Source organism: Scomber scombrus, chromosome 3, assembly GCF_963691925.1.
Source record: "Scomber scombrus chromosome 3, fScoSco1.1, whole genome shotgun sequence".
NCBI classification, from domain to species: domain Eukaryota; kingdom Metazoa; phylum Chordata; class Actinopteri; order Scombriformes; family Scombridae; genus Scomber; species Scomber scombrus.
In genome coordinates, this window is record NC_084972.1 from 32,332,563 (window position 1) to 32,404,651 (window position 72,089).

The window sequence follows — 72,089 nt, forward strand, 5'->3', positions numbered from 1 at the left end:
AAACCCTTTTCAAAGCCATTTCACTTTCTACAGTGGAGGAGAAACTCCAGTAAAAAAAAAAACAGCATCTTTTGATCTGGTAATGACGGGTGATGTGAGTCAGTCGGTAAATCAGTTTGAGTTTAGAAAGAAAATTAGTCTAAATACAGACGTGACATTGAACATTAAAGTCGCTCTGAATAAAAAAAAGAGGGCTGGAGGAGAGAGACGGGACAAACAAGAGAGGATAACATGCAACGAAGGTTGTGAGTCAAAGTCTAAAAAAGCCACAACACTGCGACCACATGGTGTGCGCTTCTGGCCTATGGAGCTAATACGCTGAGATATACGTGCATGTATTTAAACAGAAAGAGCATTTTTATTTATGTTACGTTTTATAAAACTTGTCCACATCTGAGGCAAAAACAGTGATCTGGTTAGATTGTTTTTTAGTTGAAAGGAAATACTTTAATCCTACAATTAACATCGACGTTTTAACGAAAATGTTTGCTTTCTTTTTTCAGCTGTATAAATAATTTAACCAACTCTGTCTCCTAGGAAGTAACTTTATATGCTACTAATCTTCAATAAAGGGGAATACATGTTGCAAGAAAACGTAATGCCGCCACATGACATTTTTATCGATGTAATAAGACAACGAGGAAACCTATTGGGAAAATGTTCCCCAACATATTTCATTTGATTTTCCTCTCTTTGCAAAACAATATCCAGTCCAAGCAACGAAAGCATAAAACTTTGGTTGTGTTGAGTGTCTTAAAAGTCTTGGTTAACCCTCCTGTTGTCCCCGAGTCAAGGATGGAAGGAAGGAAGGAAAGGAGGGAGGGAGGGAGGGAGGGAGGAAGGAAGGAAGGAAAGAAAGAGAGAAGGAGGGAGGAAGGAAGGAGAGAGGGAGGGAGGAAGGGAAGAGGGAAAGAAGGAAGGAAGGAAAGAAATATGAAAGGAAGGAAGGAGGGAGGGAGGGAGGGAGGGAGGAAAGCAAGAGAGAAGGAGGGAGGAAGGACAGACGGAAGGAAGGAAGGAAGGAAGGAAAGAAGGAACAGTCAAAACAGACGGGAGGACGACACGAAGGTTTAAGTTAAAGTTCCTCTGTTTTCTTGCATCTTGTTCCTATAACTGGATGTTTGAGCCTCATTTTGCAGAATGATGTATGTGCAGAGTTTAACACTTGAAGGCTTGTTTTCACATTAATCTGCTGAAAGTGGGACGTTTGTTTCTGCTCATTGAAAATCTGAATTAAAGGGGCGAGCCTACGAGCATGATCTGTGACATCGCAGCTACTTTAGAAACCAGTTGTGGTCCAATATGCAACTTAAACAAGCGTGATGTGGAAACTTGAAACCTCCAATGCACAAACACTGAGAGTGGACACTGACAGTTAAACTTTTAAAACGAAATATATTTGCATATCTGTAGATATAGTGTATTTTTAATGTAGGATAAGGTGTAGATAATAACCACACTGTCATTATTATTACTTTTACATTCTGTCCTGTTACCGTGGTGACTGTATATACAAACTGTGAGTGAAGTCATGTCTATTAGGTCATCGTTATTTCATTATGATGCTTAATTGTTTCATAAGTTTAAATGAATTATTCTATATATTAACCAAATCTTACCCAAAGTGCTTTTATGCAATCGTATAAATGTAATACTGCTCATAGATTTTAGACAGTTTAATATCATCAAAATCATCATATTGCCTAACCCCTAATGCCTATCACTGTATGCAGTGTAGATGCAGCATAAATGCATTGATTCCTTTATTCATGCATTACTTTAACAGTATCAACAGGAATTTTAGGGGATGGCCTTGTGGTCACAGACACCCCTGAAATCTCATTATCATCCCAGCCCATATTTAATAGGTTGTTGGTAAAGTTCATCAACACAATAAGGTGATAAAGGGCCAGTTTGCAATTTCCAAATACTAAAGAAATGATGTCACTGATGCTGTGAGAGCTGATCTGTAGTCAGCAGACTTTTGACAACCTTAACTAATGGAAATATGTGTTTCCACATCACATGACTGTCAAGATATAACAAAACAAACGGATTACTTTCCCTTTATTCTCAGTGGAAAACGTTATATCTTAAGATAGTTTCTGCATTAAAATGCATTTTGATAGCATTTCTAGTGAGAAATGTGCATTTTATGTTCATAATCTTCATTCAGTGAGTGTATATGATGTTTAGTTTATCAGTTATAACAAAGTTTCTTTTTCTTTTAGAATACTTGGAATAAATTCAGCATTTAGAAGTAAATAGTAGATGTAAATGTTGTAAATTAAAGCTTTGTGATGTGTCACATAGCAGACTGTCTTCATCTCTTAAACATAATTTCTCTTCTCCTTTTATAAACAGTTTAGTTAGAAATGATGATGTTTATTTTTCATATTTCACTAAACATTATTTCAAGATAGCCGCAGTACCATCTGGTGGTGAAAGCACGTTTCACCATCTTCCAAAAGGGATTCTCTTATTAGGGCTTTAAAAAACATACATCATCATCACCATTATCATTTTTATTTTATTTAAATCCTCATAAAACACATTGTGGTGGGAAAAAACATTATTTATTTGTACAATGTTGTAAAGTACAGACATACAATGAGAGCAGACACAATTAAAATCACCAAAGAAAGCGAAAAGGTTGCAATAAAGGAAGTAGAAATGGTTACAACAATTAAAAAACAAGGTAAAATTAACAATGCTTAAAAGGTTAAAGTGCAGGAATTGTCAATTAGACAAATAAATAAAACAAATTAAAAGATTATAAAAGCAATCTCAATTACAGTCAATTAAAAAAAAAACAATAAAACCCTTGAAACTGACTCAGCGGTATTAATGAGGTCAACTTGAAGGTTTAAAAAAAAAGAAGCAAATACCAAGCATGTGGGGCACAGTAACAGAAAGCAGATCTTCCTAACTCTGTATGAATTTTTGGCACCTGCAGGGCGAGCCGTGTCTGCGAGCTGGTACAATGGCTACCGACGTTCCAACAAAGCAATGCTGAGAGATTTAAGGAAGGAGGGTGATGAAAGGAGGGGGGGGTGGTCGGCTTTTTGTGCAATATCTTTATAAATAAATGGAACAAATGCCCGATTCCTCCGCACTGGCAAGAACAAGGCGAGCCAGTTTTTTCCGGTAAAGTAGACGATGGTGTGTCCCAGAAAATGAATCTTAATGCATTAAAATTGGGCCAAGTCAAACAGTTTTTACCTTGAAGGATTTTTTTGTCACTATTTCCACAAGTACATGCAATAAAATCAAAAAATAAGAAGCCTGTTGTTGGATTTCAAAAAATGTTCTGTGAAGCGATGCCTGGGCAAAGCCGTGACCGTGAAATGTGAAGATTAAAACTTTCTCGTAGGAACTAAAAAACCGAATGGATTTGGTTTGGAGAGGTTTCAACCTGAAGATGATACGAGGCTCCTGCTTTGAAATGTTGACCTCTGAACCCATGACGCTGGTGCATGGTTGACGGCTTATTATTGAGCAACTGGAGGGGCTGCAGACATATAGGAACAAGAGCTTTACCCTACGCTGTCATGTGTGCAATGTTGGGCATCAATTAGCGGGCATAAAACTACAATTCCCATTAGAGATGCATCATAGAACTACAAATTAGCCTGCATACTTGTGTTTCTTCTTGTTTTCACAGTAGGGTTGTGATTATGGTTATAAAGAAATCTCTCTTTACTAAGTATATTAATCTACTTCAGCTGAAAACACACGTCATATTGCATCTATCTCATGTCAGGTTATCTAGGATAGTTTATCTCAGGGGTGTCAACCATGCGGCCCGCGGGCCAGAATCGGCCCGCCGAGGGGTCCAGTCCAGCCCACACTCTTTTTTTCCTTCCTTCCTTACTTACTTACTTCTTTCCTTCTTTCATTCCATCTGTCCTTGCTTCTTTCCTTCCTTCTTTATTTTCTTTGTTCCTTCTTTCATTCCATCTGTCCTTCCTTCGTTCCTTTGTTCCTTCATTCCATCTGTTCTTCCTTCCTTCCTTACTCCCTCCCTCCCTCCCTCCCTTCCTTCCTTCCTTCTTTCCTTCTTTTCTTCCTTCCTTCCTTCCTTCCTTCTTTCCTTTCTTCCTTCTTTTCCTTCCATCTATCCTTCCTTCCTTGCTTCTTTCTTTCCTTTCTTCCTTCCTTCCTTCCTTCATTCCTTTCTATCCTTCCTTTCTTGCTTCTTTCTTTCATTCCTTCCTTCCTACCTTCTGTCCTTCCTCCCTGTCTTTCTTTCTTTCATTCTTTCCTTCCTGTCTTCTTTTCCTTCCCTTTTTCCCTCCTTCCTTCCCTCCATCTTTTTATGGTCTGACCCACATGAGATCAAATTGGGCTGTATGTGACCCTTGAATGAAAATTAGTTTGACCCCTCTGATGTTGTAGAGATGACTTGTTTCGAGTTGTGTTCACTGTCGGCGGGAGTTATGCAACCCCTCAAAAAGCAATTAGAGATCTTTATTTTTTGTCGTTATGGCATCCACATGTTTGTTTAGCTCCCTCAGGAATGTAATAAACTGTGTTAAAATATTCAGGCTTGTTAAATAAAAAAGTCTAGGGGATTCTGCACAGTGACGCCTAAGTTATTGCAAGTCCAGAACTGCATCGCTTCAAGAAATCAGTGAAACTACTGGATTTCAGATTCAATTAATCCCTGCAGCGCTTTAAAAACGTTTTTTTTTTTTTGAACGAACATCATCAAACAGTTACATAACATAACATGAATAACATAACAGCTCAGTTAACTATACAACACAAGGAAAATAATTCAAACAACATGTAACTATGTGGTTTTAGTGATAGAAGCGTCCATAGCAACCACCATAGCAACAATAGAAAGACCTGAAACACATATCTATGTAATAGTTTACAGACTAAATATCATATTGCCTACATTTAGCAAATGAAGATAATGAAAATAACATGCATGTTTCTCTCTAGAAATGTTATTAAAATGCATTTAAACGCTGAAAGTATCTTAAAATGTTGCATCTTCAACTGAGAATAAAGGGAATGTCAGAATTGTTCTTGTGACGTTTATGTGACGTGGACGCAGACGCAGACGCAACCACTGCATGATGCTGTTGAACCAGGCCGTTCATGTGTCTACCACAGCAAAGGAATCCTAATGATGAAACTTCAAACTTTTCCATTGGCATTGTTTCCATGGTACTGACACGTAATGTGAAGTCATTACCTGCCACCACTGCGTAATGCGGTGTGAGGTTGTTGCCATTTCGCATATTTCTGTTTGACTTTTGACCAAGAGTCAGAAAAAAGCAGTTACCACCACAGTAGTTTATCCAGTTTTTCCTTAAAATAGCTTTTTTCTGTGTCATATAGGTGATGCTATCTGTGGTCAGAGTGTGTAAGAGTGAGATTATTGCCAGAATACTTGAGCCTGTAGAGATGCAGGATGGAAAGCAAGGTTTATTGTATTTCCCAACCAATGTTCGACTGTCTAGGGTCATTCACACATCTACAGTATGGAAGATAAGAGCGTGTTCCTCATGCAGATGTTTATGATTGTGCATGCTCCATATTTTTTCTGTATTGTGTAGAAAAAGTTCAGGTGCAGCTTACACATGTGGATGTTTCTAGTATTGTATGCAGGATGTTTTAAGAAAGTGAGAATGTTTAAAGCAGGACTGTAAACTGGATTTCACAATGCAGAGATAGCAGAGCTGATGCAGAGTGAGTTAATGCCACAATGATATATAACATATAATATTGCTGAATATGTCATGAATATTTTTTGGACATCTGTGGGAACATCTGAGGGTTAAAAACGATCAATTTTGACCCGAATGGGGGAAAAAAGCAGCAAGACATCATGGACGTTAAAAAGAAAAATTAATATTCAAATAATCTATTAGCTTCATTCTTAACACGTAACATACAACATATTTACTCCACTACAGGGAAGCAGCTCTGTATAATGTGAATGCTATCCTGCTCCCCATTGTGCAAATAAATACATATAGTGTTTGTGATTAACTAGTTGCATGTAACAGCATTGCATTATTTAATTATAATATAAATGTAACTGTAATCTGTTACAGTTACTGATGAAAAAATGTGTCATTAAATTACAGTTACTGATGAAAATGTTGATGATTTCTGAAGTCAGACCTTTAAGATTTTACTCAGGAGGGTTTTTTCCTCATTGTTTAATATTTAACATGTTACTGAATACATATATTGCTGTTTTTAATTCTTTGAAATCAATATTTTTTTATATTTAGTAAATAAATCATGACCTGGGCTTATTTGGAGCACACATGGGCTTAAATGGTGTCACAGTACTAATTAAACCCACTTTATTCATCAAATATCTTTATTTTATATTCCAAAATCTACATGAACTCATGAATACATTTTCAAATGAGAGATAAATGCTTTATAAGAAATTATCTCCCTTATAAATCATGTCAGTATCCATGAAAAACACCTGAACTTAGATTTTGGTGCTTAAAGGGAACACTTACCCTAACAGCTGCAAAAACATGCATTACAAGTTACATTACTTTGATTAAATAATTGAAATAGTTACATTACTTATTACATTTTAAATAGAGTAACTAGTCTGTATCTATCTGTTATCTATCTGTAATCTATTATATTTCCAAAGTAACCTTCCAAACCCTGCAGACATACAAGAATACATACAATAATTACTGATTGACAATAAGCACTACTTCTTCTAGACTGTTTAGGTGGAAAAGAATAAGCAATGTATATGGAATAGAGAACTGAATAGAAAGGTAGCTGCATATTACAGCTATTCTAGGTTGTAATATCTAATATATATAATTAAAAACAACAATCTGGTCTTGAGTACAAACATTAAAATTGAAGCTAACATGAGTTTTGGAATCCAGTTATGATTTATATGTGTGTAGGTTGAAGCACCGAACATCTGTATTTACACATATACACCTGCTATTCATTAAGATTTACTATGCTGTGGTCAACCGTCACTAGCTCTATATGTCCCACCTCTGCCACCGTATGCATGTTGTCTAACAAACAAACGAACAATGAGGTAAAGCTCTTCTACACGTTATGAAATATATCTACCAAAAATCTTCACAACACCCAGGGGAGACGTAAACTCAATAAAGACAAGCGCTTTTTTTCCCTTTTTTTAATGGATTGTAAGTAGAAGTATCTTTCATTTTATGCATCTTGTATATATTTCAGCAGTAATCAAATAGGTCAACAAATCACTGACGCCTGGAGACAGACAGCGCGTGTGTGCATTTGAGGAAAAAGGAAGAGATGATTCATCCGATATCCACTTTCTCTTTGCAGTAACTGGCCCAAAAAAAGGAGGGTTTAGGTGGATTTTTCCCTTACATCTGAAACTACACGTAATACCAAATAACTGCAAAACTAATCCTGTCTTTAACTCAACCTCTTCATCTCAGACTTATAAATTGCAGACTTCGTACCTGACTTCTTACCCTTAACAGGCACAACAAATCAATTGCAAAAACATGTTGGGGCCATAATGAAATTTTGAACTCTCAACTATGCTGCTCTCCAGCTGTTTTTCTTCCTTTCAGGGTGGTCAAATTAAGTTTACCCACATTTAATAGGACTGCCACAGAAAACAAAGCTGTCCAGTAAATACAAAAAATAAACAAGGGATAATAAAAAAGAAGAGGCTGAACAACAATAGATAGAGCCAGGAGGAGGGGGCTAAAGATCATGCTGGAAATATGGAACCACTTAGGCCCTGAGAGCGCACCCTATAAAGGGTTAAAGATGGCTACGGGATAAGTGGAGCTCGTTTATCGCAAATTTGACAGTGGTAGTTAAATGGTGAGTTTTCCCTCCAAGCTGCCAGTCTGGGGAAGCAGAGGAGACTCTCTGCTCTCCTCACCTCCGAGCTCTGTGCGACTCTCCTGTGCTCTTCTCTTTCTTGTTTATGGCCGCCTGTCTCCTCATCTTTGCCTTAAATCGTCTGCGTGAAATAGGACAAAGGAGTGGAGGATTTTTCTCCTCTGTCTCTTCTCTTCTTCTTCTCTCACCTCAACACTCATCATTTTTATCGCTGCTTTGGGCCTGCAAAGATTATCTTGTCCGCCGCATCTCCATCCATCCCTTCATCTCACGAGCCCCCCTTGTCTTTTTTTTTCTCCTTTCCCCCTTTCTTGTCTCTTTTTTGTCCCTCGCTGTGGAACTAAATCTCCAACCTGCCTCACCTGGAGTCCTTGCAGATGTCCGCAGCCTGGCGCTGAAGCGGGCGCTTGCCAGCAGCCCAGATGCATTTGCAACTCTTTGCCATTGTGATATCCTTGCTATGTGAGGTGATTAGGATGGGGTCCGGCGTCACGCAGAAGCAAAGAGGTGAGTAAGCTTGGGGAAACAAGAGGTTTTTTGGAGGGGGGTTGTGATTTTAAAAATATGAGAATTTATGAAGTTAGAGGCTTTAAAACTGTGAAAAATCTGCTTGATTTGTTATTCCACGTGTGGGTCATGATAGCAAAACAGGACTTAAAAATATAAATGTACAACATATAGACATTGTTGTTAAATTATATATAAAATTGGATATTTGATAGGATGTATAAATTGTATAAAGTATGTAAATTGACACATAAATAGCAAGAACATCTAAAATACATAAGAGAAAACATGCAAATCCACAAAAGTTAATATTTTTTTTGTAATGTAATGGGTTATTTTACACAGTGAATGTTGTTGGAAAGAAAAGAAAATAGCAGAAAGCAACGTCAACATTTAGTTAATCTAATTCAGTGTTGTTTAATTTAGAGGACCATTTGGAAAGATTTACAGTAAATGCAGAGCAAGAGGTTCGGTGCCTTGCTCACTGGCTCCAAACAAGACACAGACATTTATGACATCCTGCTGAAGAGACTAAAATTTGTGCTATTTGTCATCATTTTCGTGGAAGCTTTCACATCAATTGCTCCAAAATCCAAGAATCAAACACTTTAGATGACATGTTAAATCTGGATCATGAATGAATCCTTACCATATTTTACCCCCACTGATCATTTTTTATATTTTTGCGTGTTTCACAGTTGTATGTGGCTGAATTGTCTTGTCCGTCCTCGTTAAGCTCTGAGCCAGCAGACACTCCACAGTGGTTGGAAATCCTCCTGAGATCTAGATTTGTGGATAATCAGTAAAATCCCCTTGAAAACAGTCCTCACCACAGCCACAGGTATGTGGTGACCCTCACGCTCACTGGTGTCTGGCATTTCCTCAAGAATTTGAGCTAATAGAGGGGGATCCGGTCTCAATTACACCATCATTTTGGCTTCCGACGTTTCCCCTCACTGCCCCCGTCAGCGGAGCAGAGGTGAGACGTTAGATAATGATTAAAGAGGCAGCGCGGAGCCATCAGGTGTCGCTGACTCTCGTTCAAGATAACAGCTTGTGACAGCAAGATTATACGGTTTCATATACATAGGAGGTTTAAACAAAGTCAGGCTGACAATTACAGAGGAAGAGGATGTATATTATACCTCCTGAATGAAATGTAAATATGAAACCCTCTAAAATGAAAATTATGGTTTGTAACCGGCTGCTAAAATATGCATAATGCAAAAAAATGATATTTTTCAGAAACTAGGATGCTCACATTGAGGATTAATAATGCATCATAAAGACATTTGTTTAAAAAATAGAATCACAGAAATCTTAAAAAATGACTAGCTGATTTAAAAGTGCATCATTTTATTGAATGAAACCTTTTATGTGCAATACATCATGAAATAATATACAAAAAACTATTGATGCTCATGCAGGTAATGTAAAATAATTGAGTAAATATTCCAACATTATGCAGAATGTACAGTTTTTATGATGGGATTGTGCACAGTCGTATAAAATGATCGTTTCCCCAAAAGTCACACGATATGACTCTTCGGTTCTGACGGAGGCGTTTGACGCTAAGAGAGCGTAACAGCTTGAAGTTAGAGACCGTTTTTAGGTCTCAAAGGTCAAATGGTGGTTGTGGGCATGACAGGTTGACCTGCTGTCAGAATTCATCACCTCACACCAGAGAGATTTATGTTCTCGTTTTATTCGTCCACCATTCTCCCCCTTCTCCTTCACCCTTCATCCTCCCTTTTCCTCTCCTTCGTTTAGCCCCCTCAACCTCGTGCCTCCTCCCTTCCCCGAACTCTCTCTCTCCTCTCTCCTCTCTCTCTCTCTCTCCCACCATCTCATCTGTCGCATCTGGACTTGGTTCCTTGTAGCTGTTAAAACACACACCTAAAATGGTTTGAAGTGATTTCAGAGCGGGAAAGTTGAACCGTAGAAGTAAAGGAGGTCAAGACCATTATTATGTCCATTAATGCTTATTTGTGTTTCTGTAACAGTTAGGTAATTGGGAGCACATGTGATTGGGTTTACAGGAGAAGTCTGGGATAGGGGGAATAAAACTGATTAAAAGAAAATGTTATGATATAATATGTGATATATAGATTTTTAGATAAGATCAAAAACAGCTTAAGAATGACATAAAAAGTTAATCTTTTGGGCATTTTTATCTATTTTTTCTAATCTCTAACAAACCTGCTGACACACTTCAACATAAATCTTTAATCAGAGCATTATGACAGCAAAAAGATCCAATTTGAAGCCTTTTTCATGTTATTATCTATCCACAGAAAACTAAATTACACCAATTCGCCTGTTAGAAAACCCTGACTAATATTAACCTGCGTCTGGGAAACATCGCTCAATATGACGGACAAAATTAATCAGATTTATTTGACATGCATGGTTGCTTCATTTCTGTCTTTTATTGAAATTATTCTAAATATAAACCCAAATTTGGATGTGCGTATGTTTAACTCTTTGTAGGTCACACCAAGAAAGCGCTGTTTAAAAAATTATGTATTTGCTTTTCCTACCATTTTGAGGCCGTAACAACATAAAACTAGGATTTTTCTTCCTCATTGATCCTTAATTTGTTCTAAACTATATTTTAAAAACATGTTAGAGACTCATTCTGTTCGTGTACAAGATAAAAAAAAAGAAACTCAACTTCAAAAATGTCTCCAGCAGGATCTCTGATGTCAGCAGTGATTTTTTGTTATTCTTCGTTTATACACTAAAGCACAACCTGTATCTATAGCAACCATAGAACAACCTGTATCTATAGCAACCATAGAACAACCTGTATTTATAGCAACCATAGAACAACCTGTATCTATAGCAACCATAGAACAACCTGAATCTATAGAAACCATAGAACAACCTGTATCTATAGCAACCATAGAACAACCTGTATCTATAGCAACCATAACACAATCTGATGGTCTGTCTGTGCATCACATACCTCATACAAGTGGTAAAGATTCCCCAAAAAAAGTTAAATGGGTTCAATAGATCATGACATAAACATTTGAGTAGACCTACGAAGGGTTAAGTTATGATGTCATAGATGTAGCCGATTACTGTAACAACCTCAAGCTTCAGTTTTAAGTAGAAACACAAGAATGAAGGACTTCAGAACATCTTCATGTAAAAGCTGCGGTGTGCAAAATAAAGATGTAACTTTTAACTCCATCCTTAAATTTTTTTTTTTTTTTTTAAATCACATGGTAAAAAATGTGTGAAATAGCCGCACATCTTTAACACCAACTGGTACCAATTGTCTGAACATGCACACGTGTATCATTAGGGAACTCCACATCTTGTGTTATTTTAACAAGTCACCCCCCTCCCTCCCTACCCCCCCCCCACACACACACACACACACGCACAAACACACCTGGCACGTTTTTCTTGTTAATGTACACATTATGATGCATTGTGGGTACGTTTGCTGGCTCTATGTACAGAAGCGACGGCTGCCGGGTGTTACGGGGGGGAAAACACACCCTAAAACTGAAATCTTGCTTTTTATATACCTCTAAGGAAATGCATAGTAATCCCACCTGAACTCCACCTTTACCTTTGAGATCTTATGTAGTGCAGTAATCTACTGTCACTGCTGTGCTGCATTGAAATTTTAAGTAAATGCCAGAAATGTACAATAAATATATATTTTCTGCCTGATATAAAACATTCCTGAAGCAAAAGCCATTTATAGCAAGCATCTATCATGAATACGGCAATTTTAAACGTCACACATACACTATAAAACGAACTGATGCATAAACATAGCTACCAAAATGTAGATTTATTACGTTTAACAAGCCGGTCTCATTGTTGTTGTAGAAGATAAACACTTTAAAAGCACTTCAAGGAAAATCTCTGGTGGTATTTTGGTTATTGTCAAAATATTAAGATAAGATGGTCCTTGCATGAAAACAGAGCTCACTGCTTGGTAATGATGCTTTTGCAAGAGCTATAATAGGACTTTATTATTAATATTTTAGTTTGATAGATGCTCTGAACACCAAGTAACATGTTCCCCAAAAAGGATTGTTTCCTAGATCTTGGCTAAAACATATCTTTCCATCATTTCAATTGTTTTGCTTTCACAACATTTGGTTTCATATCCATCATAACAACTATAAATAGTCACACTGCTATTTAATCTTTTGCAAGTGCATTCTCTTACCTCCATGTCATCGTGTGAATTGTCTGGTTTTAGGGTGGAGGTCTAACATGTTTCCCCCCCCTGAAACCACGACGGAGCTTGTTACACCTGGTGCTTGTTAAAAAACCCAGTGCAATCCCATGCAAAGGTTAAGGGTCACAGTTTTTACGCTACCTAAACCTGCCGCTCCTCTAAAAGTCCCTTAAGCCTGCAGATCGATAGCATATGTGCAGAGCGCTGCTATTCAGACGATGAGGTCCCAAAAGCTCAGTGAAATGGGTCCCTGGGTTATTCTTAGGAAATCTGTGTCTATTCTCTTCTCTACACTGGATGCCTCTTCGCTTAATCATCCTCTCTTCCTCCCTATTCTCAACTAATGATAACCTTTCTGAGTTCTGCTCAACTGAGATTGACTTGAAAACATCCTGAACACATGCATGCATCAAAAGGTCAGTGTTAACCCCTCGCATACTGTTCATATTTAGACTTTTTCACAGTTTCCTCTCATAATTAGGCTCCCTACCTAATTAATGCACAACAAATCATTAACGAATACGACATCAGTCACAGATAAACAACAATATTAATCCTTAATAAAGCTTTCAGAGAGCTCAGAAAGTTTATTATTCAGTTTTTACACTTATCATTTATGGAGAAAAAACATAAAACTATATTAAAAGTGAAGTATTTTTGACTAAATGTGGATCAAAAATCTCAAAAAAATATATGTATCAGCTGCATTAAAATGTTTTAAGGAGAAATCATCAAATATCAGGCTCAAAGTAAGAAGTATTTACTGCTTTCAAATGTTAATATGGGTCAAGATTAATCCTTAATGAAGCTTTCAGAGAGCTCAGAGAGTTTATTATTCAGCTTTTACACTTATCGCTTATCATAAATATGGGTGAAAAAAACATATATCAGCTGCATTCAAATGTTTCAAGGAGAAGTCATCAGATAGCAAGCTATAGTAAGAAGTATTTACTGCTTTCGCATGTAAATATGAATAGTATGTGAGGGTGAAGTGCTACCTAAACCAGCACTGCTAACTACAAATTGACAGAAAAGTACATTTAAATTGTGAGTTTGGAGGCCGAGTCAAGTGTTGAATCGCTTTGTTTTTGTCTCCGTCTCTGCATAATTTCCTGTAGTAGCGTGTACTTTTATGGCCTTTATTTGCTGCCAATAACAGATCTACTATTTCTGAAGGTGTTTCCTCAGAAAACATGACTGGATTACATTTCACAGTTCACATTTCTAGTCTGAATACTGGATGTCATAACTGGCCGATAAACCTTCTCCAGGTTCAAAAGACCAAATGTAGCAGAAAAACAAACTTGTTTTTGCCAGAATTTGTAAGACTCAACCTGTCAAGTCTTCCTAGCCTCCAGTTTCCCATCATAACATTGTAAACCAGTCAGTTTTTTACTGTGTTTTCAAATGATTTAACTCTAACTGGAAATATTGTGAACATGTGACTGTATTTACCTGCTGTTTGCGTGCAGGTGGTAAAAAAACAACAACAACACTATAGTTGCTCCATTGAGCGTAGCAGCTTGTAAAACTCTGTAATTGTGGAACTTTCCACATTTTCCCATGTTTCACATTGTCAAACAAACATATGAGAACAAGAACGTAGAAAAGTTTTACTTCACAAAATTGATGAAGAGTGCCAAAATGTACTATTAGCCTTCGTCTCTAAGTGGTAAACAAGTAAAGTACAGAAGATAGACATGAGCTTGGTCTTTTTTTAAACTATTTTTTCCAATTTCAACCAATTAAAACACTTTGAAATGAAATATAATGTACACGTTGTTCCTGCGTGGCTGTTTCAATGCTGTAGAATTTATACATCTTGGAAGCAGGTTCATAGTTTGACCATATTTCAGGTATTTAGCTCAATGCCCGAGCAGCTTTTGGTAACATCTTTTGCCAGAGAATATTCTGCTTGAGCTGTTGATGGACAAATTGGCTGTTTGAGAGATTTGATCCGTCACTCAGCTGTTACTGGACAGTCTCTTTAACACCTGACGGCTCTACTTTCCATGGGAAAACCTGAAAAGTTGTCTTTAAAAGAGGGAAAATTCCACCTTTGTAGTCCATTTTTTATAATTTTTGACATCCAAAGCATCACAGCTGGGTTTCTTTTTTTCCCCTCCGTTGGTAATATTCACTTTTCTTCATTCTCACACCACCTTTATAAAACACACTGGTACTCGTATTGATCTAAACTCATCCATCCATCTTCATCCAGTCAGATCAGTCACAGGATGTTATAGTGGTGAGTCAATGAAGAACCCGAGATATACAACCTTATTATCCACTTCTACTTTAACCCTCCTGTTGTCCTCAAGTCAAGGAAGGTGGAGGAAGAAGGAAGGAAAGGAGGGAGGGAGGAAAGAAAAGAGGGAGGAAGGAAGGGAGGAAGGAAGGAAGGAAAGGAGGGAGGCAGGAAGGAAGAAGGAAGAAAAGGAGGGAGGGAGGGAGGGAAGGAGGGAGGAAGGAAGAAGGAAGGAAAAGAGGGAGGAAGGAAGAAGGAAGGAAAGGAGGGAGGGAGGGAGGGAGGAAGGAAGGGAGAAAAGAAGAAGGAATGAAAAGAGGAAGGAAGGAAGGAAGGAAGGAAGGAAAAGAGGGGGGAGGAAGGAAGGGAGGAAAGGAAAGAAGGAAGGTAGGAGGGAGGGAGGAAAGAAGGAAGGAAGGAAGGAGGGAGGGAGGGAGAAAAGAAAAGAGGAAGGGAGGAAGGAAGGAAAGACGGACAGAGGAAACAAGGAACAGTCAAAACAGACTGGGTCAATTTGACCCGGGAGGACGACACGAAGGTTAAAAACTAAACTTCCCTGAACGTCTTTTGATAACTTTTGCATAAAATCAAATCAAATTTTTCTTCTCCTATTGGCAAATAAATTGATTGATCATCTGCATAATAGCAGCTCTATGAGAAGAAACCCTTTGCTCTTTTTCTTTAAATTGGATAGGATAATAGGATCTTTGCCAATAAGCTGCTAATCTTAAATTAGTGGAGTTAAACGCTTGTTAAAAAAACGCTTTTCAGCACATAAAATTGTTATAGCTGTATGAAGGTCTGCAGGGTTATCAGCATGGAGGCAGATGAAGGAGGCGGATCTCACTTCCTAATTTTACTCGCTCACCAGCGTATAGATGGCACGAAGTCAGTCTGTGATGCTTTGTTAATAATCTCTGAGAATTATCAGAATTATCTGAGTTTGCAAGGAAGATATTTAAAGAATTTTCATGCCTAGTCTGAGTCTTAAGAGGTTATTAGAATATGTTCTTTACTACTAAATTACTTTACTATTCATTTATAATCAAATATGCATCAGTTTCAGGGGTAATTTGCTATTTTCAATGCCTGTAATTTGGATTATATTTACTCTAAAAAATACATTTTTCATGAGTATTCTCCTGCAGGACTCATCAGCTTGAGTGGCTCTCTGTTATCTGTTACATTGCAGCTTATTAGTTTTCCATCATTTAAATAATTGTCGACCTCAGATCCGTTTGGCAGTGAAGTGAAGCACAACAAATGCCAACATGTTGTTTTTCTATCAAGAGTAAGAATATCATCCACACAGAATAAATGAGACACTCTACAAAGTTTTAGTCATAGCTATGCAGTTAATAAGTCTTGATTTAACCTGTGAAACAGCAGTTTCTTTAAATTGGTGGATTTTAAGTGGATGTTGACATCGATCATGGAGCAGAGGAGTCAACAGCCAGTTTTATGATCGATGACCTTTAATCCTTACATACTGTTCATATTTATGCATTTCACAGTTTTCCCCTCATAATTAGTCTCAATACATAAATCCTTAATGAAGCTTTCAGAGAGCTGAGAAAGTGTATTCTTTGTTTTTTTTAACGCTTTTTGTTGGAGAAAAAAGACTTACGATCACGCCATATAACGGTCAAACATTACATAACACAGGAGAATATTCAGTGAATTATATTGAATGTGAATAAACAGTAAATTTGAGTTGTGTTTTTTGGAATTTGTGAATAAAATATGAGTCAATAACACTCAACAAAAATGTGTATTAGCTCCAAAAAACATTTTAAAAAGTTGAAATATTTCCATTTTTTTTTTGTATATTCTGGGTCACATGAGGATAAATCATCCTATTTCTGGCTAAAATAAAAGTATGACCTAATTACACACATTTCATTTGGTTTAAACTCCAAAGTTTCTACACACACACTCATGCACGCACACACATAAGCTCAACAAGGACGCCTGCAGTCGGCCACAGATATTTTGTGAGGATTAGACTCTGTGATTGTTCAGCCTCATGCACACTCTCCGCCTGCCCTTCACCTCCTCAGTAGATTCATTTACTTCATTCCATCCGTCTTTCCATCCCACCTTGCCCGTCTTTCCGTATCCCTTCCTTATCCCTGCCGGATTGGAAGCATTCCTACTTTGTCTGTCGAGATCTTGTGCGTATATGAGAGCAGACGTCGTTGCTCGCTGTTATAATATAATAAGACTTACTTTGGCTTAGACGTAAGCTTGACTGTCATGCTACAAAGACATGTGAAATCTTTCATCAGATCCTTGTCAGAACTGTCTCACGTTGTGTGCAAGAGAAGAAAAAGTGCATATTTTCCTCTTTTTTTTGTTTTCCCCACGGGTTAATACATTATATCACACATTCGCGGTGAAAGATTAGCACATGCATACTGATCCAAGACAGCAGCAGACTGTGCAGACTACTGTACTCTTTTGTTTTCATGTGCATTTAATAAAGCCACAGAGAGTAAAAGTGATAGTTTAGCAGCCTTTTCATACTTAGAATAAAGTCATTTTCCAACATATTGCTACAGTCGACCTTTTAAAAAACAAATAATGACTCTGCACTTTACAAACCTGACTTTTATTCTACAGTGGATGACATGTTGTTTCTCAATTAAATAGACGTGTGCACAGAATAAAGGTGCTGGATATAAAGAGCAGGAAAAAGTGGCATTAGAAGTTAACATGCATAGCCTTTATTTGAGTAGAAATAGTGAGGTACGTGATGCCAAATTATTACAAAACTAAACTGAGGTTTGTTGGAACAACACACTGAGCCGAGATGCACACAAGTTGTTGTTTCCATACAATTATTTTGTCAGCATTTTTTAAATTGCTGTTTGCTATTGTGTGCAGCTCATTTTGGAAAGAAGAAATTTATTACATACTGAGAGTTTAAACACAGCAGTTACAGGCTCCACCTACCGATCGCCTTCCAAAAAACGTTAAAGGCAATAAACTGTAAAAACAACATATAATAAAATGCATCACATGAAATAATTACTTACGCACTATATGATGGCATGAGGATTTCACAGAGAAGCATTGAGTGTTTCACTTTCCAAAAGCATCAATTATTCCATGTTATACTTTTTTTTAAAGGAGGTGAACCCTCGCCTTAAACTGTAAGATGACAAGTAATAGAGTTTTTAAAATAATTGTAAATCACATCAGTGTTTTATCAAATTCAAATGGTTACAGGTAAATGTCTTCCTGCTTGTACTATCTGTATTTTAAGGTGGATTTTTCATGGAGTCCATTAAATGAGTATTAGTAGTAGGCAACTTCTACTCTTCTTCTACTTTCTCTTCTCATCTCTTTCCCCCGTCATTAATCCAATCGCTCTGTTTTCTTCTGCAGCTCACAGAGAGACATCAGAGGACTGTCAGAGTTGTCTGGAGTGTTCCCGTGACAACGGCTGTGTGCGTTGCCCCGAGCGACTCTTCCTGTTCCTGCAGAGGGACGGGATGTCTCACCATGGGACTTGTCTCCACGCCTGCCCCGCTGGACACTACGGACAGAGAGGGAAGGACATCAATCGTTGCATGAGTACGTTTTTTTTAGTATTTTCACCTGCACAGATGGTCATATTGAGTCCCAGTCACATTAACACATGTGACTCATTTGTCTAAAGGCTTAAATCAGTGTAGGACATTATTATTTTTCAGAGACTAACAATAATCAATTCCTGTATAAACAGTACTTACATATTTCGACCCTCCTTTATTGAGCTGTAACTTGCTTAATTAACTCCAGAGTAACACTGTCACAATAAAAAGAAAACAAATAAGAGTTGACATAGTGCATAGTTTTTGTATCTCATGCACTAATAAATGTAGTTGACTCCAGAGATCCCAACAAGCCCTCAGAAAGAGTTTCGTCATCATCAATTTCAAGTGCAAACTGAACTCACTAACTCACTACTAATGCCACTCTTATGCCTGAAAGCAAAAAGTATAATTAAAATACAAGAAAAAAATACACAATATCATCAATCAGAGGAAGCACTCTCATTGGACAAATCCTCCAAATCACAAAGTCTGTGTGTGTGTACGAAGCTTTTGAGATTCAGTGAAATGAGGACGTGAGCTTCCTGGAAAACTCTTAGTTCACCCAAAACAACATCAGCACAGTGCAGCCAGGCGTTTCCACATGTGCTCTCACACTTTACACGGCTTGTTTTTCAGGCACACTGGAGGAGAAAGTAACATGTTAGAGCTGACAGCACAATAAGAGAGTGCTTAATATTAATATTTTTGCAAAACCTCATATCTAAAAGACACAAATACTGCAGATAACTCATATAATAAAGTTTAAGTTAGGGCTGGACGATATGGAAAATATCAAATATCACATATCAGATATTTTTGACCAAAAACCTTGATATCGATATTGCAACAATATTGTAGAGATGATTGTTGATGCTTTCACAAAATATTACATAATCATCAGTAATGTGGATATAGTGGAAATGATAAACTTTACTGTAATGCAGCATTTAAAACCAGGAAAAGACTGAAAATCTGATGACATATCGCAATATTAGGATATCCAAAATCTAGTCTCAATGTCAATATATTACATACTGTTCATATTCTGACTCTTAATCACTCTATACACCAATTCACATTCATAAATAACCCATCAGTCATTGATAAATGTTTGATTAATCCTTCTGTTTGATTAAAAGACATTTACAATCACTATTTTATGGTCCAGGAGAACATTTTATAGAATACGATGAATACAACAACATGTCTGAATGCTGATTTTTAAATTTGCTTTAATAAACACAGGTCAAACATGTACATTTACATAAATATATAAAATGTGTATCATTTTTGTAAACTGTAGACTAAAATAAATGTGTATAAGTTGGTTTTACAGCTCAGATTTGACGCTGAACAGTATGTAAAGTTTAAGTTTGAGCTACTTTCAACTTCCAATAAATAAGTAATCAGGATAAACAGGAATCTACTTCCTGTCACTCTTATGTCCCACCCCAACTTCCTGTTTCAACAGGAAATGCATCACATTACAGTAAGTAAAGGTGCTGTTTCATTGAGCTTTTCACTTGAACCTGCAGCATTTCCTTCAGATTTCAATTTAAACTTGTTCTAGCAGCTTCATTCTTTCTTTCTGTCCTGCTCACCTGCATTTTACCTTAATGAGTAAAGTAAAAATGAGGTTAGGGTTGACTTAGGGTTAGGGTTGAGTTAGGGTTAGGGTTGAGTTAGGGTTGAGTTAGGGTTAGGGTTGAGTTAGGGTTGAGTTAGGGTTAGGGTTTGGGTTGAGTTAGGGTTGAGTTAGGGTTAGGGTTAGGGTTGAGTTAGGGTTGAGTTAGGGTTAGTGTTGAGTTAGGGTTAGGGTTAGGGTTGAGTTAGGGTTAGGGTTGAGTTAGGGTTAGGGTTGAGTTAGGGGTTAGGGTTGAGTTAGGGTTAGGGTTGAGTTAGGGTTGATTTAGGGTTGGGTTAGGGTTGGGTTAGGGTTAGGGTTGAGTTAGGGTTAGTGTTGAGTTAGGGGTTAGGGTTGAGTTAGGGTTGGGTTAGGGTTAGGTTGATTTAGGGTTGAGTTAGGGTTGAGTTAGGGTTAGGGTTAGCTGTTCCATATCGTCTGCTGACTGGATCTTGGTTTGGTCTTTTTCTTCTCTCAGAATGTCGCTCTTTGGAGTGTGAGCACTGTTTCAGCCGGGACTTCTGCACCAAGTGTAAGCCTGGCTTCCAGCTGTACAAAGGCAAGTGTACGACCAGCTGCCCAGAGGGAACCTTCGCCCACCAGACAGACTGCCTCGGTAAGACATATCCCCGTAATGATAGCTTTTAATGCGATTACTTTTAAAAGGAAAAAATAATAATAATCTGTGACCTTTTGCGGAGACTATCAGTGAAGAAGAAGAACAACAACAAGACAGATTAAAACAAGCTTGTTCTTCTTCTACATGCATCTTTGTTCTGCAGCTTGTCCCACTTTTCATGTCTCTTTAAGTGATTGTAACCTGTGGCTGGTAAACACAAAACAGATATCTAGTAAAGAGGGACAGGAGTTTCTCCCTTTAAGAAAGTTAGTTTAATATCTCAGCATGATACATGTATTGTAATCATGATGTCATAGGCTATAAACACTGTTTCTGTGATCCTTGACAAAACAAAATCAGTTATATTAAAGCATTGTCCTCTCTGGCCCTCCATACAATATTGTATATCTATATATAAACAACATTATTCCACTAAAGAAGCATCATAGGTGCATTTTCCTCTTCTCATATGCATCATTGTGGCGTCAATATCGAAGTTTCAGCATGTGATGTTGGATAGATAGATGGTATTTTTTAACTCTAGCATCATAAACGTCTTATTTCCTATCTTCTAAACCTTTTGATATGAGGTATAAAGTTGGTGATATTCTCTATTTTTCTTGTACTTTTAAATTAATCACCATTAATTAGCCTCATTATTGTACTAGCTGAAGTTTATTATGACTGAATCCCACATCCTGCTGCACTGAAATACTCACTCACAGCACCAAATGTTATCAATCAATCAATCTGCAACTGTAAATAGTCCCCCCAAAAAATGCACTGACCAGCTGTTTGAGGAAATGACCAAACCGTAAAAAATAAATACAACGCTATTTATTTGTTAACTGCTTTTGAAGGTTTACATCTTCAATAGGAACCAATGAGTTTGGGGTTAAGAGCTTAATATAAAGTCGCTTTCTAGTCTTTTTATTGGAGTTTTTTGATGATAAAAATACAGAACAATCAGCCGAACATATTTTTGGAGCATCCTGTTTGCGTTCACTATAAATATTTTACCCTGATTGAACCTGGATAAGCTCTTATACTGGAAACAAGAAACCAAAAAAATGCCAGTCGGGAGTATTTCCACAGTAGTAGTTTCTCAGTAAAACTAAAAAAAAAAAATGATATAGTGTAATGATGGACTTCATGACGATATTAAAATAATAAAATCTGACATAGGTAATCCAGAGGATAAATTGCAGTCTTCCTTTCATCTCCCATTACCAGTAATCAAGTGGAGGAGCCAAATCCAGTAGAGCAGTAAAAGGGGCAGGATCCAGAAGCCAGACTGGGTTGATTTTTAGGGAAGGTCGGAGACTGGCTGGATGTAGATGATAAAGACGTGTCACATATATGCGAACAGAAGATTTCATAATGTTAGCATTATATATAACAAGACATCTCATATTCCATGTTAAATACCATCAAAACCACAATGAGACTACCGAAGCTGAAAACATACTCCAGCGCTTTGAACTCTGTACTTGCAACACACACACGCTGCTCGACACCTGTATGACTTTTTTCCTGAGCCGGCGTCGTATTTTAATTCAGTTTCAAGTTACTGTCTCTTATGATGTGTTGGGTGAACTAGAAAATTCACTGATCCCAGCCAGCTGTGAGAGAGAGAGAGAGAGAGAGAGGGAGAGAGAGAGGGAGGCAGGTCCGCTTTGCAATGGATGCACCGGTGAAGCTAATCTGAGAGGTTTTAATCAACAGCAGACCTGTTCCTGTAAACGCTATACTCCTTTTATCTGCGGACTGCCTCTCTCTCTGGCTCTGTGGATGCTTCTTTGCAGTATTTCATGTGTGAATGGTTGAAACATTCTTTGGTTTTGGTTTGCGGGCATTTTTTTTTTGTGTGTGTGTGTTTTTTTTCATATTCGGTGAAATAATGCAACTATTGATAAAATGCACCTGTTTTAGGAAACTATACTTTTGTTTCAGGAAATACCACAAAACAGGAAAACAAAAAAGTAATTATTGAGCATTTTCACATGGATCAAATAATATTTCTCAAATGTTTCATCACATTGAATACACTTGACAGCCTAATAACACATTTCAAGCAACAAATTCTGCCTTTGTTTTGGGACACGCTGTCTTTAAACGTTAAGAGGTTTTACTTCTGAGAAGCAATTTCTATCTCTCTCCGCGGCTCTGCGAACACTCATCCCCTCGATTTCTCTTTTTCCTCTTCATCTATTTTCTCAGCTAAATATTTTCTGATTCGACGCCAACACATGACTCGCATTAAAAGTCCTCAGAGACGTTTTTCAGAATTTATCTTCATATCTCATTGTGTATCATCCCTCCCTTCTAAGTAAGTGAGATATATTGAACTCACTTACCATTCGGTGCTCTTCGGGACTCCAGATTCCCCCCTTTCTCTGCCGTCCACCTGCGCCATCTGCAGCTACTGTTGTTTCTTGGCATCGTGACCACATCTGGTTTTCATGGCACTGTTAAGGTTTCATGTCTAACTGTTGGTACACACCTCAAGCAACTTCAGAATAGGGTCACTGGAGATCTATTCATTTGACAAAGATAATGATGATTACCAAAGAAAATGTTGTACTGTCTTGGACGAGGTTGCTAATTTTTTCCGTTGTGGACAGCGTGGAAAAATGTGCAGTGTCTGATTTTGATTCATTCATCAGCAAACCAGTCACTATGAGTGTAATTTCCCGTGTATTAATGCTTCAGCTGGCGTTCATCTATCTTCAATCATAGCAATTTGGTTTCCAGAGCATCGGAAGAAAACATTAGTCTTTTTATACTGTTACCACTTCAAGGGGTTATGGTTGAAATTTATGGTTTATCTTCATTATCTCCGTCCCTTTTATTTCACTTATCTATGTACGCAAGAGAACATTCAGCCATTATTTTCATGCAGCACTTTTAGACTGAGGAAAGATTAAAAAAAATGAATATGAAAAAGTCTTTATTTTGGACAGGCATGAATTAAAATAGCAGCCATTTTCATCTTCAAGAAGTTTTTAAAGTGCATGAAGAAATTTTGCTTTCATCTTCAGGAGCGCCTTAAGGTTCCCAGGATTCATTTCATATGAAACTGATTGACCACTTTTGGCTTTTGCAATTGCATTATGTTCAGTATTGGCTTCTTTTAAAAGATCTAGGTTTGTAAAGTGGAGATTATAAAGTCAGAACAGAAAAAAACCTGATTTTGAATTGATTTTTCTTTGAGATATCATCACTAATCAGTTTGTCTCTTCTCCCTCTCTCTCTCTCTTTTGATCATCCTCGCCCTTAGAGGATTGCCTCTCGGCTCCGTTGGGAGAGTGGAGCGACTGGAGCGCCTGTCTCCGCGACGGCGTGAACTGCGGCTTCAGGTGGGGCAAGCAGACCAGGACCCGGGGGGGCAGGCAGACTGGGAAAACGCCTGAAGAGCAAGCTGCATCGCATTGTCCATCCCACAATGAGACACAGAGATGCAGGATGAAGAAAAAGTGTCCCACAGGTGAGAGATTCCTCGTGCAAACAGAAGGTGCAAAACGAGGGTTGAAGGTTACGTTATTGTTTGTTTACGGTTGATATCAAACAAACAATTTGCAGCATATGTTGCTTACTTTATTGCGTCTGGACTGCCAACATCTGTGGATTCCATGCGATGTTTGGTCATGTGCTATGCGCTGTGTACTTTACACACTTGTGCAATTTATAATGCCAAGTGGGAAAGATTGGACCCTATAAAAAAATTCCAACATGTATTACTTGTAATTAACACTTGTAGGCTGACGTTAACAGTTTTCAGCTTTGGAGAAAGTGTTAGTGTTAGTGTTGTGGTGGAGGGTGGTCTAAGAGAGAGAAGCTTCCTCACGTCTTTTTTTTTTTTTTTTGGACAAACAGACACCATTTAAAAGGCTCAGCAGGTTCCTTACGTTGTGTTAATGCACAGTCAGAGTAAAAACTGTGAGGATAACATCATGCTGTAAAGCTGAAGCTGCATTACTGACATTTTGCAGCAGTGTTTTTTAAGGGGTGTTTTATTTTAAGTATTGCTAATTAAACCTGGCTCACCTCGGTAAATCAAGACATCCTGGCTCACAATAATTTCCAATGGCACCATAATGCCTGTCAAGCTATTTTCAGCTTTAGCCTTTCTATTATTAAGTTTACTGTTGTATTGTGAGCATGGTCAAACTGCAGCACATGTCAAATTTAGCACAATGTGTATGTAAAGTTTCCATTTTCTCCTTCGCTATAACTTGATGTGATCTGTATCTGACATTTTAAACTCATCAGCAAGCAGCTTTTAAACCAGGCTTAAGTTAGTCTGATCAAATTAGCCGAGAGTTCGCTTTAAGGAACAGATGAGTTCTGGTAGAGGATCAGTCAACACAAGCTTTTCTTACCCTCTAATGAAATCTAGCTGTGGTGATGTTAGGAAGGAAATGAAGCCGCAACCAACAATTATATTTTATCATTGTTTCATCTCTCTATTATTTCCTCAATTAATCAACTTGTTGTTTGGTCTATAAAATATCAGGAAATGGTGGAAATGTCAATCACTGTTGCCCAAAACCCAAGATGGAAACTTAAATATCTTGTTACGTCCAACAGTAAACCAAAAATATTTGGGTTACCATAATAGACGACTAAAAAAGACAAGTTTCAAAAGCTGGAAGCAGAGATTTTTGGCATTTTTGCTTTAAAAAATGATTGAAAATGATTATCAAGTAGTATCAAGTAATTGTCTAATCATTGCAGCTCTAAATCACAAACTCTATCATCAGTGGCAAAAGTCACAGATTATTTAAAAAAAAAAAGCTTCTCCCCTTTTATAAACGCTGCTACTGGCAGTGAATACTCAGGTTCACAGGAGTTGTGTTGTGATTTTGTGTTTTGGCAGCTTGTGTTTATTTCAGATGAAATATGACACAAAAATGGTACAAACCAGAGATTTAGATGACTGCATGTGGTGGAACGAGTGAAACGCTGTGGGGAAAAACCAATTCCAAAATGCTGATTTGGAAGAAAGGCAGAAATCCCACACGGAGGGATCGCTGTGAGAGAGATGTTTGTGACAGAAAGTTATGGAAACATTACTAACAAGAACTGAAGCGGATAGAGATCACCTTATATTCTCATTCTTTAAAAGCCGACCCAAGCGTTGATATTTATGTTTAATAACTCAACAAGTGGCATGTTTTAATAAAGGCTCATCAGGGTGTTTTTTTTTAGAAAGGATATGCATTGTTAGAGCAGCATCTCACCGACTTTAATCCTGTGCAAACATCCTCAAAGAAGCACCTACATCCTTTGGCCGAGGCTTTCTGTCTTGAGCACCGAAAAAAGGAGTCGCACATGGAAACAGAAGAGAGTAGAAGTATTAAGATGAAGGGAACGATAACAGACTCTTGTATGTCCGCCACGCTCAGCTCCGCGTGGCTAAAAAAGGACTTTTGTTTCTTTGTGTTGGCTTCTCCGCTGTGAGATAACATCTTAAAACATCACACCTCCTTAGCTTCATCACAGGTTTAGGGCTTTACGTTGCTTCCATCCATGGATATCCAACGTCTCTGCCGACAGACGGAGCTTTGGTGTAACTCGCAGAGATAGGAGAGTAATCGTGTCAGGGTATAATGCTCCTCATGTGTTCTGTGTTTTTTTGAGGGTCCATGTGAACCTGAAAATAGACTTTAACAGCAAAAAAAAAATATTTTGAAACCTCTGTTGTTGTGGAAATGCTGTCAATACTGGTTAAAACTGTGCTGAAGAGAACAACAGCACAGATTATTCAGTCCCTTATTCTTAGAAACCTCATCAGCAATGGCACTATTGTATCGGAGACAGCGTCTGGCTCTTGTTTTTAACTCTGCATTAAATTAATGATGACCTTCATACAGATATTCCAAAACATTAAAAACCAAACTTGGCAGCGTTTTTTTTGCTTCTCCTCCAAAAACCAAGTTGTTGTTGTGACCTTTTTATTGTTCCATATTTTCTTCCTCTTACACAAACAGCACAAGAAGCTGTGAAACATTTAAATAGTGCAGAGGAATGTACAGAGCTGTGTTGTGTTTAACTTTTTTCCAAATTGGTGAGAAAGCCAACAGTAATTTCTCTTTAAACCTCTGCAAATATTGTCTTGTTTCAGTGCGTGCGTGCGTGCGTGCATGCGAGTGTGCGTGTGCATGCTTGTGTGTTTTCCACTTCTTCCACAATGGAAGGCATGTCATCTGAAGTAATTATCATTATCATTGTCAGATCGTATGTCCGGTGGCATTAGGGGAAGAAGAAATCTGATCCAACAGAGTCTGGCGCGGGGATCGGGCCCGTGGACCTAATAGCACACATCTGGGATAAAAGGGTGCTGTGGCATCTCCCTGACATTCCTCTGTTGTTCCAGATTAGACGGCTCTAGTCTTTTAATTCCTGCTCTCTTGTTGTCTTATTGTTTTCAGATGATGAGGAAGGACACGGGTCTCATCCCCCCGTCTATTCCCCACTCTTCTGTTTTTCTCTCGTCTCTTTACTGATGGCAGCAAAACTGTCATGGGCGAACGGAGGGTTTTTTGTTGCTTGTTTTCCTGGCAATTTAGCAACATCTGACACAGACAGTTAAGATGTTATACTGGGCAAAGGGGGGGGGGAATGTCTTGGCAACGCAAATATATTTTCATTTGTATCCACATTATCTTATCGACAGTAACTTCTAAAGCAGAGGTGGCCCAGCTGTTAGACAGAGCGACCGAGTCAAGGTTCAAGTCCCAGTCAAATGTTCAAAGGTGAAGATTTAGTTGTTGCAGGTGGTGCCGTCCTGCCATTCTTCGCAGATATATGTACGTTAGAGGAGTGTTCTTATAACTGGAGGGTCAGTGGTTCAATTCCTTTACGGCGATCGAGTTGGGTCAAGTGAAAAAACTGATGTGCCCCTTGAGTAAACTATCCTTGATAAATATAGACTCAAAAATTCATAGAAGAGACATTAAAAGACTCAACTCTAAATTCCCCGAGCTCGCTGTGAACACTGCTCCAAAGTTTGCCATAAGTTAACGATAACATCACTGTGAAATCTAAAATTTGTGCACCCACAGATCCATCCAAGGCTTCTCACGCTGAGGATAGTTTTTCAACCATCAGCCATCAAGGCGAGTTAAGGAGAGTCAGGATTTCATTCCAACCAAAACATCCACTGCTGTAGCCTCTATTTAAAAAAAAAAAATCAGTACAAAATCAGTACACCTAAAAAACAAAGAGGAGAACTTCTAGCTGGGAATTATTACAAGACGTATAAAATCAGATAAAAAACACTTAGTATAACACATAACAGATGTCACATAATATTCACACTTCAGGCAGGAAATGCAGTCATGCAGAACAAGTATTTAATGATTTTTACAGGTTAACAAACTCACGTGTATGTTAGACTCGTAACATTTAACGTCATGTCAGTGCTTCCCAGAACTTTTAACTTTTTAGAAATAATGAATAGATATGTAGTCATACTTAAAACTGCCTTATTGTAAACCTGTCATTGTTAATTACTTCCAAACATTAAGAAATAACCAGTTACCATGTGAGTTAATAATATTTGAACGTAAAACAGTCAAAAATCTGTGCAGGACATCCATCACAAACAAGTCTTTTATTGGGATTACGACTCCCTCTTCCCATTTATTAAATATAAGTGTTAAATGTAATAAATCTACTTTGCCTACAGCCTTGAGCTGCTTCATGTTTTCCAAATCCTGTCGGAGCATTCCTGTCTTTTTTGATTTGTTGCGGTCCCACTTTTAAACAAAGAAACAGTATTGTAAAACTTAAGAGCTGTCGTCTCAAGGACTTGATTTTACAGCATTTCAGCTCAATTTTTCACAAAGTCCAGACGTCAACGAGACGTAATTTAATCTGCGGACGTCTTGCATTTCCAGACGCTGGCCAGGATGACAATTTGGTTCATGTCATTGCTGAGTTAAAGAGCGGCCCACCAACCTCTCGCAGTATGGTAACAAAGCCCCATAATGTGTGGATTGTGTTGATGCTTAATTTAGCTTGACTTAACCCGAACTAGAAGTCAAAATAGCCAAAATAATAGTTATTTTTGTGCAGTTATGTATCCAGCACGTAGACAAAACAACCCAAAGAGATGCTAATAGCCTGACATTTTTTCCCCATAAGGGGTTTAGTGCACCGCAAATCACTTGGCTATAAGTTTAGCCAGCATAACTGAGGGAGAAAAAAACAATCACAAACTGTGTAATTATACATATCTGGCCACATGTTGATAAATCAAACAGTCCTTTCTAAAGTTTGGTCTGCATATATGTTTGTAAAATGACTTTTGCGGCTCCAGGCACATGTTTAGTGTTAGAGCGCAAGCTTATTAAGTTGTATTTATGGCGGTGATAATCTCCCATAGACTGATTTACTCCGCTCCCTTTTTAAAGTGAGAGAGCAGCAGTGCGACCCTTATTTAGGACATAATGCATTTCCACTGCTATAAAATTGAAAGAAGCTGCATAGCTAGTGTTTTATGATGCAGTGCAACACGAATGTAAACTGGAGGGGAAGCAGTGGTGTGTACAGTATGGTCGAAGTCCAGCACAATGCTTCTGTCTTGCATCTATGCTAAACCAAGGCTGAACTCCCTGTCAAACGTCCATCCTTCATTATTATTCCATCAGTGCTGTGGTGTATTGTTTTTTTCAAATAAAGTAGAAATGAGTGGACATTAGTCATAATACAAAACTGAAGTCCCTCGTGGCTTGTTGCCTGGTCATTCGTTGCCTGGAAAAAAGAAAGCAAAGCTTAATGCGTACAAACGATTCCTCTTGGGAAGAGAATACTGCTGCAGCTGTACTTCAGTGTTTAATGTACTAAACGCAATACAAATCAAGCACAGACTTGGTACAGTCCCACAGCACAGTCTTGGTTTTGCACGCTACGGCTAGCTAGCCAGATCCGAGTTCAAAACACAATATGAGACTGAAAATAACAAAGAACAGGTCCGTCAACTTGGATCAGAAAATCATGGAGTGTATAGAGTCCGTACTGATATCCTATAATAGTATTAGTGTGCACTGATAGACACAAATGCACATTTTTGAAGGCTATCGATCAAACTGCGATTCTAGCAGACTATTGCCAATTTCAATCTTTCACCCCAACATCCACATTTTTTCCGTAAGAGGCCTACAGACCATATATCTATATAAAGATGGGTGTAGTGAGGTGTGACGTCACTTGTTGGTTTGCATTGGAGTCCGTTTGAAGCATAAAGTTGCAGCTTCTGAATGGCGCCATCTGGTGTGTGTGTGCATGTATGTTGCATTTTATACTCTGGAAAGTATCGGACTCGGACCAAAGCTAGCTTATTGGGAGCACTGAGCGCTGCACACTTAGCTATACTTAACATTTGCTACTTTACCTAAATTATGCTAACAGGGCAGGTATCGTAACCAAGTAACATTAAACTTAGTGAAATATTACAACAATAGTCTGACTCAGTGTGTGTCCCAGAGCCGAGGAGAGCAGCAAACTGTCGATCACAGCTGTCAGTCAACATCCACATGGCAGACATTAAAGCTACTTTTAGTCTACAAATCTTATTACCGCAGCAATAATTTCCAAAATGAGCACCAGCACTCTTATAAAGGGGCCTGAATTTAGCAGTTGAGACTATAATGGCACTGCTTGACTGAGTATTTCTAGAGAGAAGTTGACACTTTTTGAATGGGAGTCAGTTGGAGCATGTAGCAGCCATTGTTAGCTCCAGCAGTGGCTTCAGTTGCCGCTCGGTCATGACTGAAAATCACTTTTTTTGTGCATATTGTAATAACTTGTTTACAATGTGAACATTTTACACTTTGGTGCATTGCCCTTAACCGATCTGTTTCTAATATTTTGTCCATTGCTATTTAATATGTGGAGGGAGCACAAAATATTAGAACCATTTTACAGCAAATCAACACCACAAAACAACAACCTCAAAAAATACTACAGAACTGAATCAATTTGTGTCAACAATGATTAAACTTTCCCAAACAGAATATAATACAGGCCTGGTGACTATTGTGTGTTCGCCAAAGAGCCTTGTACGTTGCCAGTGTCATCATGTCTACATTTTGTATAATTTATTTATGAGAATATTATCCCACTGCTGAAACACAAGAGAACCATTTTACTAGTCTGTGATGTTAACAAGCGACACTTTCTGGAGTGGCTCCATTACCAATGAATAGAGACCACGTGTGACTTTAACAGTGGTATTTTTTTTGGGGGGGGGGGTGGGGGTGGGGGTGGGGGGGGGGAGACACACACAGTGATGTTAACCAGATCGTTTTTTATGGGGATATGAGCTCATTTTCTGGTCTGGCACTGATAGCACAGCAGCAAAAATCCAGCTCATTTAGGTGTAAAGACAAAACAAAAGCATAGCCTGGGGCATCCTGGTGGCCTAGTACGGTATGTGTCTTTGACCGCTGTGGCCATCATGTTGACTTCGAACCTGACTTGGAGACACTTAATGCATATAATTCCTTCCCCTCTCTAACCTCATGTTTCCGTTCACTCTTTACTGTGATGATGTCAAACCAGCAATGAACTGATCTACTAAGAAGAATTGCATGTGTGTCCAAAGCCTGATCGATCTTATTCCTCGGGGCTGTAGACCTCGTTTGTTGTCCAAAAACCTTTTTAACCTCCTGCAACCCTGAATCCTCCTATGAGGACATTACATTTTGGGTTTGCTGGACCTTCTACTTAATTCTGATAAGCTTTGACCTGTTGTCCTCGTTCGTATATGTTTTTTTGTGCCACCTAGTGGTCGCAAAAGCACATTGTATTAATCAGAGTCAATCAAACAGCTGATCGCTACACAAAAGTGGACCAGGTATAAAACCGTATCAAATTTTACGGTTGAAACTTGTATATTTATGCTTAATAACGTTTGTAGTTTGATGTGCTTTTACAAATTTGACAAATTTTAGCAACAGCAACAAGCTACAACACTGCTAATTAGGAAGTACTCGTTTGAGGACATTGGTGCTTTGTTATCATTCGTTCAAGGGAAAGGTGTATTTGTTAAGAAATAAACAGTTTATACACTGGTGAACTAGTTGTGTTATAAAGTAAAATATTCCTTTTCAAAGACGATCCTTAGTTTTTGTACTTATCAGGTCCTACTGATCCCAAATATCTAGGAAAAATACCAAACACAAGCTCAGGTCTCAAGAGGATAAAAACGTTTCTTCATCCTCTGTGTTACTCAGTTTAACTCAATATTCAGTGTAACTCAATATTTCAGTTTTTACTGTGTCAATCAGATTGTTACCCTCTTCTACCCCCGTCTTGTTCTGATTCTCCAACCTTGTAAAAAGGTTTTTCTTTGAATCTGACCATGGCCATGCTGGCGAACAACATCAAAAACATACTGGTACAGCTGTATTGAATAGTCGGCCTGTGAAATGGGTGACTTTGGCAGCACCCGACTCTGCGTTACATCAAATGCAATTGTGAAAGTTTCCTCCACGGCATTTAGCATAGAATTTACATCCTCTTTGCTTGTGTAAGAGGTGCAGTACAGGGCCGATTTTCTGCGTTTTTCATCACCTGGGAGTTCTGGGTCCTTCTGCTTCAATCGAAGTTCAACCCAGGTGCTGCACACATCTTTTGATGGGCGTCGGAGTGCCAAGTTAAAGTCATACATGAATACACTTTAATACAAAGCGTATGAGATCTGCTCAGCATTTTAACGGCGGAAGAGTTCATGCATCTTTTTCACATTCAAGTCAGCTGGAAGATAGTATCTGCCAGGTGAACCACAGCAAGCACGGCTCTGCAGGTAAATGTTTTAATGTGATCTCTCACACACTGTCTCCTGGCTGCCTTTTTCCTTTTGAGTTGCGAGCACTACCGCGGTTTTCAGGCACTGATAACACGTTCTGCATCCAGTACTTGGCAATGTTGCAGAGGCAGTCTTTTTTGATGCCTGGAAAAACACAATAAGTCTGTATTAACACACTGCCCCCCCCCCCCTTTAAAAACTATTGGTAAGAGCAGTGAGCAAGTAGTGGATTCAATGTAAAATAATTGACTATTTTTAAATAGCTGATTAGTGTTTTTAAATGGTTTACAGTTTAAATTCCAATGCCAAACATTTGCTTTTTTCAGATTCTCAAATATTAACATTTGAAATATTTAGTTCAGTATATATTTGTGTCTATAATCTTCAAACAAAATGAGCTATTTCGGAAAAAAGGAATCCACAGATGCATTAAAAATTAACAATTAAAATTTTCAGTGGAAGTGTGAAAGCAAAACTGGAAGAATCAGTCAGTCTGATTGCATGAGACATCACAATTGTGCACCAAGATGGCTTCCCCAGTTTTTATTTTTACTTTTAGTTTTTTACTATGCTTCTTTTAACCAGTTTTAGTATAATTTAAAACAAAAACCTAAAGACCAAAACTTTTCTTTGTGTGAAATGAGGTCTTCTGTGGACAAGTAACCCACCAGGTGAGAGCACAACCTGTTGCTTCTCTGGACCTTTCCTAAGAAATGGAGGGTCCATGTGAACTCTGACATGTTTTTAATCATCAGCGTGGAGGAAAATATTATCTGCACCAAATTTGATAGGATAAAAGAACTGCAGGAGACACTAATTGATTTGCACATTAAATGACAGAGCTAAAACACTATTTTAAAAGTGACATCGAATCTTTAGGACATTATAACTCGACCGTTTTTTTAATTGGATCAGCTGGCATGGGAACAGAAAACTCAGCCCTCCTTACATCAACTCTCCAGTGAGCCATGTGTGGAAACACTGGGCGAGGAGCTCTTTCCATCACTGACCGCCGACATGGCAGCTCCAGCTGTGGGATGCTCGACGGGCTCCTGCTCCTCACCATGCCCGAGGGAACATCAGTGGAAACAGCTGCGTGACAGAGGCAGGCAGGGAAGACATAGAGGGAAATCTTCCGCCCCTCTACAATCTCATCCTGAGCTGAGGCTGGAAAACCATTTTATGGTGCTGAGCCCGTATTTGTCCCCCAACCACCATCCTTCCGCTGCAGAGATGTAGACACCAGTCGTGCCTTTGCATATATAATGCTACTTTTTAAAATTCTCAACCTCTCTTCCTTGCGGTGACAGTGTATAGATCTCCTAAATTATATATCCCCCTCCTTTTTAATGAAATTCTCAGACGTACTATCTGTCATTCATACACGCTATGCCGTATTTTAAGTGGTAATTTTTACATACTTTGGGGTCCAAAAGTCTGAGAACACTCCCATTCACTTTAATTCTTACCTAGTTTTAATTCTGTATCTGAAGACATTCTTGCTATAGTACATCACTCCTTATAGCTTGGTGTCTCCGTCACTGATTTTAAAACTGCTTTAGTAAAACCTCTTTTAAAGAAAGGGAATCTTAAATCTCCCCTTTTCTTAAATGAAATGTAAAAGAAACTAGTTTTTAATAATTTAACACACACTCTCAAACACTAAATTTAACCATAACCAGGTATTATGACTCATCACAGCACAGAGAAAGCCTTGCTAAAAGTTGGGAACAACATCAGGACAAATCTTGACAACAAGCTTTCATTTCCGGTGCTGCCTTTGATACCATGTTGGCCTGTCTGAAATTGTTTTTAACTGGTATACCTCGTATCTTTGTGCAAGAAAATGTTGTTTGTATAGATGACCACTTCTCCAAACACAATGATCTTACCTGTTGGGTACCACAAGGATCAATTTTAAGGCCATTACTTTTTTAATTTGTACATGCAACCCCTGGGCAGTGTCTTCAGGAGGCAGAGCATCTTATTCTATCGCTATGCTGACGACACACAGCTGTACGTGGCTGTGTCTCCTGGTGAACTCGGCCAATTAGCTCCTTTTTAACTGTACTTTAGATACAAATGCCTGAATGTCAAAGAATTTTTAAACAGCGCAATCAGGATAAAACAGAAGTACTGATCACTAAGCCTGGGTATGATTTAAAAAAATTACAATACCAGTACCAATCCAAGTACCCTTAAAGTGATACAGATACACATGTGAATAGAAGCATTAAATTGCATAAAATGCCACCACATCACACACAATCACAATCACATGTCGCATTAAATCAAATAACGCTTGCATTGATTGGCTGTGAGCAAGTCCATACAAATAGTCATATTTTCTAGCTCTGGGTGCAAAAAGGATTGACTGCAGGTATCGTTTGATGGGAGACGTTTTGATATTACTTGGTATTGAATTATTAAGAGCCCCCAAACTAAACAAGATAGGACTCAGCCCAAGCCAAGAAGCAAGTAATCCAGAAATGACTTGATTCAGATTTTAATATCACAAAAACAGCATTATATTTAAAAAAATATCTCCAAAGTGAGGCCATTTCTCTCTCTGAGCAACACACTTTTATAACTGACAGGCTAGACTATTGTAAGACTCTCCTTTGTTGTCTACTAAAGGATAAAATGAATCAGTTACTAATTCATTTAAACTTCTACTGCAGAAGTGATGACTAAGACCAGGAGAAGAGCATGCATGACACCAAGTTTAAAGTCTGGTTACCTGTTAATTTTCATATTGATTTTATTAGTTTATTAGGGACTATATGGCCTTGCACCAGAATACCTCTCAGAAATGCTCTTTTGGTTAAGAACCAGGAAGGCTGCTCAGATCATCTGGTTCTTTTCTTTTAGCTGATCCACAAAGCAGATCAAAAAACCTGTAGTGATTCAGACTTCAGCCATTATGCTCCAAGCTGCTGGAACAGCCTTCAGAGGAGCTAAGAATATTGATATTTTAAGCTAAAAAACAGATGAATCCATTTCCTCTATTTAATACAGTCTCATAATGTTATGGTTTCATTATTTATACTTATTTTATTTATATCAACATGTTAGTGCTGATCATTATGATTTACTCTGTTCTATTTCTAATGTTTTACAATCTTTTGTTACTTTTATTGCTTGTATGAGCTTTCATTGTTTATATTTTATTTAACTACCCAGCATTCAATTAATCTTTTTCACTTTTTTAAAGCTTGACTGTGGGACTTTTATCTCCCCCTTCAGGCCGTGAAAGTAATTATAAAAACACTGTCAACACATGCTAACATCACAGCTTCTATCATGGTCTACTCCATCACTGCTGTTGCTGCTGTAAAACGATGGATAAATTGTTTTGAGCGTCACACAATCACCTTAAAATGACTCATTTCACCATCAAAGTCTGATCCATTTGGTCCAATAACATTTGGAAAGTCTAGAAGAGCCGTACGATTAAATTATTTTATCCCCATTGGTTAGCAAAGAGCTAATCGGAAGCTAACCGTCTCAGCCAGCAGATGTCTGCTTTCATGCATTCATCCGGCTGGCGCGGGAATATCAAACCTAACACCAGATTAAAAACTCCTGTATACTATGAAATAGTGAAATACATTTATATGGCAGTGATAGACTTAATCAGCATTGTGTGAACTCATTTCACTTTAATGTAACGGGCGTTATCATGGAGAACAAACCCCTGTATTCCCCCCAACACACCCTCCAATGGCGACCCCATGCACACTCCTAAAAACAAAAAGCTTTTAAGGGATTAAAGTCAATCATGCTGCATTCTCTCTTTAACTAGATTGTAAGCCACATCCCATGCTAGGAGAGTCTTAAGGCTGGCCCCATGCATTCAGGACACGGTCCAGTCCATCAGGACAAGAGTTGGCCCACTGTTGCCAAGCCAAGGAATGTGGCGGTTGCCACCTCAAGGCCAACATTTTCTTGGCTGCAGCCCGAAGAATGTATCTGCTGGAGAGGAGTCGTCGTGAAGTAGAAGCAAAGTTGGTCAAAGTGAAATCCTGACAAACATATCACTTCAAACGAGATGATATTTGCTTCCAGAATCTAACCACATCTGAAATTAAATTTAAAAAAGAACAGACATTTTAGCAGAAACCAATACTTGAACAAAATGCTGATAAATGACACTTAGCAGACAGGTATTTTTTCAGTCTAATTCAGAATGAAGTACTTGACCGTCAGATCGTTTGTTTTTTGTTTTGCAGGATTATCCAATTTATGTCTTGGCCATTTAACTGGCATGATATCCATGTAAAACAACAGAGTGGCATTCTGGTTTACTTTATCCATTGTGGAATAAAGCACTCGGTTTATCTTGTTTAATTCCTCAGTCGACAGGAGGGAACATTTCCCTGACCGCTATAATGCACTTTTCTTCGCTATGTTATGTGAATAAGTTTCAGCTTTCCTCTTCTGTTTCCAAATTCATATCCATCTTTATAGATGACTTTGAGCCAAAGCTACACCGAAACCAACCAGGCAGACAAATCCTGCATGACAGAAAGGTTAAGACACAAAAAGGAGTTATTTTACATATACACTGTTTCTTTGCTTCTTGAACATGCCCTCTCTAAAGTGCAGAACTCAGTGGCCTTCATGTCCAGCAACACATGGATCTGGGTAAATCTTACACTGTAACACAACACAGACAGTGAGTACTAAAGTGCATTTTCCCAAGTAGCATATGCATTACGTTAATGCACAGCGATCCCAGTGCAGACGTAGCCTCGAGGCAACTAAACTCTGTACAACAGGTACTCATTAGACAACACAGAGCTCGCTGCACACGGCCTCACTTTTTTATTCTCACTTTCACTCCTCGAATGTGCTTATGTATGTATTTCAGAGGGCAGGCCCTAAGTGAAAGCAAATAATGAGATTCGTATTTCCTTGCAAGAGGCTCAGAGATGAGAAAAGTATGTTTCTAGGTGAATTCCAGGCGTTTTCATGAGGTTTCGTGTTAGTGTGACTGATTCAATTTGGCTGGATTCAGTCCATTTCAATGTACTTTTATAAATTCTTTATCAGACCATCAAGAATTTAGAGATTCAATACACACCACAAGTGGTCTGTGTATACTCTGTTTTTGAAGTTCTGAATGTATCAAAGATGCCCCTCCGTTCTGGTCCTATGCCTATTTCACAAATCCCAGACGTCTCTTCTTCTTAGAGAGCTTTTCTGCACGACACCTCCCTCGGCTGTTATCTCAGTGTGCCTGAAAGTTGAAGCAACCCAGTGACCTTTGAGTAGACATCATTAAGATTTCTTTACCCTGCTCATTAAATAAGTAAGGCTACAGGTGTGTGTCTTTATATATATTTGTAATGACAGAGAAGATTTGCTCCTACTGCACCTGTGGTTACTTTTTTACTCATCCCTTTGGTATCCATTTGGAATAAAGTACGAGGGAACATTTGGTACAGTTGGTAAACACATGTGTGATGTGTACTGTAGGTATGATGTAACATTACGACATTGCTGATGTTGACATTCCTGTTTGTGTGTGTGAAGATATTGGTGATATATCGGCTATGTTTGGACAGCTGTGGCTCAAGAAATATAGTGGGTTGTCCGTTAGTTTGCAGCGTTGGTGTTTCAGTCTCCAGCTTCTGTCCACATGTTGAAGTGTCTTGAGAAGCACTATTTATATGGAATCAATGTCTGTCTGGTTAGGTTTTTTTCTTGTCTCGTATATTTCCGTTGTTTCTCGTGTGAAAGGTCACATAAGAGGTGAAACTTTCAGCCGAGTATGTTGTGAGCTGGGAAATAATTCAATAATATTTATCATCATTTAACTTTATTAAATGAAATTCTTTATTTACTTTCAGCAGAATCATAGAAGTCATAATTTGTTCTGTTCCAGTTAATTATTGAAGTTTTTGTTTTATACCTTTGAGGATTTTGGCTTCATGTAATGCATAACAATAGAATCAGAAAATACAAAATCATATACAGCTAAAAACGTTTTCCTAATTACGCTGTGTAAACAAACACAGGCACAAGCAATGTTTGTTCAATGAATGAAGCTCTACGTTTATGAACCGCTCTGAGAGTGATAAAAGGTTGTGGTTTCGCTTAATAAACATGTTGTGCTTCAAGTGACTGCAGACTTTTTATGTATTAAAACTTAATATTGCTATAGTTACTAGCAGATATTGTACTGTGAGATCGGATATTTTTGTGGAAAAACAAAAAAACATGGTATCCGACCATCTCACTATCAACTTTTTTGCAACTTATCAAATATGTTAACATCATTTTTTCATTATATTGAAAGAACAGCAGCATTACATCTGTATTAAAACATATTTGCTGTTGCAATGTAATTGAAAGTAATGTCCAGGTGACAGCGTTACAGTGAATACAGCATTGTTTTGAACAGCATTTTAGTTGTTTAAATAGGCTTTTGTATACATTTACCATATTGTAAAATATATCAGATCATAAAACAGCCTTATTAGTTTCATAATGACTTGAATAATATGGCCCAGCTGTGTGCGTGCCCTCTACTAAACCCACAGGAGAGACTGTAAAATGGACTAACCATATCCAAAGTCTCCTGCTCTGTGAACTCTCACAGAGGAGTTAAGGAAATGTGAGGCAAGGTGAGATATTGATCAAACGCGGCACATTATATTGTATTTTTCCTTTAGCCATAAAATATTTCTGTCCAGGGGGAATGATACATTGTGAGTGAGTTTTGATAAGAAATCAGGCATGCAGCTTAAAGGCAGAAAGAAAATATTGGCATCATGCTGCTAGTGGAAGAAAGTAGCAAACCAAAAAACCCAAATACTGACATAAAAATATGAGCAAAAAAGCAAAATAGCTGGTTATTAGCGAGGAAATCACTTCAGTCCAATAACTCTGACTGTCCTTTTTCTGTCTCGGATTTCCAGCAAGAGCAAGAAATCTGGTCCATCTTTGCAAACGTTCAACTTCTATTTAAAACAAAATGTTACAAGATACAAATTAATGATCATCTGCCATCATCTCAACATACAATCCTTATAAATAAGTGCTTGTATGTATAGTATTTCTAAGCTCTGACCAATTTCCTTTTGCTTTGAGATGGGCAATTTCTAAATGTGACATTTCATTTGTGTGAAATTTGACTTCTAAAGAGCAAAAATGGTACTTAAAAGAGAGATAGAGACGAAAAAAAAGAGTTATTTCCTTCCCTTGTCTATCCGAATGTAACTGTGTGTATTTTATTCTGAGGAGAGTGATTGACTACAGATGCTCGTTTTCAACACCATCCTGCCCTGCGCTCGTACAAAGATGCCCAGTAAAACCAGTCTGCTACTGTTGGCTGCTGGAAGCTGCCCAGTAGATCCACTACTTGTTGAACACAGAGCAGCTGAAGACAATATTTTCCTTTCGAGTGGATATTTTTAGCCAGGATTAAAAACCTGCAGAAGTGTAGAAGTTGTTTTTTTCTATCCATACATTTGCTGTGAAGGGTGCATGTTTGGTTGTGACCCTGCAGTTGGTTTCACTGTTTCGGTGTGTGCGTGTGTGTGTGTGTGTGTGTGTGTGTGTGTGTGTGCGTGCATGTGTGTGTGTGTGTGTGTGTGCGTTGGCCCACATGTCTCCATGCTGCTTATAACTTCACGATGATTTATCATCCGTTATGCTTATGTACAGTGTTTTTTTCTGTTTTTTTCTTCAACCGCAACATGTGGTTCTGAGTGTAAGTGTGTGTTGTGCCAGGAGTCAGTACAGGCTCAAGAGGTTAATACCGGTATTTAAAAAAAAAATAAAAAATAAAAAATCTTTGGTCTCGTAAATCTTTGCCCACTGAGACGTGGCCATCTCTCGGTCAGATATTATCTTGATTTAAAACGGTCAGATCACTCAAATCCCACAAAAAAACAGAACATATTTTCTAAATTATCCTTAATGGTATTCATCCATACAAGAATATGTTACAAACAAACAGAATTAGGATTGTGGAGCACTAAAAAAAAAAAAGCCAATGAGAAAAAAAATTGGTTGTTCATTATCTTCCAAAACTAAACATCCTTTTTCGGTTAAGATTAGGGAAACATTGTGGTCATGGTTAAGATAATCAATTTTGAATATTTGTAGGAGACAGAATAAAAACCTGTGTGAAGCCCAAACATGTTGTTGACCCAACCATACTCCGATCTTTTTGCTATGAGGTTTTGAGAGCGTCATGTAACATCTTTTTGCCTCTTAGTGAGGACAGTTACTGTATGCATGAATATAAGAGGTTGCTGGTAGTTTAGATTTTTAAAGCCAACACCAATAGCGATATTAAAGGAATAAAACAAATCTGATAAGAACATATAATTGGCTGATACATTTTTCAATATAACCTCTTCCTTTTTAAGAAGTAACCCTCCTGATGTCCTCGAGTAAAGGAAGGAAGGAAAGATGGAAGAAAGGAAGGAAGGAAGGAAGGAAAGATGGAAGGAAGGAAAGAAGGAATGAAGGAAAGGAAGGAACAAAAGGAGGGAGGAAGGAAGGGAAGAAAGGAAAGAAGGATGGAAGGAAGGAAAGCTGGAAGGAAGGAATGAAATGAGGGAGGAAGGAATGAAATGAGGGAGGAAGGAAGGAAGGGAAGGAGGGAAGGAAGAAAAGGAGGGAGGAAGGAGGGAGGAAGGACAGGAAGGAAGAAAGGAAGGAAAGATGGAAGGAAGGAAGGAAGGAAGGAAGGAAAGAAGGAATGAAGGAAAGGAAGGAACAAAAGGAGGGAGGAAGGAAGGGAGGAAAGGAAAGAAGGATGGAAGGAAGGAAAGCTGGAAGGAAGGAAGGAATGAAATGAGGGAGGAAGGAATGAAATGAGGGAGGAAGGAAGGAAGGGAAGGAGGGAAGGAAGAAAAGGAGGGAGGAAGGAGGGAGGAAGGACAGGAAGGAAGAAAGGAAGGAAAGATTGAAGGAAGGAAAGATGGAAGGAGGGATGGAAGGAAGGAAGGAACGAAGGAAGAAAAGGAGGGAGGGAGGAAGGAAGGAAAGATGGAAGGAAGGAAGGAGGGAGGGAAGGAAGGGAGGAAAGAAGATAGGAAGGAAGGAAGGGAGGAAGGGAGGATGGACGTAGGAAGGAAGAAAAGGAGGGAGGAAGGAAGGAAGGAAGAAAAGGAAGAAGGGAGGAAGGACAGACAGAAGGAAGGGAGGTCCACACAAAGGTTAAGAGCAAATATGTACCGGACAGGTTACTTCACATGTAATAAATGAACTAATTTGCTGATATTGGTTAATAATATTGGCCTATAGCAGTTTTATTATAGTAAAATGTAAACACACAGTAGTATGTTGTGTCTACTGCAGATTGTTTAAAGTGTTTGAACAAATGACTGATTCTGTTGTTTTTCTGGTGAAGACAAGCTCAAATATCTCAAAACCATGTCAGCACCCGTGGCACTCACGTTAGGAGGAAAGTCTTTGTTTATAAATCTTGACAACGCTTATGTTTTTCCTCTTTTTTTCCCCCCTGAAGGTCTGTGTTAAGCTCATTCAGTTATGCAGTAATGTCTGTTAAAAAAGCCAAAAATCCAAAAGCCATGCAGTATCATTCATCTGCTTATACTCTGCGTCTCATGTAGCCAGAAAAAGGGCCTTGACTTCATCTTTTTTAGATCTCTGCAGAATCTTTGCAGGAATAACAACATATCAATGTCAAATTAAACGTAACATTACTTTATAGTTATGTTGGCATTTCACCTGAAGATCAACACGTCGTTCACGATCGATCTTTTAGGCAAACCCTTTGCTTCGGAATATATGCTGACGTTTTGGCTCCGAGCGCTCAGGTCAACGGTATATTACTAGAAACACATGTAAGAAGTTTGGTGTCTACTTTCTTTTGTTTGACCATTGGAACAATCTCTCCAAACACTGAGTGCATCCATTTGAGAGTTTGTGATGTGGTCGTACATTCAGTGTAACGGTTTTACAGAGTAAATGGAATTCAACAGAATAGCCACAAGGACAACATTTGTAGTACTGCGTGTGTACATGCATGATGAGCGCGTTTACACATGTGTAAGTGTGTGTGTGTGTGTGTGTGTGTGTGTGTGTGTGTGTGTGTGTAGTCTGCTTGAGGTTAGGTTGTTATGTGGTGAGAGCGGGGCAGTTTTCCAGCACTGCGCTTGATTCAGTTAAGATGGCTGAGGGATGGTTTTCTCTCATGACATACCAGCTATAACCCATCTGGGGTGTGTGTGTGTGTGTGTGTGTGTGTGTTTCAAGTGTGACCTAATATCTTCTAACCGAAAGCACACACCGAAATATTACTTTATTACACACACAAAAATACTAAGAAAAAAAAAAAACTATGTGTACTATTTAAACCAGTTTTCTCGGTAATGATATTCTCTTCGGTTAAAATACAACCGAGTCCTCATGTGAGTCAACAAAGGGATTGTCCATTTGGCTGGCCATGGGTGCTTTAATGGTGGTTTCCAAAGTCTACAGCGGTTTCAGTGAAGGCTCTGACCTTCTGCATGTGTTGGTTTTAGTAGTGTGTGTGTGTGTGTGTGTGTGTGTGTGTGTGTGTGTGTGTGTGTGTGTATCAGCGTTGCAGGCTTGCATAAGAACCTCTGTTGTTTCCTTCAGTTACCCCCTCGAGGCTCCTGCAGGGCATCTTCTCTCTGTCTGCTTCTTATTGCTAATGCAGAACTCCTCGGTGGCTCCACAGCTTTGTCCTCGCTCATTCAGACCTTTTCTCTTCTGCTGTCCTGCACACCTGCTCTGTGCTTATTAATTAGATCAAGAAAGAAAAGAAAGCAACCCTCCCAAACCCTTCGTCTGTTTTGACTGTTCCTTCTTTCCTCCCTTCCTTCCTTCCGTCTGTCCTTCCTTTCCTTTCCTTCCTCCCTTCCTTCTTTCCTCCCTCACTCCCTCCTTCTTTCTTTCCCTCCTTCCTTCCTTCCTTCCTTCCATTCCTTCCTCTCTTCCTTCTTTCCTTCCTTCCTCCCTTCCTCTTTTTGCTTTCTCCCTCCCTCCCTCCCTCCTTGTTTCCTCCCTCCCTCCTACCTTCCTTTCTTACTTCTTTCCTCTGTCCTTCCTTCCTTTCCTTTCCTTCCTCCCTCCCTCCTTTCCTTCCTTCTTCCTCCCTTCCTTCTTTCCTTTCCTTCCTTCTTCATCCCTTCCTTCTTTCCTTCCTTCTTCCTCCCTTCCTTCCTTCCTCCCTCTTTTCCTTCCTTCTTCCTCCCTTCTTTCGTCCTTTCCTTCCTTCTTCTTCCCTTCTTCCTTCCTCCTTTCCTTTCTTCTTCCTCCCTTCCATCCTTCTTCCCTTCCTTCCTTCTTCCTTCCTTCTTCCTCCCTTCTTCCCTTCCTTCCTTCTTCCTCCCTTCCTTCCTTGACTCGAGGACAACAGGAGGGTTAAAGAGAGTGTGGCACATGGGAGGGCATGCTTCCCCATTTTCCTCAAACCCAGTGAAATTAGAGCAAAGGAAAGTAATGCGTCTTAATCCAGGGTTATAATGCCACCACCATGTTTGTTAGCATTCTTGTGGTTGGCAACGAGTTTGCTTGGATTTCACGTTTGCATGAGTTCACCACGCTGGTATTTACTGTATTTTACTAATTCTTTACATCATCACTTTATCTGACTTTGCTGATTAACATATATGCTGCATATCTGTATAATGTAAACCTTTTAAGAAACTCCAAAAATCAGTCTTGCTTTTTTCCCCCCTTCAACATTAAGTGTTTTTTAAAGCTTTTCTAAACCTGCAGAGGTGCAAGTAAGCTTCCAAAACCACCACATATGGAGGTTCTTAGCAGAAGGTTGATTTTCACTTCTAATGCAATTATTATACACTTGAAAAGTAAGAGAGCTGAAAGCTAAGTGGTAGAAATGGGTTTGGAATCAACAGTGGAGACAAATCTGATGCCAAGAGGAGGAGGTTGGACAGGAGGTTGAGTGGTTACAACAACAAAAAGGGTAAAATCACTTCATGTCACACAACCAATGAGATGTGAATTAGACTTAAAAAAGGGTTAAGAGATCTGCGATATACTGAACAACTAGCTCCCAAAGATTGTTGAAGACAAGCAGTAAGACCCCTTAAAATCAATTCTACACAGTGGAAGCCAGTGAGGAGAAGCTAGCATTAGTGGCGATGTGGTCTAATTGTGTCACTATGGGAACCCATGAAGCAACATTTGGGGACCAGTTGGACCAGTTGCAGATATATAAGTAGCAGGCGAGGTAGCAGGACATCACTTTATTGAGTCATCGTCTTGTTTAGATCTTGAATTAGAATTTGAAATAGATTTTGCACCAAACGATGATCGGCGAATCCAATTTATTTGCCCCTGAATTTTAGTTAACCCTTACATACTGTTTTATTTACATTTAAGAGCTGTAAAAACACCCAATACTCATTTCCTCTAGGTGGACTTTTCCTAATGTGACCCTGAATATACAAAAAAGGAAATAAAACGCATCATTTTTTAAACATGTGTGCAGCTGATACACATTTTCGTGTTTTAAAATGTCCAAATTTGACTTGTTTCTAATACAAAATTCAAAAATCACCATTCAAACATGTTGCTGTATTCTTTATATTCTATTAAATGTTCTCCTGGACAATAAAATAGTGATTTTAACCTTCCTGATGTCCTCGAGTCAAGGAACGAAGGAAGGAAGGAAGGAAGGAAGGAAGGAAAGAAGGAAGGAAGGATGGAAGGAAGGAAGGAAGGAAGGAAGGAAAGAAGGAAGGGAGGGAGGGAGGAAGGGAGGAAAGATGGAAGGAAGGAAGGAAAGAAAGGAATGAAGGAAGGAAAGATGGAAGGATGGAAGGAAGGAAGGAAAGAAGGAAGGGAGGGAGGGAGGAAGGGAGGAAGGAAGGAAGAAAAGCAGGGAGGGAAGAAGGAAGGGAGGAAAGGAAGGGAGGAAGGAAAGATGGAAGGATGGAAGGAAGGAAGGAAAGAAGGAAGGGAGGGAGGGAGGAAGGGAGGAAGGAAGGAAGGAAGAAAAGGAGGGAGGGAAGAAGGAAGGGAGGAAAGGAAGGGAGGAAGGAAAGATGGAAGGATGGAACGAAGGAAGGAAAGAAGGAAGGGAGGGAGGGAGGAAGGGAGGAAGGAAGGAAGGAAGGAAGAAAAGGAGGGAGGGAAGAAGGAAGGGAGGAAAGGAAGGGAGGAAGGATGGAAGGAAGGAAGGAAAGAAAGGAAGGAAGGAGGGAGGAAGGAAGGAGGGAAGGAAAGAAGGAAGGAAGGAGGGAGGAAGAAAGGGACAGTCAAAACAGACAGGGTCAATTTGACCCGGGAGGACGACACGAAGGTTAAATGTATTTTTTCCACATAAATAAATAGAATACACTCTTCATTAATGACTATGAATTTATGAATATGAATTGGTGTAGACACTGATTATGAGTCAGTATATGAACAGTATGTAAGGGTTAAAAATGAGGTTGTGCTCCTGTTGCATGTGGTGCTTATGAATGAATCGCTTAACAAAGACCAAACACAAACCATTATAAAGACATTGCAACATCTATAGTAAGGTATGTTGACAAGTATGGTCATGCATGTGTTAAGATGAGCATATGCACAGTAAATATATGTAAATTTAAATGTATACACACACACAGAGAGAAAAAAAAGTACAGAGGCATTCCAGGACAGCCTGTCTTAATTCCCAATCATCAGCGCTGCATCCAGAATCAAAGCCATTGTGACAGCAACGCTAATGAAGGACAGATTACAGGAATGAGGGGATGGCAGAGGAGAGGAGCAGCGCATGGAGACGTAGATGGAAAAGTAGAGGAAGAGCTGATTTGGTTTTCAAGAAGAGGATGAGGAGAGGAGACAGGAGGGGATTTAAAAACCCAATCTCTGAAGACCGTCTCTCATTACTAATGAGGGGCAGATGACAGCGGGGCATTATGGCATGGCACTGCAGCCTTCTGCTATAACTGAGGAGGGGGGGGGGAAGAGACGGCCTGATGTAAACACACAGAGCTGAACCTTCCTCCTCATCACTTTGGCCTCTGACACAAGAGGTAAACAACAAAACAAAATTCATAGCAACGTGTGAGAAGCAATCTGCAACTCGGCCTCCAGCGTGGAATTAAGTTTTCACCGCTACATCAGCGGCTATCGTGTCATGTGAGAAACTGGGTTGAGATTAAAATCCTGTCAGTTTGAGACTCCTGTGTTGGTTGTGGATGCAAAACATGAACTCAGGCATTGCCGCCCCCCAAAAAACAGAATTCAAGTGATGTAACACCATCAGTATTCTAGTCTGGAGCTGCCCAAAGGCAACCTACCTATCTATCAGTCAGTTAGATATATGTGAATCCATCAGAATGATAGATGGGAGCTAATGCAGACGACATGGTTAAAAAAAAAAGAAGACCATCTGCATTTTCTTTATCTCAGTAATAATTTGTGCACAGTGTTCTTCCACATGTTTCGCATTGAATGAAAGGGGAAGAAAGCTAAAAAGTAAGAGGGCGAAAAAGTGGGACGGAAACCATAATTCTTTCTGAATCATTAATATTTTCCCCCCCAACAGAGTCCATTTAGTTTTTTTTCATGGTGAGATCCATTACGTCGTAAAATTCAGCAGCAGACTTGAGAAGAATAATTGTTTCCTGCTTTTAAACTTTGACCCTGGACAGGATTTTTTTTTTTTTAATGAAATATTCTATATGGACATAAACACTTGCAGGGCATTGTATGTCAAATTCTCATTAGGAGCTGAGACCCCTTGAGGTCTGATCTTACATTCACCCCTGTCTGAGATACTGAGTGGGATATAGTGAAGGAAGGGTTGCCACAGTCTATCGAAAGAGCATTCATTGTATTTCAAAATTGCACATATTCTCTCCATCGGCATAACTTTGAATACCTCCCCATGCCACTGATTCACAGTAGGAGGCCACGGCTTGATCCACTGAAAAAAATTTACATATTCTTGCCAAAAGTAGAAGTTTAGCATAGCCAAGTCCTCATTCAACATATTCAACAAAAACAAACCACATTCTACCATTATGCTGTTGTTAAAAATCTTACCAAGTTATCCTGCTACCTTTTCCCAGAATTTGGATATGAGGGGACACTGCACTGCCAGATGACTGACAGTGAATGTAAGACCCCATATCTTTTTTTGTATTTTAGTGATTATCTCACAAAGGTGAAGGCGAAGGTAATGTGACGTTGATGCTCAGTGGACGATTGGGTCAAAAAGGCGCATGATTTAGTTTCCTACCAACAGTTACTTCGGTTGACCACAGTGTTTCCCGAACTTTTCTGATGATAGCTACCATGCAAAGTGCTCGCCTACTTATGAAGAACAATTTAGGGTTCCGCATTTTGTCCAAAGACGCTTTGACATGTGGACAAGGAGTCGGTAGTGATTGAACTGACTCCTGAGTTGAGGAGGGGCCTGTAAACTATTTCCGATGTGGCTGTCAGATAGTTGAACTGATTTTGGAAGCTCTCTTCCCCCCTTTAAAACGTTTCCAAGGACGGACTGTGCAGAGCAATTTCTGTAATTTAACGAGACCAACAAGCCAACATTCACACCCACATCACACAATGATTGGCCAGCTGTGCAGGGGTGAAAATGGAGCCAGGGGTTGAACTTTCTTCTCGAACTCTTTCCTTTTTCATTCATTACGCAACTATTTGTGTTTTTTTTTAAGGTAAAGAGTAGAATACAACACTATGAAGGCCATCCAGGAGAGACTTTCATTATCACAACATGGAGAACAAATATGACAAAGCGACACAACAAAACACAACATACTGCAAGCTCACAGGAAAGATGCACATGCATGTCAATCCGTGCAATGACGGAAATGTCTATAAGTGAATTGAGCATCAGGAATCGAGTCGGTGTGACTAAGACAGAGAGGTCGAGGAAGGCCAGGGAAGAAAAATTAACCTGGAGGATTACATCACATTACAATGCAATGCAATACAACATAATACAGTATAGTCCAATTGAATTAGATCCCAGTGAGACACTTCTCTTTCCTAATATCGTCAATAAAGGGTCACCAGACAGATTTCCTCTCTCTCAGGATAACCCTTTTTTGCAATGACCATACCAAACATGAGGGCTTGTTCTAATGTAGGGAGAAGAGTCCCAATATCACAAAAAGGCCGTCAGGGATTAACTGTGTGTTGTATATGTCACTATACATCTTTGAAATGTCATACCAAAAGCTAGTGAGTTTTGGGCACCTGATTCCATATTTAAACAATATTGCATCTCCCCCACTCCCTCCCATCTGTATGAAGGTTGCCTTTTTACTCTAACTTCAAATGTGGCCGTTTAGAACAACTATAAACATATCTGATTTACAACACATCGAATTAACCAGTTCCAATCGACCGTAAACTAATTCCAACTCATTCCACCATGCAGTTAAAGAGTTTGGACTGAGATTTTCTAACTTGCATCATCATTAATTCAGTCGTCACTCATTTGCAGATTGTACTGAAATGATTGTACTGGGTTTATGGGAGGTTGTAGTAGCCAATATACAGGCAAGCATGACTGACTTGAACTTAATGCATGCAAGCGACAGGGAGCCAGTGCAGAGTAATGAAAAGTGAAGTTGTTCTTGACATTTTTGGACTGTTTCCAGATGTTTTAATGTATATTCAGTCCTTCTACAGTGTTACAGTAGTGAAAGTAAGATATAACCACTGCCTGCACAAGGAGTTGAGCGGTATACTCAGTTCAATAAAACCTGATCATTTTGAAGTTATATAGCGTTACTGTAAGTATAATTGCAAGACAGATGCAACAGATACGCAGAGAAAGATAGCTGTTATTAATAATGATGCCCAGCTTTCTTGCGGGTCAGGAGTTCAATCTTTGAAAGACTGAGTTGAAGGTGGTGTTATATTATGCAATTTGAGATATCAGTGTGGTAGTTGTTGGGTAATTTTCCATCATATGCGTCAATCATTGGCAAACTATAGGCTTTGTGGTCATTGCAAGGCCACACCAAAATACTGACTGTGAGACACTGTCTCCCCTTGAGATAGTAGTAGGCAGTGTGTCTGCTTCTTTTGGGGAAAACAGGAGGCACCCTGATAATGTTGCTATAGCAGCTGAAGTCAGATATGTGTGTTTGCCTGTCTCTCTGAACAGAGTAGAGGTAACTGTAGTCAGAGGTTGAACCCTGTTGGATGGAGGACAAAGGCCCTGAGTTGCATCTAGGCACTGTTCTCATCTGTAGACCAGTAGACTAAATATACTGTAGATGTGTTGGATCTGACCATATTATGGCTAAAACTATGGCGTTATCTGTGTGGTTTAAGATTATCCCCGGAGGAACAAAACTCGAAAATTTAAAGGGAGTATCAGGACAGAACATGTGCTGATTATTCATTCACTTCTCCTTGATTAAGTTAATAAACCTTTTCAACGTAAGACATCCTGGACTCCTGTGTACTCTCTCTACACTAACTTATGAGCTGCATATATGAAAAATCTACAACAGTAGTCTGAAATCCATGCCGAGACAGAAGGATCATCACTGTAACGACACATAGAGCTGGATATCATCGGCATAGACATTTTAAGAAAAACTACTCGAGCAGATAATTTGACCAAGAGAGATGTTGTATATTAAGAAGAGAAGTGAAAAGAAAGTGACACTTGGATTGTTGTGCATGCTGTACCGCTTTGAACCACTGCAGAGTATCGTTGTACCCCAGACGCCTTGTTCAGATATGGTGTACAAGAAGATTTTGGGGTTTTTTCCATTGGGACTTTTTGGCTCCGCCGAGTCAAACTGTTCTGTGTTGATTTGCGTTTCCATTACCAGTTTAAATGCACTTCATATTAAAAGCTTTTAAATAACAAAATAATGGGGGGATTTTTTTTTATTGTTAAGAATTTATAGGAAATGAAAAGTGTTTATCCACCGTTTTACAGCTGCTGCCTTTTGACTGCTCGTCACAGCCATGATGTATACAGCCTGCTGCCTTTTTAAACGTCATTGATTCAAGACAAGCATGTCATCAGTTAAAGATAGACCTTCAAATGGGAAGCCTTGTTGTAATGGAGATGCAAATCTGGAACATGTATTCATTTCTGGCCCAATTCCAACTCTGGAGAAGGGAATCAAATCCTTTAACAGACTTGGCCTGGATAGATGGTTGATATTGGTGTGCCTCACCCATGGGATAAAGTTTATTGACAATCTCAATATCTTTTTGGAACTGTAAAGAACTCTTTAAACCTGATTGGGTTCACCCAAAACATCCTGGGACCCAGACTACTTAGTGCCAACCAATGTCATGCCCCTCGGGATACCGTACAGCCTGGATCTGTTAACCCTCATCCAACCTTCTGCTTCTCTTGAGCTCAGCGCCGAATTATCTTCATTCTGAGCATCATTGTGTGTGTTTTTTTTTATGACAACATAATCTTAAAGACTAAAAAAAGGGATTTTTTTGGTTTGAGAGAGATTTCCAGATGGTGAAGCTGAAGCCAAGTTCTTTAATATTATGAGGTCATTTAAGCCATACAGCCATACGTCGCCTGCTTTAAATACTGCTGCTCCTAATGGTTAGAAAGAGGGTGACTGGCTGAATCTTACCATGGTTAAACAATAATTGTTAACGAGATCTAGAGCAAGAAACTATTACTTACTAGGATTATTACAGCAAACATTAGGAACTATTGAATATTATTCTTCACTATTGACCAGCTACTCAACACTAGCCCCCACCTTCCAGGGGTTCTCTACATCAAAATGCGAAGAACTTGCATTGTTTTCAGTACTGCTGCTGCTTATATAAACACAGGTGATCTCAGCAAATCCTGTAAAAATGATGTAACCATGGGAAAATTCACATATATTACATTAACTGAGCTTTGCAAGACTGTCACTGAATGTAAGTCCTCCACTTCATGTATTAAACCTGTACCTAAAGCTTTTTTTTTAACCGTTACATACCGTTCATATTGACATTTGACAGCTGTAAAAAAAAAAAAACAACCCAAATGTCGTTCTTTAAGTGGCCAATAATACTTTTGTATAGGTGCCAAAAAATGTTGTCAATTGAAGCTGTTCTGGGTCACATTTGACTTGTATCTATTGACGTGTTTTAGTTAATAGTTTTAATAAGATAGTAGTTATGAGGATGTAGCAGTGAAGACTGATGGCTTTAATGGTTTTACAATAAACCCCACAGCTCCATGAAGTTCTTGTTAGTTTCACTTTCAACATAAAATACCATTTAATCATTATTGCTATGTTATATTTTAATGTTTTAGGTAAAATAGGACATGATGTTGTGTGATAGTAGCTGTTTAGTGGTGTAAAACCTAAAAAATACACTCTCTCTGCTCTCTGAGACATGGATCAAGGTTTAATCACATTTATTGATCAGTCAGTGAACTATTGATGCTTTCTAAACACATCTGTGGTGCAAAATTAGGTTTAGACACTTTTTATGAGTGGATTCTTAGACTAAGTCAAAGCTGACCCAGAACATTCTGCCAAAGTGTAGAATATGAACAGTATGTAAGGGTTAAATGGGTGTTCAACAGTGTTTCAAGTCATATCCTGAAGATTATCTCTTCAAATAGTATCTTTCCAGATGCAGATGCCTTCAAAATAGCTCTCGATAAACCCACTTACTAAAGAAATCCAAGATGGTAATGCACTGACAAGCTACAGGCCGATATCCAACCTTCCATTCATCAGTAAGACACTTAAAAAAAAAAGATAGTTTCAGTGCAAATAAACTCCTTTCTAAAAAAGAAAACGATATCCTGGTGGAATTTCAGTCAGGCTGTAGCACAAACCGCAGCATTGAAACTGCTCTTACTAAAATAATCAGCGACCTCAGACTAAACTATGATGAAAATAAGGTCTCAATTATTATTCTCTTGAAAACCAAAGCGCAGCGTTTGATAAAAATTGATCGTGATATCTTAATCAATCGCCTTGAAAAGTGGGTTGGTCTCTCGGACTGTGTGTTAAACTGATTTAAAACAAACACCGTTTATTATTGTTACTGTACATTCTGACACTTGATGACATCAGCGGAATGTCTGTTTCCATAGTTACGTGGATGTACATCATGCTGCAGCTATAAACTCCATTACTACCCGTCTACTGACAATAAAGGAATGGATGAGCAATCATTTCTTAAAATTAAATGAGAAAAGAAAAAGAGAAATGCTTTTTAACCCTCCTGTCGTCCTCCCGGGTCAAATTGACCACATCTCTTTGGACTGTTCCTTTTTTCCTTCATTCCTTCCTCCCTCTTTCTTTAATTTTTCCTTCATTCTTCCCCTCCTTCCCTCTTTCTTTGCACCCTCATCCTTCCATACTTCTTTCCTCACTTCCTTCCTCTTTTCCTCCCTCCCTCCCTCCTTACTCCTTTCCTTCCTTCCCTCCTTACTCCTTTCCTTCCTTCCTTCCTTCCTTCCTTCCTTACTTCCTTCCTTCCTTCCTTCCTCATTCCTTCCTTCCTTCTTTCCTCCCTTCCTTCCTCCTGTCCTTCCTTCCTTCTTTCCTCCATTCCTTCCTCCTGCCCTTCCTTCCTCCTTTCCTTCCTCCCTTCCTTCTTTCCTCCCTTCCTCCTTTCTTTCCTTCTTTCCTTCTTTCCTTCTCTCCTTCATTCCTTCCTCCCTCTTTCTTTATTCTTTCCCTCCTTCCCTCTTTCTTTGCACCTTCTTCCTTCCATACTTCTTTCCTCACTTCCTTCCTCTTTTCCTCCATCCCTCCCTCCTTACTCCTCTTCTTCCTTCCTTCCTTCTCTCCTTCCTTCTTTCTTTCCTCCTTTCCTTCCTCCTGTCCTTTCTTCCTCCCTTCCTTCTTTCCTCACTTCCTTCCTTTCGTCCTTCCTTCTTTCCTTCCTCATTCCTTCCTTCCTTCTTTCCTCCCTTCCTTCCTCCTGTCCTTCCTTCCTTCTTTCCTCACTTTCTTCCTTCCTTCCTTCCTTCTTTCCTCCCTTCCTCCTTTCCTTCCTCCCTTCCTTCTTTCCTTCCTCCTTTCCTTCCTCCCTTCCTTCTCTCCTTACTTCCTTCCTCTTTTCCTCCCTGCCGCCGTCCTTACTCCTTTCCTTCCTTCCTCATTGCTTCCTTCCTTCTTTCCTCCCTTACTTCCTTCCTCCCTTGACCTGAGGACAACAGGAGGGTTACATATCTGGGGAAATTAACTTCTTGGATAAAATCTGAGGTCACAAGTCTTATTGTTATCTTAGATTCAGATCTAAACTTCAGATTTTACATGAACAAAGTGATGAAAGCAGCATTATTCCACCTTAGAAACATACACACATTTCTAGTATGAAAGCTGCTTTACAAATAATTAATATTATTATTATTACTATAATTGTAGTCTGTTAATTGGCAGGTAAGCAAGCAGGCAAAAAGGATCATTTCAGGACTCTAATTGGAGGAGTTACTAAGGTTTTCTTCTTGCCTTCTTCACTTTCTGCCTGCATTCATTTCATCTCTCTAATGTCCAACCAACCACTAAATCAAGTTCAGTGCCATATATTTAAGAAAACGATCCCACTTTAAGCAAAGCCAAAAATACTGAAGCTCTCTTCTTCATCACTGAACATCGAAACCACATTTCCATCGAGGCTAAAAAACCTACTTTAATAGCACGAGACAGCTATATGAGATAGATAGATACGTTTTTAACCTGGTATGTCATAATGGATCCTGAAATATCAAAAACACTTACTCATTAAGTTCAGATGCATCAAAGATTTAATCTGATGTCTTCATGCTTTTAACATAAACTCTGATGTCACTCATCTCCGTAACATAGATCACATCACATCAGATCTGCATTGACTAGTAGAAAACTGTTTTTTTCTGTTTCTGTATACCTGAAGCCAAAACTCCTCTAAGCAGCTATACATCACTGAGAATATTTTACTGACACTTGTCAGATCTGGATTCTACGCAGACCATCAACCCCCAGAATCCAATGCATCAATTCACACAATACTTCACAGTAATTATGCTGGATCAAAATCTGAGGCTTTCCAAACACCTGAAAAACATTTACAGTGCGTGAAAAAGTATTTGTTAGCTCTCCTGCAATTTTGCACATTTTTCACAAGCTTTTGATGACACTGGAACAATTGATGGAGGCAGTTAGAGAAAACTGATCTTAAAGTTTGCCAGTTTTCTTTTTGTTTTTTTTCCCCCTGATATGTAATGTCGGCAAACTTGTAATCTGGAGGTCAAAAAAGTAAGGTGCAGACCAGCTGTTTGAGCGTTACCCCAGTCTGCTGTTGCACAGTGGAAGTCTGATCCCCGCTGATTCTTGAAACATGCACATTCCTGTTAGACCAATTCAAGACAGTTTTATGGGAACTCTTAAGTTTAGACTAGTTTGAGAGACACTTTTTGACATGCAAATCCCCAAACCGATGCTGACTGGGTTGCAGAGAGACTTGTATCTTGTAAAAAAGGGATATGAGGAGACAAATTAATGTATGACTGGACTGCTCTACAATTATTAGACTACAAGAAGAAACATTCTCTTTGCATTCCCTCACAGTGCGTCTCTATTACAGTCAGGCTTATTCATATGTAAATGATGCTAAAAGATGGTGACAGCAGCATTATGGTGCTGATAGTACATGTGTGCTTGAGGTGAGGTGGTTTATAAACAACACTACAAAGTATGTGGTTACGCAACTGTAACCAAATACAGATGTGTGATGAGCAGAAACTCAAAAACTGCGGATAAAAAAATATTTATGCTATTTACAGTTTTTCTCTTATTGTTTTTTTTTTTTTTTTTTTTTATCTGTCAGAAAGAAGAAAGAATAAAAATGGAGGACTTGAAAGGAAGAGGGACAGAAAACGACTACGGCTGCTCACCAACGACAGTGTTGGCAACTCGCCGAACGGAACAACGGGCGCTGTTGGAGAGCAAGGAGATCCCTGAGGATGAAACACACACACACACACACACACATACACACACACACACACACACACACACACACACACACATACACACACACATACACACACACACACACACACACACACACACACACACACAGCTCACCAGGACTCCTGACACACGCTGGAATATCAGTCAGCTGACGTCAGTGTTTGTAACCTGAGAGCCGGTTCCCAAATGTAACATTTATAAAGACGCCCTGCAGAATATTGTTTACTAGAGACTCAAAATGAACAAAAAGCAGCAAATATATTATGAGATATAAGAAATGATTACATTCAAATGCATGAGAACACTTTCTTCTACCAAGTCATGTTGCAGCTTGGATTCAACCTTCATGTCGTCCTCCTGGGTCAAATTGACCCCGTCTGTTTTGACTGTTCCTTCTTTCCTTCCTTCCTTCTGTCTGTCCTTCCTCCCTCCCTCCATCCTTCTCTCTTTCTTTCCTTCATCTCTCTTTCCTCCCTTCCTCCATCCCCCTTTCTTCCTCCCTTCCTTCTTTTCTCCCTCCCTTCCGTGTTTCCTCCCCCTATCTTCCTCCCTTCCTTCTTTCCTCTGTCCTTTTTTCCTTCCTTCCTCCCTTCCTCTTTTCCTTTCTCCCTCCCTCCCTTCCTCCCTCCATCTCTCCTTCCTTCTTCCCTCCCTCCCTCCTACTTTCCTTCCTTCCTTATTTCCTCCATCCTTCCTTCCTCTCTTCCTTCTTTCCTTTCCTCCCTCCCTTCCTTCTTTCCTTCTTCCTTCCTCCCTTCCTTCTTTCTCCCTCCCTCCTTTCCTTCTTTCTTCCTTCCTTCCTTCCTTAACTCGAGGACAACAGGAGGGTTAAATAAAAATCTCTTCATGAATAAAGCCAACATTTATTTATTAGAGATCTGAATAATTTGGTTTGACCATAGAGGCGAATAAAATTTCAATTAATCCCCAAACGTCTCTCTATCTCTCACAAGTAAAAGGAAGTTTGTGCATCGGCGTTTACCAAAGCAGTGGCGGCTACAGAAACGTTGCTAACGACCGAGCCTGGAACAATCCAGATGTGCCTGCTGCAGTTTTGCCACAGATGGAACAACGAACATGTTACAGTTTAGAGCGTCCTCACAGAAACTGCAATAATAACAATAACACGGCACGGCCGGGCCAGAGTTAGGAAAATAAAACGCTTTGCGAGAGCGAGCGTTCTGGGCTCTCGGTTTGAAAAGGTTTGATTTATGTCATCGTAAAGTGTCAGTTAGCTCTCTTTCAAAAGACAAAAAGCGTGAAGTTGTTCAGGCGTCCAGTCAACATGAATGATCTCAGGCACGTCTGGATCCGGTTTGTTGTGGAGAAAAAGTCTCTCTCAACCTTCCTGTTGCAACTTCTCTTTAGACACGGCCGGGTCAAAACATGCTTCGCCCCTCTAGATGTGTGGCGGCACTCAAAGATAGTTGTGTTTAGCCGTAGTTTCCAACTCTCAACTAGCTGCTAGCTTCACCGAACTGACTTCTGACAGCACGTGTGCGTTGTAATGTAACGTCAGAGCTTGATAGAAATCTCGAAAGAGCTGTGGTGTCAACACATGATCGTAAAAATTAATATAAAATAGTCCTTAAAAATCCTGCAACTGGTGCAACCCAACAACTCTGATCTGATTTGAGATTCTCACATTAAAAAACATCTGCTCACATCTCAAACATGCTGTATTAAAAAGCAGCAACAACTCTATAATAAGTCCTCGATCCTCCTCGTAACCCTTACATACTGTACAGTGTCAAATTTGACCCGTTTTTACATGCATACACATTTATTTTAGTTGGACTTTTCCTAATGTGACTCCAAATATACAAAAATGGAAATAAAATGCATCTTTTATTTCATTTTTTGTGCAGCTGATACACATTTTTCTATATGCAAATGTACAAATTGGGCCTGTATTTATTTAAAAAAGAATAAAAAATCAGCATTCAAACATATTGCATTCATCATATTCTATAAAAATGCTTTCCTGGATCATAAATCAGCGATTATGAATGTCTTTTTTTCCCCCATTAGAGGGATTAATACAACATTATTAATGACTGATGTGGAAGTTATGAATGTGAAGTGATGTAGAGACTAATTATGAGTCATAATATGAACAATGAACAGTATGTGAGGGTTAAATTAAAGACGTGAAGGCATCATGAAGTGTGTGGCGTCACCTGTAAATAACTGACAGGTGACGTAAAGTAATAAGCTGATTGAAAGATAATAATAAGCTTCTTTTTTTTTTTTTTTGAACAGCAGCTTATTGTGCAGTTAGTCTGAATTTGTTGTTTTTTGCTGATTTATATTATCTGCTGTTTCCTGTGAGGTCATAATAGAGAAGTTAACAAGATAAAATCATCACTTCAGTATCAATAACCCTCCATCTCCAGTCTTTAAATCATCTCATTAAAAGTAGGCGTCACTATTGCTGTATACAAAGATAAGAAATGTTGCCTGTTGTGTTTCATAAATATATTTGTCAGATAAATATATATATTAAAAAAAAGGAAATTCACACTTGTTGCCACAGTTTAACTTCAGTAGTTGCCTTTTTAAAAAAATCACAGTTTAAGCATTTTGTAAACATGCTGTAGAGACTGAATGTATGAATTAAATGTTGTGTTCAGTCTCTCACTTGCTTTATTATCTGCCTTGTCTTATTTAATATATTGCACAAGTAAAAAAAAATGAATGTGTAGCATGATGAAGATGTGGGTATTCCTCCTTTTTTTTAATGTGGATTTTTTTTATTTTATGTAATTCTTCAGATGAAATTTAAAAGTTAATTTGTCTGCTCATCGGCTCGCTTCTGTCAGTTGTATATTTATCAATAGAAAGACGAAAGGGGACGTTATTCCTCGACATTGAATGTATGTTTCAATAAATGTATATTTTGATGCTGCAGCCATGTTTGGTTTCTGTTTTTTTTTTGCAAACAAATAAGAAAAGAAAGAGAGAAAGTCTTGATTTCCCTAACGTTGCATATTTGTCAGATTGTGGATTTGGCTGCAGAGGAATCTTCCAAACACACACACACACACACACACACACACACACACACACAGTCAAATATTTCCTCCTCTTAATCACTGTTTTGGTGCATCTGTACTAAGACCTCAAGAGATCGTCTGTCAAGCAAAGAATGAAGCATGTTTTTTTCCTTATTTTTAAGATTATTTCTGCACAGTAGCTGCAGCTCTTTCTCCTCTTCCTGATCAACAATGTCCGTTATCATTGATTATTTAAGCTGCAGAGGGTCAGTTTACGTTCTCTTGCTGCAAAATACTAAAATACCTCTTCTGTCTCACTAAAACCTCAAGCTCTCCCAGATAAAGATAACTCATTTAGTGATTTGCAGACCAAAAGACGAAGCCTTGATTAATCCTAACATAAATAAAAAACACATCAATTACATTCTTTAACCCTCCTGTTGTCCTCGAGTCAAGGAAGGAAGGGAGGAAGGAGAGGAGGAAGGAAGAAGGGAGGAAGGAAGGAGAGGAGGGAGGGAAGAAATAAGGAAGGGAGGAAGAAGGAAGGAAGGGAGGGAGGAAGGAAAGGGAGGAAGAAGGAAGGAAAGGAGGGAGGAAGGAAGGAAGGAAGGAAGGAAGGAAGGAAGGAAGGAAGGAAGGAAGGAAGGAAGGAAGGAAGGAAGGAAGGAAGGAAGGAAGGAAGGAAGGACAGGAAAGAAGGAAGGTAATGGCGAGAAAAGAAAGACAGAAGGAGGGAGGGAGGAAAGAAGGAAGGGAGGAACGAAGGAAGGAAGAAAGGAGGGATGTAAAAAAGGAGGGAAGGGGGGAGGAAGGAAGGACAGAAGGAAGGAAGAAAGGGGGATGGAGGAAGGAAAGAAGGAGAGAAGGAGGGAGGAAGGGAGGAAGGACAGACGGAAGGAAGGAAAGAAGGAACAGTCAAAACAGATGGGGTCAATTTGACCCGGGAGGACAACACAAAGGTTAAGCCTGAAATTAAGGGTTTTTTTTACACATAGAGGGTGTTAAAGGTTATCCTTATATTTAACCCTCCTGTTGTCCTCGAGTTAAGGAAGGAAGGGAGGAAGGGAGGAAGGGAGGAAGAAGGAAGGAGGGAAGGAAGGAAGGAAGGAAAGGAGGGAGGAAGGAAGGGAGATAGCTCTTTTCCTTTCTCCCTCCTACCTTCCTTCCTTCTTTCCTCCCTCCCTCCCTCCTTCCTTCCTTCCTTCCTTCCTTCCTTGACTCGAGGACAACAGGAGGGTTAAAACTTCATAATATTTGAACTGATGTGTTGAATTTCCTCATCCAGCATTTACACAGCAACATTATAATTCATTTGGACTAGTGTTTCTGTCCACGTAGTGATTATAAGTCCAATATTCTCTCTCTTTAAACTCTGTTTTTACTCTCTACCAACTCCTGAGGGGGAATATCTGGCTGTTTATCTGCTAAACGCTCCACTATGATCACCAGCTAACAGATAACTGTGTCTGTTTGATGTTTGGCGCTGAGCAGCTAGTGAAAAGTGTCTTTTTTAGAGCTTCGGCATCAAAGTTTTAAATCAAGTTTACTCCTGGGAGGAAATAGAAGAAGTGTTTTTGAGGTAAGTTGATGTAATATTTTCACAGTGCAACATGTTGGATGTATTAGAAGAGCTTTCTCCCAGTGGTCACTTATTAGAAAATCCCCCTGCAGCACGAAGAGCACTTCATAAACCATCGCTGTTAAACTGTTGACACCTACAACTGCAAACATGGATGGATCTAAACGAGCAATATGGGCAAATGTCCAGGGGCCCTTGTACAACCTGTATCTATAGCAACCATAGAACAACCTGTATCTATAGCAACCATAGAGCAACCTGTATATATAGCAACCATAGAACAACCTGTATCTATAGCAACCTAAGAAACAACCTGTATCTATAGCAACCATAGAACAACCTGTATCTATAGCAACCATAGAGCAACCTGTATCTATAGCAACCATAGAACAACCTGTATCTATAGCAACCATAGAACAACCTGTATCTACAGCAACCATAGAAACAACCTGTATCTATCGAAACCATAGAACAACCTGTATCTATAGCAACCATAGAACAACCTGTATCTATAGCAACCATAACACAATCTGATGGTCTGCCTGTGCGTTACATGCTGAAGGAAGGAAAGAAGGAAAGATGGATGGAAGGAAGGAAGGAAGGACATATGACACAAAGGAAGCAAGGAAGTAAGGAAAGATGGAAGGAAGGAAGGAAGGAAGGAAGGACAGATGACACAAATGAAGGAAGGAAGGAAATATGGAAGGAAGTAAGAAAGGAAGGAAGGACAGATGACACAAAGGAAGCAAGCAAGGAAGGAAGGAAGGACAGATGCCACAAAGGAAGGAAGGAAGGAAGAACAGATGACACGAAGGAAGGAAGGAAGGAAAGATGGAAGGAAGGAAGGAAGGAAGATGAAAAAATGAAACCCAACTTCTTAAATGTTTCCAGCAGGATCTCTGATGTCAGCAGTGATTTGTGTTATTCTTCATTTATACACTAAAGAACAACCTGTATCTATAGCAACCATAGAACAACCTGTATCTATAGCAACCATAGAACAACCTGTATCTATAGCAACCATAGAACAACCTGTATCTATAGCAACCATAGAACAACCTGTATCTACAGCAACCATAGAAACAACCTGTATCTATAGCAACCATAGAACAACCTGTATCTATAGCAACCATAGAACAACCTGTATCTATAGCAACCATAACACAATCTGATGGTCTGCCTGTGCGTTACATACTGAAGGAAGGAAAGAAGGATGGAAGGAAGGAAGGATGGAAGGAAGGAAGGACATATGACACAAAGGAAGCAAGGAAGGAAGGAAAGATGGAAGGAAGGAAGGAAGGACAGATGACACAAATGAAGGAAGGAAGGAAATATGGAAGGAAGTAAGAAAGGAAGGAAGGACAGATGCCACAAAGGAAGGAAGGAAGGAAGAACAGATGACACGAAGGAAGGAAGGAAGGAAAGATGGAAGGAAGGAAGGAAGGAAGATGAAAAAATGAAACCCAACTTCTTAAATGTTTCCAGCAGGATCTCTGATGTCAGCAGTGATTTGTGTTATTCTTCATTTATACACTAAAGAACAACCTGTATCTATAGCAACCATAACACAACCTGTATCTATAGCAACCATAACACAACCTGTATCTATAGCAACCATAAAACAATCTGATGGTCTGTCTGTGCATTACATACCTCATACAAGTGGTAAAGATTGCCCAAAAAAGTTAAATGGGTTCAATAGATTTAGTTTTTGACCAGATATCATGACACAAACGGTTGAGCTGACCTACAACGAGACAACGGTACTAGAAGTTGATCTTGTTGGGCAGAAATTTGCCGATTTACCAATTTTCTGACTTGCAAAGAAGTCTGTGTTTTATTATACTGCAGCTGCACATCTCACACTGAAAAAGGTGAAAGCATTTCATTGGTTGGAGTGCAGTACCTTTTCCTACCTGCACAGACTTTGCATCACAGCATCACAGCATCACAGCATCAGTCCTCTGCAGGATTCACCTGAAAAGTTCATATTAAATCACATAAATCACAGACGGAGGATTCAGCAGAATAATCTCCACAGTTAATAAATAAATAAATTACCAACTGAGGACAAGAGAAAGTTGAAAGTCATCTTTTATTGCACAATAAAAGATCACACATACCATGTTTTGACTCATGAGATTGGTCCACATGGGAATACAGAGAGCTATAGTTACAAATAAGAAAAAAAGAAAAAAGATAAAAACCCCACCACATAACTTACTTAGTAATGAGCGTGTTTCTGACTCTTCAGGATCAGACAGTTAATGTTTTTTTTTCTCCACTTTTTTTTTTTTTTTAAACATTTTTTTTGTTTGTTGATTTTTTAGAAGAATGTGAGTTACATTGCACTCGGTTCAGTGGGGCTGTGAACAGTCAAATGTTTTATTCGACTTGCCCTATCTTAGTTATATTGAGCTACTGTCGGTGGGTTAGGGTCATGATTGAGGAGGAAAGGGAGGGGGGGAAGGGGAGGGGGGCAGAGGGGGAGGGGAGGGGGTGAAGTTTGCATTTATTGATCAACTGTCCAAACCTGCAATCTTTATTTCTCTCTCATTGTTCGTCATTAAATGTTCTTAAATTGTAATTATGCTGCTGCTTTTCTTCTAACAGACGATCAGTCTTCAGATTGCTTTAAACGCCGCTTTCCCCTTCAGCGTGCCTCTTGGAAATAAATGCATTAAAGCTAGAAAGTAACTCAAGAAATATTGATGACTGAACACTAATTTAAAATCATAATTTGATCACATTTTTATGATTATTCTTGTTTCTTTTATTCAAGGGGTTGCACGTGTGACGCTTTTTCATTTTGGGAGCTACAAAAAATCAAAATATTACACAGAGCAGCTGTAATTCTTTATATTTTCTCGCCTGTTTGACCGAAAAAATCTTAGAAAACTATGAATTAACACAAATGATTTTCTCCGTTTTTGCACCGATTTGCTTTAAAGTCACATTTTTGATTTTTAAGCCTTTAAGAGACGCATTAGGTAACAATGTTTGACTCTAGTTTCTGAGGCTGATCTCACTACATTCATCTTTTACTTCTCTGGTTTTTAGATTATTTTTTAATCTTCATCCTGTTTTCCTCCTTCAGGTTAAATGTCAGAGTCAAGTATCTTATTTAAAGACACTTCAGCATCTTTTCTGAGGAGGAGACTTAAACATGGACGCTCCAATTGAATGAAAGCCAGTCTAAAACCTAGCAGACCCTCACATAACCAACTAGAGTGCGATGGCTGAGATATCGGTGCTTAAATCCAGATTTCTAAAACATATCTTCATTTGGGGACAAATAGTAGAAAAAAATTCGTCTTTTAACTTGAATTTGACTCTTTAAATTTGAATTATTGGCGCCAACAGCGAGAAATAACGTGATTATTTGAGTGAAGAAATTAAAGATAATTAAGGCTTTGAAAAGTTCAGCATCTGTCCTTTGATTTAGCGACTCATTAATGAGTATTTATGGTTGTTTTTGGACACTTTTAAATCAAATTCTGCATCTACATGACCAGCAATGCATTATTTCTGCTTTAAAAAAAAAAAAGACAAAAATGAAATGAAAGTTTAAAAGAACAAACAAACAAAAAACAAAACAGTGACATGAGTTTAAACGGTGTAAATCTGTGCCTGCTTTCGACAGTTTTCAGTCTTCTTTAAAATGCAAAAAAAAAAACAGGAAATACTCAAGTGTAACGTTTTATACTCGGAGAGAAGCAGTTAACTATCCCTTAACTTTGTTGAGAAAATAAAAGAGGAGGGGGACTCTTTCTTTCTTTACATGTAATTCAAATGTAATCACAGATTAAACAGGTGACAAAGACAAAGTTTAAACTTCCATGTGAACCAAAAAACGCTTCTTTTGTGTTTTCAGGAGACGCTCCAGAGTAACAAAGGCAGCCATTATTAATCAGTCATGAGACAACGATGTAAAGACAAGAACTGTACAATAAATACATTATTTATGATAAGAGATAAACGTTTACAACATTTTTTTGAGGTGACCGTTCAGTTCAGAAGAACATTTAAGTTAAAATAATAAAAACAGAGGATTTCTATGGAAGAGAAAACACTGTTAAAGAAGGCATGGTGTGACATGAAGAGACGATACAGAGCCTCGGACTGCAGTCACATACTGCAACATACCAGTTGGTTTCAAGTGTTAACATGAAAAACAAGCCAGTAACAGGAAATGATGTGCATACATTAGGGCTGTGTGTGGAATTTTTAAAAAAAAACAACATTTTAAAAACTTTCAGATTATTGATACACAACCGACTGGCTTCCTCTTCTGATTCAGTTATACCTTTTCTTTTTTTTTCTTTTTTTCTTCTTCTCAGGAATCTCAACAAACAAACAAACAAACAATCAAACAATCAAATACTTGAGTTGGATACATACGTTATGTGCATTATCATCTTTAAAACTGCTCCAATAAAAACGGAAGGCCTCATGTAGGAGGAGAAGAGTACGAGTCTGGTGTTTCTCAACCTTTATGACGATTGGTCAGGATTATGAGTTTTTTTACGTTCCACCTTCGTTTGCGGAGATTTGGGGAAGAAAAACAGACTTCATGGGGGAGAACAACACTGATTGGGGAAGTGTGTAAAGCCTCGTACAGCTTTCCAAAAAAACTTCAACGCAAAATAAGTAATCAGTGAAATCTGCACAGCGTCTCAACTGTTGTCGTTTTATTTATTAACTGAGACTTTTTATGGTACGACACGAGTGACGTCAATACTCTGAAGCCCGTTAAAGACGACATGTTGAAGAATGAGTGTCCAGTTTAGGCTCGATTAACTAAGTTTTAAGTTCAAAGTTCAACTCAAAGTGGAGAAATACTGATCATTATTAGCAGAATATGAATCACAGCATTATTATCATCCACTGATTACAGTTTCTGATCATTGATACTGAAACTATGAAGTCAAATCTTCCTAAGTATAAGACTATTTCATCAGTCAGAAGTCTAATACACAGTTAAATTAAATCTGCTCTGCAACAGTAGATTAAATTCAGTCAGAAAACAAACATACAGTAAAACATTTTTTTCTGATCATCGACTATGAAGTCAAATCCTTCTCCTGAACTGAGGAAATCAAGAATGAGTGTCCAGGTTTGGCTCGATTAACTAAGTTCAAACTCAAAGTGGAGAAATAATAATCATTATTAGCAGAATATGAATCACAGCATCATTATTATCATCCACTGATTACAGTTTCTGATCACCAACACTGAAACTATGAAGTCAAATCCTTCTCCTGAACTAAGTATGAAGCTATTTCATATGTTCAATCTGCTCTGCAACAGTAGATTTATTTACGTGTTAATTTTACCCAGAACAGACTTCATGGGTGTCAGCCTCGTAAAGCTTTCCAAAAAAAAAAGGGGACGCAAAATAAGTAATCAGTGAAATCTGCACAGCGTCTCAACTTTTGTCGTTTTATGTAACTTTTTCTGGCACGACACGAGTGACGTCAATACTCTGAAGCCCGTTAAAGACCGTAATATTCAAGAATGAGTGTCCAGGTTTGGCTCGATTAACAAAGTTCAAACTCAAAGTGGAGAAATAATGATCCTTATTAACAGAATATGAATCACAGCATCATTATTATCATCCACTGATTACAGTTTCTGATCACCAACACTGAAACTATGAAGTCAAATCCTTCTCCTGAACTAAGTATGAGGCTATTTAATTCATTAGAAGTCTAATACACAGTTAAATTCAATCTGCTCTGCAACAGTAGATTAATTTCAGTCAGATTATAACATCTTTTTCTGATCACCGACTATGAAACTATGAAGTCAAATCCTTTTTCTGAACTGAGTATGAAGCTATTTCATATGTTCAATCTGCTCTGCAACAGTAGATTTATTTATGTGTTACTTATATTCAGATTAAAACATTATTTTCTATTAATAAAGTTATTAAAGCTGCACGAGGCTCACAGTACACTTCTTACTTTAAACTGAAATGTTGCTGGAATCCACCTTTTCTTTACCAAATCTTCACAATTAAGATGTCAGTAAAACATTACGACTGATAAAATATAAGAAGATAAAACCCAGGGTTGGAAAGTAACATTAAAAAAACAACAGAAGAAGAATTTCCCTTTAATAAAACAGTGTGTTTATAACCACTTCCCCCTACAGGAAGGTGATGTGATGTCAGTTTACTGTAGTGCATGAAGTTAAAGAAGCCCACAAAAAAAGAGAAACTACTTAAAAGTCATTTTTTAGAGGCACTGGTAAGAAAACAGTCGTTTCTTGTTAACTCTCCATTTGTGCTTTGAAGGAGGGGGGGGCGAGAGAGGGGGGGGGGGGGGGGGGGGGGGGGCTTGATTGACTTATTGTGTTTTATTTTTTGGGGGTGATTTTTAACAGTGGTACCTTTTGCATTACTGTTGTTTTTTATTGAAGATAATGCACATCACCAAAGGCCGTGTACGCAATACAAGCAAAAGTCAAACTCAACACAAACACGTTAAAATGTCCCTCTATGGAAGATGTAACAGAAAACATCTTTACTAAATAAAACATACTCGCTAAATAAGGCAATTTTTTTTTTTTTTAACTTTGAATAATACATAATGAAACTAAAAGAAGAGAAAGAGAGAATGTCATATTTGGTGAGAGTTTGGCAAAGCAAAAAAAAAGTATAATAAATTATATGTAGCCACAAATTGTGACAAGGCAACAACTATGTTTTTTTTCTTCTTCTTCTTCTTCTTCTTCTTCTCCCCCCCCCCCCACTTACCCATCTACCTCCCCCCCCCCCCCCCCTAACAAGAAAAGTGACCTGTAAGGACGAGACAGGAGTAGAAACACAGCTCCACAACAAAACGTGTGCGCATGCATGCACATATACACACACACACACACACACACTCTCTCCCATTATCTCACACACACGGATAAAAGGAAAAGAGTAACATTCACGTAAAGACATTGTGCAAAATAATGTTTTCAATGTATGAAAACGAGAGAAAAAAAAAGAGGAAGAGTGAACATTATAAACAGAAACATTTGACTGTTGACATTAAACCCCCCCCCCCCCAAAAAAAAAATAATACAGACCCTGTTATGAAAAGTGAATAAAACCAGCAACTTGCATCCATTAAATGTACAGTACGGTCTGTTTGATACAGAAAACACTGGGATAAACCTCAATGCAAAAAAAAAAAAAAAAAATCCCATCTCGTATATGTCAAGTATTTTTTTTTCCCGATGGAGAAACAAACAAAACAAGGCAAAATAAATGAAATAAATGGTGCACTTTTTAAAAAAAAAGAAAAAAAAAGCAATATACAGCGACAGATTTACATCTTTTTGAAACTCTTTAATAATAATAATAATAATAATAACGTGAGGAGAAAAAAAAAGAAACAACAAGAGCAACAAACGACGAGGCCGTTTTGTATCCCTCCTTCTTGTTCTTCTTCATTCCTGAAAAAAAAAAGAAAAAAGAAAAGACTATATTTCCCTTTCACTGGACAGATGGTCGACTACGCACAGATTATATCTCTCTGAACACTAGAGATAGAAGTGAGGGGGAGGACAGCATGGCCAAAAAAAGAATAAAAGAGGACATGATGCTACAGGTCATGATTGCAACCATTCTGCAGCTGTTATTTATGCACCGTTTCTGATGAGCCACTGTTTCATTGATTTGCTTGTAAGTTAAATCCTTTTGGGACTTTAAAATAAACTCCATGAGAAAAAAAAGAAAAGCAAAAGAAAACATCTTATTCTCTCCTATTTTCCCTCCAAACTCAGTGTTTTTGCAGGACAGGATACAATCAAATCTGACTCCTACCGCCCCCTGGTGGCCGGACTGTGAAATGCATCTTATTTATATTTTTTCTGATTAGGCCCAAACATGTGTGAGGAGGGGGGAAGTCTCTCAAAGTGACTTTGTGTCTGAGGTTTTTTTTATTAAAAAAGAAGAAGAAGAAACAAATCTCAACATGGTCTTTAAAAAAGAATAATAATACTCTCATGATTGTTCTCTGCTTTTATGGATGAAAGGGAAAGAAAAGAAAAGTGGAGCTCCTCTTGTTGGGAAAGCTGTTCAAATCCAACATTTCCTGCTTTTGACTTTTTAAAATTTCTGCTAGTGTGAAGATTAACATGACGTGTAACTCTGAACTATAAAAGTTACAGTTAAAATAATAATATTGGGGGAGAAGAAGAAAAATATTTTAATATTATATAATTAATATTTTAGTCACATTTTGTCAATTTTAGTGGATAAAAAATAACAACTTTTATATTTTTTCTAATTTAGTAGCATTTTAAAAGATAATAAAAGTATTTGGAGTCATATTAAGGTGATTTAGAGACTTTTAAAAAAAAGGGCCTGAAATGTATTATAGCTGCTGCTGCTGCCTGGTTTCCTGGTAGAGTAACTTTTGCATATTCGGTTAATGTTTACCAGCGTTTTTTTTTCCCCCCTCGGTATCAACTAAGGAAAAAAAAAAAAGGTAGTTTTTTTTTTTAGTGTCACATGTATCTGGGAATGCTAGTTTTAGTCCTAGGTTAATAACACTTCCAGGTTAGAAACTAGCCTGCAGGTTTTTTTTTTGAGAATTGCACAAAAAAAGGAGATTAAAAGGAGATTTAGTGGAGTGTGAAGAGGCTGTCTGTGTTTTCAGAGTCATCCTCGCCAAAAAAAAAAAAAAAAAAAAAAAATGAAGCTGCGTGTCCAAAAAAACACCAAAAAAACACACTAAGCGACGGCGGACCATCTTGGATCGATTTTGAGCTTATAAACCTTTTTAAAATGTAACTGTCAAAGCCGCTCATGGTTAGCACATCTTTGCCTGCATTGTGTGAGTGTGTGTGTGTTTGTGTGTGTGTATAAGTGTGTTTGTGTGTGTTCCTGTTGATGAGAAGTGTCCCTCCCGACTCGAGTCTCGTTGCAGAATAAAGGGGAAGAATACACAGAAGATCATTTCTTACACTAGTTTTTTTTTTTTTGTAGTTTTTTTTTGTATACAAGGAGGGGAGTGGTGGTGGGAGAAGAGGGAGAGGGGAGGGGGGGGGGAGGGGGAGGGGGGGTGGGGTCCTGGTATATAAACATGACCGAGTTGAATATAATCATTATTATTAGTCATCATCATCATCATCATCATCATCATCATCATAATAAAAGTCTTTACATGGACATTGACTGACAGACACGGCACAAACTTTACACTGTTGCTCAGTCGAGAAGGAGACGACAGGAGGAGAGAGAGAGAGAGAGAGAGAGAGAGAGAGAGGGAGGATTTCGCTCTCCTCACTCTGCAGTTTTCCCTCCGCGCTCCTCCTTCTACCCTTCCTCTCCGTCCACCTGTCTCTGCTCCTCCTCCTCCTGCTCCATCGCCTCTCCCTCTCCTCCTCCTCCTGTGTCCTCCAATCTTTCCTCTTTCTCCTCTTCCTCCACTGTCGTCGTTGTCGTCGTCGTTGCCGTGGCTCCCTCCTCAGGTTGGTTCTGGGAGTCCAGTTCCTGCTGGGGCTCCGAGGGCCCGTCCTCTCCTCCTCCTCCTCCTTCGTCTCCCCGCCCGGTTTGAGGCTCTTCGGTCGGAGGTGGTCCAACCTCTGGAGCCGAGGTAGAGGAGAAGGAGGGAGATGATGAAGAGGAGGCGGGGTGATGAGAGATGACGCTAGCCTTAACTGTACTTTCGCCCTCCTTCTCCCTCTCCTCCTCTCCCTCCCGCCCCCCTCCTCTCTTCCTCCTCCTCTTCGGGCTGCCCGGGGAGCCGTCTACGGCGCCGGGCGGCATGGCGGGCAGCGCCATGATGCCACCGTGTGGTAGGAACATGTGCGGGTACAGCAGGCCGTGGGACATTCCCGGGATCAGGAAGGGGTTGAAGGTAAGATGGCTGCCGCCGCCGCCTCCGATGTGAGCGGCGCCGAGATGAGCCCTGCTGGTGGAGGTGATGATGGCCGCCGTCGCCTCCGCCGCTCTCTTGTTGCTTTCCGCCGCTTCTTTCTCCTCGCGGCTTTTATCGCCGCCGGAAGAAGATGCAGCGTTGCTCTCCCTGTCTGCGGACGTAGTCGACGAGGGGCTCGCCGCCTCAGACATCGACGGCGCGGTCGTCGTGGTGACCTTCGCCGCGGACAACGAAGAAGACGAGGAGGTGGAGGAGGAAGTGGAGTGAGGCGGCGGCGGGGCCGTGTGCGCCATCATCGCGCCGACGCTGAACAAGGCGTGTTGCGGTATCCCGGCCCCATGGGGGTGCGGGATGCCGTGAAGCATCATGGGTAACATACTCAACCCGTTCTTGGCGTCTTCGGCGGACGCTCCGGCTCCTCCGGCCGTGACCGCCGCCGGGAAACCGTGAGTGAATCCCGCCGCCATGATCCCGGAGATGGGGATGCCGGGAATGCCGCCGCGGAGGTTCTGCATAGCGACCATGGAGTCCATGCTGCCGATGAGGCCGCCGTTCATGAAGAGAGGGGGGCCGAGGCCGGAGGTGGAGGAGTCGGAGACGGACAGGAGGGGCTTCGGCATCTCGCTGCGAGGACGGCGTCCGCGGCGACGAGAGCCCGGGTCTCTGTTGACCGGTTCGGTCAGGATCCGAGAGAACTTCCCCTCGGGGAGGAAACCCTGCAGGAAGAGGAGAGGAAGAGGTTAACGTCATCGGAGACTAAACGATGAAATATAAGAAGAAGAAGTTGAGGAAATCATTTAGAATAGCAGCATCTTTAATCGTTGTGATATAAAATAATCAGTCTTTCAATAATTCAGTTATAGAAAAATTTAAAAATAAAGAGAATAAACAAAGAAAAAGAGAAATTAACAGCATATATTAAGTAATAATAATAATAATAATAATATAATGTTTAGGTTGATAATGGTGCAGCTTTATGTCTGCAGCAGGATGATAAATAGATACTTTATTATAATTGCACTGATAAAACAATATAATGAGACTTAGTTCAGCAGAATAGCAGCATCCTAATTGTCTTAAAATAATAAATAATGTCTTTAAAAAGTATTAAAAGTGTCCTAAAATAAATAGTTGCCTTAAAATAGTCATAATAAAATAATCATTGTCATATAAAATAGTCAGTCTGTCAATAATTCAGTTATAGAAAAATAGAAAAAATAAAGAGAATAAACAAACATAAAGAGAAATAAACAACAAATATCAAGTAAAAAAAAACACAATTTAATGTTTAAATAATGACATTTTAAAAAGTATGACTTTATAATTACATTTTGAATCATAAATGTATTTTATGTTCATATTATCTTCAGATTTTGACATTATTATAGTAAAAATACATTCACAATCACACTATATTATGATTTTATGTTATATTAAATGAGAACATAACAGACATAATTATATCTAATAATGTATTTAAAGTGAAGGATGCAACAACTTTTGAATATTAGGCTTCACAATAACCTTTAACACCCTCTATGTACAAAAATATATCATTTTATTACATTTTTGTTCATTCTAGGTCAAAAATAATAACATTTAAGGCTTAAATAATGTAATTTATGTTGTTTTTAATTGCTTCTAAATGTCAAAAATGGCTCAAATGTGACTTGAACAGTATGTATGTGTTATAATACTCACAGAGTGTTTGACCACATCAGCCCAGTCTGGAGCTACATAGTACTCTGTGTTGGCATCCAGCCACCTGGACAGCTCCTTTATAGCCGGAGCCATAGCGCCACCAAGCTGCAAGGAAAGGAAACAACAGTCAGATATCAGAGAAGAGATGCTGAGTTTAGGTTTGTTCCTTTATGTTAGTTTTAAGGGAGGAAGGGAGGAAGGAAGGGAGGGAGGGAAGGAGGGAGGGAGGAAGGATGGAAGGGAGGGAGGGAAGGAGGGAGGGAGGAAGGATGGAAGGGAGGAAGAAGGAAGAATGGAAGGGAGGATGGAAAGGAGAAAGGAAGGAAGGAAGGAAACAAGGGAAGGAGGAAGGAAGGGAAGGATTAGGAAGGAAAGGAGGGAGGGAGGGAGGAAGGAAGGAAAGGAGGGAGGGAGGAAGAAGGAAGGAAAGGAGGGAGGGAGGAAGGAAGGGAGGAAGAAGGAAGGAAGGATGGAAGGGAGGAAGAAGGAAGGAAAAGGAGGGACGGGAGGGAAGGAAGGGAGGGAGAAGGCAGGAAGGGAAGGAGGAAG

General features: G+C 39.1%; 2 protein-coding genes across 2 annotated transcripts in view; one reads left to right on the plus strand and one right to left on the minus strand.

Moving 5' to 3' along the window:
* The first annotated feature begins 8,282 nt into the window (after nt 1-8,282).
* On the plus strand, nt 8,283-55,371 carry rspo4 (R-spondin 4). The gene is made up of 5 exons (XM_062414606.1): nt 8,283-8,367; nt 18,216-18,404; nt 20,509-20,646; nt 23,930-24,136; nt 55,238-55,371. The coding sequence occupies exons 1-5, from the start codon at nt 8,283-8,285 to the stop codon at nt 55,369-55,371; spliced, it is 753 nt and encodes a 250-aa protein (XP_062270590.1).
* Nucleotides 55,372-68,355: 12,984 nt separating this feature from the next.
* chd6 (chromodomain helicase DNA binding protein 6) overlaps nt 68,356-72,089 on the minus strand; it is a 13,669-nt gene continuing 9,935 nt past the window's right edge. The window contains 2 exon segments of the mRNA XM_062414617.1: nt 68,356-70,555; nt 71,541-71,645. Coding sequence (XP_062270601.1) covers nt 69,275-70,555; nt 71,541-71,645 — 1,386 coding nt within the window. The 3' untranslated portion in view covers nt 68,356-69,274.

Excerpts from the sequence above, each read along its gene's own strand:
- rspo4 (XM_062414606.1), top strand. The coding sequence starts at position 8,283 with ATGCATTTGCAACTCTTTGCCATTGTGATATCCTTGCTATGTGAGGTG. Across the intron at positions 8,368-18,215 it reads CGTCACGCAGAAGCAAAGAG|CTCACAGAGAGACATCAGAG; the intron begins GTGAGTAAGCTT and ends TTTCTTCTGCAG. Across the intron at positions 20,647-23,929 it reads CCACCAGACAGACTGCCTCG|AGGATTGCCTCTCGGCTCCG; the intron begins GTAAGACATATC and ends CCTCGCCCTTAG.